At 35.0% G+C, this 72,089-nt stretch overlaps 2 protein-coding genes and 1 pseudogene across 2 annotated transcripts; 2 read left to right on the top strand and 1 right to left on the bottom strand.

The window, feature by feature from the left end:
* Window positions 1-27,609: 27,609 nt before the first annotated feature.
* LOC114176511 (chromosome-associated kinesin) lies at window positions 27,610-36,059 on the bottom strand. Its single transcript, XM_028061574.2, has 8 exons — window positions 35,819-36,059; window positions 31,797-31,863; window positions 31,102-31,179; window positions 28,920-28,972; window positions 28,583-28,719; window positions 28,425-28,489; window positions 27,998-28,056; window positions 27,610-27,911 (listed from the first exon to the last, which is right to left on the bottom strand). Exons 1-8 carry the CDS (start codon window positions 35,975-35,977, stop codon window positions 27,822-27,824), a joined length of 708 nt encoding a protein of 235 aa, XP_027917375.1. The 5' UTR covers window positions 35,978-36,059; the 3' UTR covers window positions 27,610-27,821.
* Window positions 36,060-40,051: 3,992 nt separating this feature from the next.
* On the top strand, window positions 40,052-54,420 carry LOC114175968 (uncharacterized). Its single transcript, XM_028060833.2, has 5 exons — window positions 40,052-40,318; window positions 40,408-40,601; window positions 41,804-42,122; window positions 47,472-47,564; window positions 53,897-54,420. The coding sequence occupies exons 1-5, from the start codon at window positions 40,211-40,213 to the stop codon at window positions 53,930-53,932; spliced, it is 750 nt and encodes a 249-aa protein (XP_027916634.1). The 5' UTR covers window positions 40,052-40,210; the 3' UTR covers window positions 53,933-54,420.
* A 17,347-nt stretch (window positions 54,421-71,767) lies between these two features.
* Window positions 71,768-72,089, top strand: part of LOC146887683 (uncharacterized) — a 10,814-nt pseudogene continuing 10,492 nt past the window's right edge.

The raw sequence follows: 72,089 nt of genomic DNA, 5'->3' as shown, positions 1-72,089 counted from the left end.
AGTAGTGATAATTTGATCGCCTAACAACAACGATATCAAAAATATAATTAATTTCTATGTTTAGGCGATCTAACTGAAATAAATGTTAAAGTAAATAAAATTAGTATTTATTAGAGCTGTCAAAACGGGTAACCTGGCCTGACCCGGCTCGATCCACCACGGGTTGATGATTTAGTGAGTCAATCCAACCTAGCTCACTTTTTAGCGAGCCAAAAAGTTTTGAACCCGGCCCGGCCTACCACGGGTTGGCGGGTTAAACGGGTTGGCTCACGGGTTCACTTAATTAAAAAAATTTATTTTTTTTATTTTTTTTTTCAATCAAAACTAAATTGTAATTCTAATTAAAATCTAAATAAACTTTAAGACAATTCAAATATAAACCAAAATATAAAAAAAATACAACTTATTTATGTGTTGGATAAATAAACAACCTAACATGACCCAAATGTAAAGCCCAACTTAATAAAAATAAATAAAAAATATTTGTGTGACCCTTTTATCTGCGGGTTGGTGAGCCAACCCGGCTCACCACGGATTCAACCCGAGTGAGCCGGGTTCTAGATAAGTCGGGTCAAAAATTAAACCGTATTAAAATTTGTAAAAAAATTTCAACCAACCCGACCCAAACCCATGATGAGCCGGGTAACCGGGTTGGCTCACAGGTTCCAACCCATTTTAACAGCTCTAGTATTTATCTAGTTGATACTAATATTATTTATTTATAATATTTTGTTATTTAAGTTAATGTTGATTATAATAACACCAATACAATATATTTTTAATATTTATTTAAATTAGTATTAATTAATTTATATATTATAAAAATTTATAACTTTATAAGAATAAAAGTAAGAACATAAACTATTTTTTAATTCAAATACTTTGTTTTAAAAATGATAAAAAAATTTATTCACAATTTTTTTCTTATTTTTTATATAAATATTTTCGGAGTCTCTCCTACACACTTATCTCCTTTACTCATTTTTATTTTCACCATTCATAATTATCTCGTTCATTTATATGCTTCTTGTAAGGCCTATTATTTTCTGGCCTTATTAATGAAGGATTGACCCCAACCAAGGATGGAGGCACATGCTTAAGAAGACTAAGCATGTTTAGAAAGGAAGTTTACTAATCCTTCATCCCTTTCATTTGTGTTTGTTATTTTTGATTCCCTAAGTTGACTTAGTTGAATCAACTTTAGTTGACTTGTTGACCTTTGACTAGGTTTGACTTGTTGACTATAGTTGACTTGACTTAAGCCAACATGCTAATCTATGTTTATTTGCTTCGTAGGTTAATTAGGAGTAAGAAAGCACTTCTAGGTGGCGCATGGTGATTGGGGAGCATAAATGATGTGGAGGAGAGAGTAAAGCAAAGACATAAAGCATAAAGTAAAAGGCATAAAACAAGTGTACCTATGTACCTTTGGTCTCCTTTGTTTTTAGCACACTTTGGCCACATTTTGGAGACATATGAGACACATTCTTTGTCTCCTTTTGTGCTAGAACGAAATTAGCCTTGAACACACCATAGTTAGCTCTTTTGTCTCTCATTTTCTGTAACCTTATTTGACCTAGTTTCTAGAAGCTAGGGTTAGCTTTTTGTAGAGACATCCTTAGGTATCTTTTATTTGCTTAGAGGCCCCTAAACTCTTCTATATAAGGGGTGCTCCTAGACATGTAAAAGGGTTGAACATTTTGAAGTAAAAATACTCTTGTGTCTCAACCATTTGTGAGAGTTTCCTCCCTTGGGAGTGAATACTTTTAAGCCTTATCTTGCATAGCAAGTGGCGGCACACATCCACTCATCTTCAAGGTTGCCATGGCTTCTAGCCTAGCCTTCTAGTGGCGTGCTTCTCACATTTTTACCATTTCTTTCCTTTCCATTTTATGTTTTCTTCTTCCTTTAATTGTTCTTGGTTTTCTATGGTTTATGTGCTTTCTATTTCCTTTTTGTTTTGAATCAATCCATCATCTTCTTCTCTTGAGCTTTGTGAAAGGAACCTTCACATCTAGATAGCTTGCTATCTTAATGTCCAGTGGGGATTTCACTTAGCTTTCTTAATCAATTCACACCATATTCAATATTCTTAAAAAGGAACAAGATAATCCTTAATCATTTGGTCGAGATCACCGCGAATCAACGTTTTTCAGGTTATGTTGGGCAGTTTTGGCTACTGTTTTTGTTACTCTTCTTACTCCTAAATGTGGTTGGATAACATGTTTTTGGATGCTTAGTCTTTGAGCCTCAAATCCATGAGTTTAAATGCATGATAACTACATGTTTGTGTCTTTGTGTATGTCATGTTGAGTCTTTAAATGTTTCTAACTTTTGCTTGAGTCATATGTCATATGCTTCTTTGAGTTTTCTTATTCTTGTTTCTAAGTATTTGAGCTATTGCATGAGATCTATTCCTTTTGTTGTAGCATGCTCCTTGAAATTGATTTTGACCTAATTTTAAGGAACTAAGTGTTCAAGACACCCTAAAACATCCTTCTCATCATTTTAAGTATGTAGTTTTGAAAAGAAAAAGTGTTTTCAAGACCCAAAAACAGTTTGGCCGAGAGCTAATGTGTCGCTTGGTGAATCCATTTGGCCATTTTTACTAGGTGTTATGCTACCAAATTTTATACTTGGATTTTGGGTGATATTGGCAAATTAGTTCCATGCTTTAACTTGGTTATGATCTTTCTTGGTGTATGCATAATTTGAGGTATAATCTTGGCTTGTTCAAATGTTTTCCATAGAGTCTTTAAAAGTGTTTTTCATTGCTTTAGTCTTGTTCAAGTTTTGTCTTTAAAACAAAATTTCCTTAGAAGTTAAACTTTCTTGTTTTTGTGCTTTTCTTGCTTGTCACTAGGTGTTCTTTGTTGTGTCTTAGTAGTTTTCTTTTCTTGAAACTCTTGGAATGTTGTGGCCGAATCACTTGTCTTGCATTTGAAAGGTTTTGAACAAGTTTTTAAAGTGTTTGCTTCACTCCTTTGGTGGATTTTAAGTGCTAGCCTTGCCTTGTTACTTTGGGAGAGTGATCTAAACACTTGGGTTACAATTTGGGTTGAATTTGGTCTCGGTTTTCATGTTGTCTAACCTCTAATCCATTTATTTTGTCTCGGATTTGAGTGTTTTTGTTGTAGGAATCATGGCAAGTTCATCAAATGCACCTACACCAAACAAAAACAATACATTGATGAGATTGTTTCGGGATTTGGAGTTGTCTAGGAATGAGGCCTTTGAACAATTGAGAAAAGACAAGGAGCAAAGTGACCTAAGAATCCAAGAGCACATTCAAAGGCTTGAAGCTAGGGAGAAAGAAAGAGATCCTAGGAAAAGAGGGCATTCTAGGCGCAACCCATCACAAGAGAAGCAAACTCTAAAGATTCCTAAGTTCTATGGAGGAAGTGATCCCAAAGTCTTCCTTGATTGGGAAGCTAAAGTTGATCAAATTTTCATTGAAAATCATGTAAAGGATCAAGCACAAGTTGATCTAGTAGTTTTAGGATTTTTGGAGTATGCCAATACTTGGTGGCATAAAGTTTGTAAGAATTATGACCAAGGGCCACCCGCGGCTTCTTGGATGGACATTAAAACTCTTATGCGCGCTAGATTTGTTCCTCCCTCCTATAGGAAGGAACTTCTTTTGAAGCTCCAAAGGCTTCACCAAGGTTCTATGAGTGTGAGTGAGTACTTTAAAGAATTAGAGTCTCAAATGCGTAGGGTTGAAATAAAAGAAACTAATAAAGAGAAAATAAAAAGATTTGTGAGTGGTCTTAGGAGAGACATAAAAGACCAAGTAGAGTTGTATGAGTACTCCACTCTTGAAAATGTTTTCACACTTGCCCTTGGGATTGAAATTCAATTGAAAAGAAAAAGAAGGGAAAAGAAGAGTTACTCACCCAACCACTACTCTAGTCACTCATGGAAGGGAAATGATAAAAAGAAACATGATAAGTTCCCTTCTAACTCTCATCAAGAACCACCAAGTAAAAGTAAGTCTCCAAGTGATCACATTAACCATTCCACTTCTTCAAGATCAAGTTCCATTAAATGTTTTAAATGTTTGAGTTATAATCATATTGCTTTAAATTGCCCAACCAAGAGGACCATGATCTTAAAGAAGAGTAATGATGTTGAAAGTGAACACTCATCTCCCCATTCTCTTTCAAAAGAATCTTCTTCCTCTAGTAAAACTAAAATTTTTTAGAAAGACCCTATGTTATTAAGGCGCATGATAGGTCAAGATCAAAGTGAGCTTGAGCCAACTCAAAGAGAAAACATTTTTCAATCTAGATGCAAAATTAACAAATGGGTTTGTTCTCTAATTATTGATGGAGGAAGTAGTACCAATGTAGCTAGCACAAGGTTGGTGGAAAAGCTTAGCTTAGAGACCATTCCTCATGCTAAGCCCTACAAGCTTGCTTGGATAAGTAAAGAGGGAGAAATAGATGTCAATAAACAAGTCCTAATTAACTTCTCTATAGGAAGCTACAAAGATGAGGTGTTATGTGATATTGTTCCCATGGAAGTCACACATATCTTACTAGGTAGGCCATGGCAATTTGATAAACAAACTTTACATGATGGTCATACCAACCAATACATTTTCTTCATAAATGGGAAAAAGACCATTTTACAACCTCTATCACCTCAAGAAGTTAATAAGGATAGAAATATAATAAGAAAAGATAAAGAAGAAAAAGAAAAAAGGCAAGCTTTCACTAAGGTGTTACTTGCCTACAAAAAAATTCTTCCAAAGCAAGATGTGCATCACTCTTCCTTCTCTTCTCAAGCCAAAAAGGAAGTCCTAAAGCACAAGCAAGAGAGGAAGAGTACTCTAGAAAATAAAGATGGCCTAACCAAAGCTAAGGGTAATATCCTTAGAAAGGATGGAACAAAAGCTCATAAAAGGGAGGCGCAAATCCTCCACCAAATCAAGTCAAGCTCACTCTACAAAGGCTCAAAGAATTTGTGGTCAAATTCTTTCCAAGGAGGGGAGGATGATGAAGGATTGACCCCAACCAAGGATGGAGGCACATGCTTAAGAAGACTAAGCATGTTTAGAAAGGAAGTTCACTAATCCTTCATCCCTTTCATTTATGTTTGTTATTTTTGATTCCCTAAGTTGACTTAGTTGAATCAACTTTAGTTGACTTGTTAACCTTTGACTAGGTTTGACTTGTTGACTATAGTTGACTTGACTTAAGCCAACATGCTAATCTATGTTTATTTGCTTTGTAGGTTAATTAGGAGTAAGAAAGCAATGCTAGGTGGCGCATGGTGATCGGGGAGCATAAATGATGTGCAAGAGAGAGTAAAGCAAAGGCATAAAGCATAAAGTAAAAGGCATAAAACAAGTGTACCTATGTACCTTTTGTCTCCTTTGTTTTTAGCACACTTTGGCCACATTTTGGAGACATATGAGACACATTCTTTGTCTCCTTTTGTGCTAGAACGAAATTAGCCTTGCACACACCATAGCTAGCTCTTTTGTCTCTCATTTTTTGTAACCTTATTTGACCTAGTTTCTAGAAGCTAGAGTTAGGTTTTTGTAGAGACATCCTTAGGTATCTTTTATTTGCTTAGAGGCCCCTAAACTCTTCTATATAAGGGGTGCTCCTAGACATGTAAAAGGGTTGAACATTTTGAAGTAAAAACACTTTTGTGTCTCAACCATTTGTGAGAGTTTCCTCCCTTGGGAGTGAATACTTTTAAGCCTTATCTTGCATAGCAAGTGGCGGCACACATCTACTCATTTTCAAGGTTGCCATGGCTTCTAGCCTAGCCTTGTAGTGGCGTTCTTCTCACATTTTTACCATTTCTTTCCTTTCCATTTTATGTTTTCTTCTTCCTTTAATTGTTCTTGGTTTTCTATGGTTTATGTGCTTTCCATTTCCTTTTTTTTTGAATCAATCCATCATCTTCTTCTCTTGAGCTTTGTGAAAGGAACCTTCACATCTAGATAGCTTGCTATCTTAATGTCCAGTGGGGATTTCACTTAGCTTTCTTAATCAATTCACACCATATTCAATATTCTTAAAAAGGAACAAGATAATCCTTCATCACTTATGTTTAAAGGTTGCCCCAAAATAGTTGAGCCTAGGACTGGCCCAAAGGGTGTACAAGGCCCCTAAGGCAGCCAAACCCCCTCACATATGCCATTCTTGCAAAATAGTGCTTTGATTCCTCTCATTTTTCCCACTTCCAAGCTCTGCTAGGGTTTAGAGCTCAATCAGATCCAAGATTAGCTCAACCTCGTTTCTGCTCACGTAAGTGTTCATCAACTTATATTATTCCTCTCTAGTCTAGTTTTCGTGGTCATTGTTAGGATTTCGTAATAACCTCGCTTATGCTCACTGTTTCCAGCTCGCGAATCAATTTCTAGAGCTATTGTGCTCCGCGGTTCAATGTTGAGGTCATTACTAGCTCCTTTCCAAGTAAGGGAAGCTAGGGTTTACGTTTTCTTAAGCATTGATTTATTCTTTAATGATGTTGGTGCTTGAATGATGTTGTTGGTCATATGAAAATATTTAGTGTGTGGGTATGTTTGGTTGAACAAGGAGTTGCAGGTGATAACAGACGAGAACATGCTGATCTCGCCCAAGCGGGTGACTCTCGCTTAGCAGGAACTCACCCTTGGTTCCATCACAAGTTGTCGCCTAGGCAACTGGGTGAATTTTGAGCGAGCAAGGGTCTCGCTTAGGCGAGACGCTTTCGCCTGAGCGAGAATTCACTGGAACCCTACAGTACCACTGTCGAGCTCTCGCCTAGGCGAAAAGGGACTGGGAAATCCCTTTTTGCTTGGGCGAAAACCCTCTAGCTTGGGCGAGACTGTGACGGAAAGTATTGTGTTAGCTACTCCTTATCCCATGGTTGTTTTCTTTTCTGTTCTTTGCTCAATATATGTGATCATGTGATTATGTATGCCTGGATAGGACTGGATTGGATATGTTGTTATGTAATGAGCCATGACTTGATTGGGTCGTTATGCTAAAGCATGAGATGAGTGAATATGTATGAAGGAAGTGGTTTATGGGTTGTGAATGATAAGTTAATATGATCTTGGCATGTGACCTGTATGGGATGGTTGGTTATTCGAGTGACATGGAATTGGTATGAGTAGTGATATTATATGGATTGATGAACATGTTGTGGGTATGTTTAGGGCGTAATTCCATGAGCCTCTAGGTGAGACCTCATGGTGGTGCCTTAGTTGTCCGGGACGTAATTCAATGACCCCTGTTAGTGGGAGTTCATGGTGGTGCCCCATCTATATAATTTAGTAAGGATTCAAGGTAAGGTTGCATCCTGACACTCTAAAAGAGTCAGTTAGTCTCACATAGAGCGTACTGACTCTAGTGGTGAGAATAGCAGGAGGCCTGAAACTCATTAAGGGCTAACCTTGTGTATGGGGGATGAAACATTGTAACATTTAGCTCGGTAGAGCAGGGAAGTCCACCACAAGTGCAAGCATCCGCTGAATCCAACTAATTATATGTATCCAGATGAGTCGTGTCTGAGTCTTAGTGTATTGATTGGAAGGTCATAACATGATTGGATGATGTATGTATATTTGACTGTGAAACTGTATACAATTATATGATAAATCCTTTTTCGCTCTAGCTTACCCTTTTGTTTGGTGTGTGTTCTGTGGTGTGGTTTTTCTCTCTTTGCGATGATCATCAATTTATTGATGTGAGCAGATGCGAGAAATACTCGTGGTCAACAGGGAGATGGTGGTTCCGCTGCTCAGCCTCTGGAATGGCTTCCGCTTTTGGGCTCTTCTTTTAGGACTATGGCCCCATGTATTGCCTGGCCTTTGGGCTTTATTTTTGGAATATTGTCGCTACGTTTTTATATTTTGTTTTTGGCATCGTGGTGTGCCTAGTTTCTCTTCTGTTTTCTTTTGAACAACTGTGTGGAGTGAGGTTTATACTCCAGGACCGTGCTATTATATTATTTTGTGTGACGCCTCCTTTAATTAGGGTTATTAATTAAATGGGGTGTTACACTTCTCTTTTACTCAAAGTCGTCTCTTCTTCAATTACAATTTTTTATTGAAGATGAAAGAATTGTACAATAAATTTCTTTTTGAAAATAGTATAATTATTGTCGATCACATTGATATAAATTAAATTTTCATTAAAAATATATTTCATTTTGCATGGGCTAAGACGATAAATTAAATCAATTTTAAAATAAAAATGCATTATTATGAACTTAATCAATACTAAATTACTTTAATTAAAAATTAATTTAATAAAAAAAGCAATGAGAAAGTTTTATGTTAGGTTAATTAACTAATATTATTTAGAGTCAACTTTCAAAAATATACATTAATAACTTAACATTCATAATTTTAAATATTTGTAAATTGATTAACATAGAAGGTCATTTAACATGAATTTGTACTTATTAAAACCATCTTTTCATTTATATTAAATATGTATTTTGTTATAGTGCTTAGGTCACCATAGTATAAAGACATCGTAGTAATATTTAACTTAAAATATTAGAAGGTGGAAGCAGGTAAATTGTTTGGTAATACCATAACACAATATATGTTATTTGACAATAGCAAAGCATAGTCTTAATTATTTTGTGCATTATAATAATATGTTTCATGTCTGTGGAGGCCATTCACTTTTGCACACCCAAAAATGGAAGTGAGACTCCGTTGTTGTATACATTTTCTTTTTTCTATATGAGTAAGATTATTTATTGTCATTTCCTTAATATTTTATTGTTATTATAGGTAAATTGTTAACTTGACCTAGTCTACAAGGTTTTGTCTTGCCACGTGGACATGAGTAAAAAAATCTACAATGCAAAGTCTTCTATTAAAAAAATTCACAAAAGCTATGTGAGTCTAGACCGGTCATATGTTTTATTTTTATACAAGAAAAATATATTATTTGTTTAAAATTAAGATGTCAAAATGGGTTTAGCCTGTTGGGTTGACCCATTGGCTCGCTAAAGAAAAAGTGGGTCGAGTTACATCTCTCAACCTACAAACCCGTTGAATTTGTCACGCTTGGCCCGTTAACCCATTGAGCTGCAAGGCAGGCCAATCCGCCGGAAACCGCCAACTCATTTCCTTCATTTGTTTGGTGTTTTTCATTCTTCACTTAATAGACACTTTCTCTTCCTCTCTTCATTTATGCTCTTCTTCTTCTTCAACCAAAACACAAATTCCCACTTTTGTTCATCTTCTTCTTCGGCCATAACAACCCAAACAAACAACTCATGCAACTTATGTTGCTCTTCTTCTTCTTTTTCTACTACTAGAACAACATAAAACCCACACCCACACCATGCATAAAGAGAACGAAATGCAAGACAAATTCTTCCCTCCATCAGTAACAACTCCACTAACTCTCCTCATTGTTGCAGGTGGCATCAATTGTCCCGTGACAAAGGCCAAGTGGGCCTAATCACAATCGAACCGTGGCACTTGGGTTGTTACACTCTTAAGTAAAAAGAGTTGCACTTTGACGAATGGCTATAACTTTTGGTCTAATGGTACACGCTCGATCCTAAAACTCATCGGTAACGACACCCGCGATGAAGGTCACACCCATAGGTTCACTTTGCTCATCGGAGATCACAATCGGAAAATTTGTTGTATTTCGCTTTCGTCATTCTGCTATAGTCTCTTCTTCCATTTTGTTTCCTCGTTCTGCCATAAGCTTTTCTTCCATTTGTTTTCTAATATCAATTTGGCATATTAAGAATTAGGGATTTTGCAATTTGGGGCTTTGTGAATTGGAGATTTTGTAAATTAGGTATTTGGATTCTGTTGGAGATTTTACAGATTGGGAATTTCTATTTCATTATAGATTATAGATTGCAGATCGACACCATTGAAATGTGCAATGTTTCACTAATTTCTTCTTCTTCTTCTTCTATTTGGATTTGTTGGCAGCCACATGTCGTTGCGGGTTGCAGACGTCGTTGCGGGAGATTTGATGTGTGACCATAAACAACGCAAAGGTGTTGCAATTAGTGAACAGGCAGGTCAGCCTGCCAACACATTAACTCGTCTAGTGACGAGACAAGTTCAAGTTCCTAACCTGTTTTCAGATGTCATGTTGATTTGACCCTACCTGATTTTGACGTGTTAAAAACGGGTCGGGCCAAAATGGGTCAGGTTGGCCCGTATTGACATCCCTATTTAAAATATATTATTAAACTTTCAGCTTAGGTTGGCCTATCTCAACTTTCTGCCAAATCATCCAAGGTTGACCTGTAGTCTTAGTTGACACATCTCGACCTTCGAGCTAGGTCAACCTATCTCGAACATCAGCCCGAATCACCCCAAGACGAGCTTCAACCTGAGTCGGGCTAACTCCGATAAATTTGGCCAAATTTTGGCCAGGGCCGACTCCGATGAATGCAATGGTGTTTGCGTTGAAAATATGGAGACATTACTTGTAGGGAGCAAGGTTTGAAGTTTTCAGTGACCATAAAAGTTTGAAATACCTTTTTGATCAAAAAGTGCTAAACATGAGAACGTAGATGGATGGAATTTCTTAAGGATTGCGACTTTGAGCTGCAATATCACCATGGGAAAGCAATTGTTGTTGCCGATGCTTTGAGTCGAAAGTCTGTACATGCATCCGTGATGACGATGAAGGAATCGGATCTAATAGAATCATTCAGAGACTTGAACTTAGTCGTAAAACTTAGACCCAATAGCATATGCTTAGGAATGTTAAAAATATCAAGTGAATTTTTAGAAGAAATAAAGAGAGCTCAACAAAGAGATAAATTTTTGCAAGAAAAGTTGATAGCAAAAGTTGAAGGAAAGGAATCTAAATCCCACAAGAATTCAAAGGGAATCATCAAGTTTAGAGATAGAAGTTGCATACCTGCAAAAGATGAGTTGAGAAAGCTGATAATGGAGGAAGCTCATAAGAGTAGCTTAAGTATTCATCCGGGTGCTACAAAGATGTATCAAGACTTAAAGAAAATTTTTTGGTGGTTTGGGATGAAGAAAGCAGTTGTGGAGTTCGTTGCACGTTGTCTAGTGTGTCAGAAAACACAAGTTGAACATAGAAAGCCTTATGGGGAACTACAATCCTTAGATGTTCTAGAATGGAAATGAGAAAGCATATCCATAGATTTTGTGACAGGTTTACCAAAGACTATGTCTGGTCATGATGCAATTTGGGTCATTGTAGATAGATTAACAAAATCTGCTCACTTTCTACCTATTAATAGTGGATTTTCTTTAGAAAAGTTGGCTCATTTGTACAAAAAAAAAATTATCAAGCTACATGGAGTACCTTTTAGTATAATTTCTGATAAAGACCCTTGTTTCACCTTTAGATTTTGGGATAGCTTAAAAAAAGCCTTGGGAACAAAAATTAAGCTCAGTTCAGCTTATCACCCTCAAACTGACGAACAATTAGAAAGGACTATTCAATCATTAATAGACTTGTTGAGAGCTTGTGTTTTAGAACAAACTGAAAGTTGGGATCAATTTCTACCACTTATAGAGTTCACTTATAACAATAGTTTCCACTCAAGCATAGGAAGGGCTCCAAATGAGGCTCTATATGGGAGAAGATGTAAAATCCCTTTATGTTGGTATGAGAATGGAAATTCCTTAGTTTTGGGTCCTAAAATAATTCAATAAGCAACTGAGAAAATTAAAATGATCAGGGAAAAGATGAAAACTTCTCAAGATAGGCAGAAAAGTTACTATGACAAACGAAGGAAACCCCTTGAGTTTGAAGAAGAAGATCTTGTTTTCTTGAAAGTTACACCTGCAACTAGGGTTGGTAGAGCTCTCAAATCTAGAAAACTTACACCCAAATTCATTGGTCCTTATCAAATCCTTAAAAGAATTAGTTCTGTCGCATACCAAATTGCTTTACCTCTAAACCTTTCGAAACTTCATAAGGTTTTTCATGTGTGTCAACTTCGAAATATATTCATAACCCTCTTCATGTGATAGAACCTGATGTATTACAAATACGGGAAAACCTCACTTATGATGTATTTCCTATAAGGATTGGAGATCGGCAGATTAAACAACTTCAAGGATAGAACATACCTTTGGTAAAGGTATTGTGTGGTGAGGAAGATGACGGTGATGCAACTTGGGAATTAGAAAGTAATATGAGAGAGATGTATCCCCATCTTTTTACAACCACGTGAATTTCGAGGATAAAATTCTTAAAAGGAGGGGAGAAATGTAACATCCTTACTTTTAATAAACTGTATTATTTTTTTTAAATAAAACACTTAGAAAATCTTCTATTTTTACTAATGATTCGTATTTTATTATGATATAGTTTAAACATTAAAAATATATTTTATCATGGTGTAGTTTTTACTTATTGAAAATAACAATAAGAAGAAAACAAAACTAATAAAATATGTATATATATATATATTAAAAAAATTAGGTAAAAATATATTAATTAAAATATTATTAAATAGGGGTGTGTATTAAAAAAATCTAAAGAGATAAGAAGATAAGAAGAAGAAAAAAAAGAAAAGAAAAAGGAAAAAAAAAGGAAGAGAAGCTAAAGAGATAAACATTATCTCTTCACTAATGAAAGTAATGACGATTTGAAAAAACTGGATAACCTAAAATTAAATAACACATCACATACATAAATATTCAGAGAGTACGAAGTTTAGGGTATAAGAGTATTCCATACGCCAGACATACCCAGATTACAAGGAAAGGGCTCCACACGGCCCAAACAGAATACACTAAAAGAAAACAAGTAATTAAACTAGGTCTTGTTCAGAAGCGAAAAGCATGACTAATGAAATCCTTCATCGTTGGGCCCCACAATGGCCCAACACCCACCCAATCCATCAAGCTGCAGCATTCCTACCATCATTACCACTGTCAGGGGTTCTCACCTCTGCTCACATCAACAAGGTTGATGATCATCGCAATAGAGAAGACCACACACAACACACAAGCAAGCAACAGGGTAAGCTAGAGTAAAGAAATCTCATATTATAACAGTTCACAGGTAACTTCAAAGCCAAGCATAAATAACAAGCATCACACCAGAGCTATCAAAAATATATAAGACTCCAAGACTTGACTATCCGGATATGTGACTGAGGCACCACCACGTGGCAGTGGAATTACGTCCTAGCAATGAGGCGTCATCGCGAGGCCTTCACGGAATTATACCCTTACAGGAGGCACCACCACGTGGCCTTCGTGGAATTACGCCATGGCCCTGAGGCACCACCACGACCCCCTGTGGAATTACGTCCTTTCGTCGAGGCACCACCAGGAGCTCCCATTAAGAGAGTCCATGGAATTACGTCCGACAGATGAGGCGCCACCAAGATCTCTCACTACAAGAGTCATGGGATTACGCCCTACCACACTTAGTTCATGTTTCGCCAACCAATTAGAAAGTTCTCACAAATACTAACATCATGCATAAATAACCAATCATACAACTCATGCTTTCCAATTCATACCCAATAAAATAACATGCCATTTCCATCTCAAACTCATATATTAATCATGTCATCATCATGCGACCCTTCTAGTAAAGCATTTGGGTCAGACAAACAAGTCACACATCAGTGAGCCACCCAACAATAACATCCTGACCTACCCGCTGCCTCGCTCAAGCAAGCAGGGCTCGCTCCGGTGAGTGGGATCCTCTTGCTCAGGCGAGTCCCATCTCGCCTAGGCGAGGGCACGACTAGGGAACAGTGACCTCTGCGGGGTCTCGCACCTTCGCGCCTAAGCGAGATTGTACCTCGCTCAAAAATGAAGCCAGGTCGCCTGGGCGACCGTTCGTGCAGGAAAACTTGGGCGAGCCTCTGCCAGTCTCGCCTAGGCGAGGCATGCTCGCTTGGGCGAGAAAACCAGCGCCCGCCACTACTCATTCGAGTGACAGTCACCCACACTCACCCACACAGTCCAACAAGCATTTTCAACCGATTATATTCACACACAGGTCGTTCAATCATCAAACACTCATTAAACAAGCAGATTCTACCGAAAATATGGTAAGGTCTAGCTTCCCTTACCTGGAATAGGCTAGAGCAAGACCTCTATGGTAGACACAGACTGAACAAAACGAGGAGTACTCTTAGGAGCTGGAAAAACACGGAAATAACACAAGGTAAGATCATCACAGAGGCTTAGTTGGGTAAAACACGAAAAGATACCAAAAATGGGCGGCACGAGATGTAGGATGACTTACGTGGAGTAGGAACAGCTTGAGCGGACTTGGAAGCGGCGAGAAGGCAAACCCTAACAGAGAGTGCGGCTGCTCAAAGAGTCACAAGGGTTCTGTTTTAAGAAAAGAGCTCAGGATTAGGGTTGGGACATATTAGGTCTGATCCTCCCCTTTGGACCTGCCCTTAGACCCACAAGATAGGGCAGCCCTTTTAAAGAAAAAGGCAAAAAAAAAGTGGATCTTTATATATATATGTATATGTATATATATATATATGTATATGTATATATATATATATGTATATATATATATATGTATATATATGTATATATATACATATATATATATATATGTATATATATTTATATATATATATATATATATATGTATATATATATATATATATGTATATATGTATATATATATATGTATATATATATATATGTATATATATATATATATATATATATGGAATGAGAGAAGTAACTTGAGAAAGTGAGAAAGAAAAGAGACAGAGAAAGAGAGGGGGAGGAGAAAGAGAGAAAGGAGAGAGAGAAATAAGAGAGAGAAAGTTTAGAGCAAAAGATTCGGAAAGGTCCTAGTCCTTTTCAAATATTATTAGTGTGTCTTTCAATTAAGAAGCTAAGGGGTAATCTTGATAAACTTATGAGTGTTATATTAATCTTTTATTTAATTTGATTCATATATTATTTTATTTACTTCCATTTAACTTATTTTTATTTACTATCCTCTTATATATATTTAATTTATCTCAAGTTATGTACTGATTTGTTCCTTTATTTTATTTAATTTATCTTTAGTTATGCACTAATCTTGTCTATTTAATTTATCTCAAATTATGTACTAGTTCTGGTCCTGTTTATTTAATTTATTTTATTTAATCTCCAGTTATATGTCGGTCCTGGTCTTGTTTATTTATTTTATTTAATCTCCAGTTATGCACAGGTCCTATTTATTTATTTAATTTATCTTCAGTTATGTATCGGTTCTATTTATTTTATTTAATCTCCGATTATGTATTGGTTCTATTTATTTATTTTATTTAATCTCCAGTTATGCACTGGTCCTATTTATTTATTTTATTTAATCTTCAGTCAAGTACTGGTCCTGTTTATTTATTTTATTTAATCTATCTCCAATTATGTACGAGTCATATTTATTTATTTTATTTTATTTATCTTCAATTATGCACTAGTTTTGTTTATTTATTTTATTTAATCTCCAATTATGTGTTGGTCTTGTTTATTTATTTAATTTAATTTATCTTCAATTATGCACTGGTCCTATTTATTTATTTTATTTTATTCATCTCTAGTTATGTATTGGTCCTGTTTATTTAATTTATTTTATTTGATCGCCAGTTATGTACTGGTCCTGTTTATTTATTTTATTTTATTTATCTCCAGTTATGCATTGATCCTGTTTATTTATTTTATTTTATTTACCTTTAGTTATGAACTAGTTCTTTTTATTTATTTCACTAATATATCTCCAGTTACGCACTAGTCCTGTTTAATTTATATTTATATTATTCTATTTATTTATAAAATTTTAATCCTTATCTAATTATTTATTTAAAGTTCTTGTTTTTATTCTTATTTTATCATTAATTTATAATTAAAAAGAGAATAAATAAATGTAAAGTAAAAGTAAATATTATTTATTCAGTGAGCTAGGATAAAAAAAAATTACATGTACATTTTATTTTATTTTATATTTTTTGTGTATAGTTTATACAATGACATGATTTGATAGTCATGACATTTTATGACCTTTGAAAATATCCAAGAGTGTGTATACGGGAAGTCATAGTTTGGTACATTGCGGGATGAAAGGCATGGACCATGGTGGGGTCTAAGGAAGTTTTACCAAGTAGGTGAATATCTGGATAGTTCAGAATAGTGCACTGGACTAGGATATTCATAGGCCAAAATTGGGATTATCCGATACATGCTCGACATCACCAAGGTTAGGTAGTGAGTATATACATCTTTTATGGGCCTATAAATGGCTAATATTCTCGAAAAAGAAATAATTATGATTGTACCAATGTTTTATGAGAAATACTCAGGTACCTAATCACTTCCCAAAGTAACTTTTGATGTTCATAATGGATCATCAGTCGTTGAATATGGATCCATATGTCTGGTAAAACAAGATCAAGTTTTATGGTTGTAGGTCCAATTCTAGGCCCCCAGTGTTTGTATTATTTTTTGAGTTTATTAAGATTGATATTTAAGGCTTATAAAGACCTCACTCCTTTCATATTTTTCTTTCATATGTACTTGTTGCATGAGTAGAAGGGGAACATGCTCAGTGAGAGTTGTTCGGAATATTATTGGTGAATCTTCTGAAGATTTATTCGTGCATAAATTATATTAATATCTTGATGAGATATTAAAAATATAGACAATCTTCTATTCTGATGTAGAACTCTTAATATTATACAAATACATATTTTTGTAATATTTCATGAAATATTACAGAGATGTAAACTATTGATATATAGCTATGTTATTGTTGGTATCCTCTCAAGGGAAATCTTATTGTACAAAAAAAAAAAGTAATTCCATCTCTTTATCAAATAATAATTATTCAATATAGTTGTTGGGGCGTCACATTATGCATAGAAGCAATGAGTCAAAGAAGTGTGTATGGATGCTAACTAAGAGTGAACCACAAAAGGTGCCACCTATGGGTTAAATTTAAGAGTTAACTTATACGAGACATGGTTGAAAAGATGATCATGAATTTGATAAATATTAGAATGAATATAGTGTGTTGTTTATGAATTTGGTGCAATTTTAGACACTACAATGAAGTTAGAAACATTGGGATCCTACTATGAAAGGGTTGATCCTCTTTGTTGGGAAGTAAAGTTGAAGAAGATAAAGGAAAAATTGTATATGTTTTTCTCACAATATTGTTCAAATAGTTCAACTTCAAATGTTCTGAAGCGTAAGCATATGATCTTTCATCCTTAGCTACTTCCGTCAAGCCAAACTTTTTTATGTAAGTTTTTTACTTTGTTCTAATTTAGTTATTATTTTTCACATAAATGAACTTTTTTTTTGGCTTATCATGTTAGGAAATAAATAAAAAACTTCAATTTGCAGCTAAATCGAGAAGGAATCAACATTATATATTTATTTTACAGAACATATGTATGTTTTTCAGTGGTGGAAGAGTAACAATCAATGTTGTTAGATCTTTCATTGATGACTAGAGTTGAGTATCCTGATTACTGCAGTTACATATGAGGATTCTTAACAAATATAAAATTTGTCTTTTGCAATAAAATAGTTAAGTAATTATTTGTACTTCTATTTTGAAACATGTTTTTTGTGATGGTAAATTGTCTAATTTAAATTTCATTAATTTTTTTTCATAAACAATATTTTATATTCTAATTTTTTCTTTAATTTCATATCATTGAAGATGATGAGGACACTTATAAAGAGGAGGAATAGAGGGTGCCTCTAATGATTCTAAAAGTGAACATGATAGATAACTTTATTGTTTAGTTGTGTTATTTATGACTATATATTGAGTTGTAAGAGTGTTTCAACAATGTTGAGTTGTTCATAACCAACTTTTATTTAGGGATGGTAATTAGAGGCGGGCCGCATAGGGCAACTTGCAAGCCCACACAAAAAACGTGCGACAGGTTGAGATTTTAGGCCCGCTAGCCTACATAGGCCTGCAGCCTGTGCAGGCCAATAACGGAGCGGAGCCGAGCTAGCCCGCAATCCGCATAAAATAAAAGAAAAAAAACTTGCACTTGTGTATGTTGATTACTTTCTTGCTGGACTTCTGCATAGACATTCCAAATTCTTGTATGAGTGAAAAAAAATGAGTGTTATGTATTTATGAATGTGAAAAAATTTCAAGAATTCATTATGCATGTCAAAGTATGAATATGGATATGATGAAAATGTTGGATTATCAATTTATCATTCAACATCTCAAAATTTCTGCTTAATTTTATGAATTTGTTAAAATTTCCCAATTTGTAAGACATTGAAAATTTTATCACAATTGTCAACACCCAATTTCGTCCGGGTGAATAAATTTATTTTCAAAAAAATAAAATAAAAAAAATGTGAAACAAAATTTTCTTCAAAGATTTTTCAAACTTTAATTTTAGGAAAAAAAAAGAAAAAACAAAAGAGATGGAAAAAAGAGAAAAGAGGAAAAAAAAAGGAAGAGCCTATTTTGTTATCACACTCATCTTCATGAGCCCAACAACTCAACATATCTTCTACCACCGTTGTTCTGATAGAGAAATTAGTGATATAATTCTAATAATTAAAAGCAATATCTCTTCATAATTAGAATCAATATTATTGACCTTGATTGATTTTGTGCTCTAATTTGCTATGATTTGATCCCATAATGTGTTGTTATCATGACCAATTCTTTCCTTATATTGTTCATTACAATTAAGGCTGAGATTGCATTGATATTGCAATATGTGAATATAAATACGTAGTTTGTCATATGAAAAAAAACCAAAAGATATTCTCTACACTTCTCTAATTCTTTCTCATCATCAATCCCACATACACACCTCCTCTACCATCTCTCTTTCAAAAAAACATATCGAAGGAGGTAAAAAAAAAGAAGATTCTCTATACTCTCTCTTTCTCTCTCATTAGCACCTACACATACGCATCTTATTTTATCTCTCTTGAAAAACAAACACACAAAAATATTATAAATAGAGGCAAGAAAAAAAAAAGGCAGAAGGTACGTCATTTTTAGTTTCTTTTTCTTTTGATTTATTTTTTTTAATTTTCATTATTTTGTTTAAATAATAAAAAAATTCCTATTTCTTTGGTGTTTGCTTGACCGCTCGCATTGCATGACACCCATTTTAGACTTTTGTTCTTTTTTTCTAAAAAATATATACCAATCTAAGAATAAAAAAAATAGTTTTTTTTTCTACTTTTTAATATCTATATGGTTGCTCACATTGCAATGACATACACATCCATTTTTAAATAACTTTAAAAAAATATGAAAAATTATAAAAGATTAAAAAGATAAAAAAAAATCAAAGATTAAAAAAAAGAATTTATTTTCATTGTCGGTCTGGCCGCTCGCGTCGCATTACACCAATAATAAAATAATACTAAAAATTTGAATGAACGAGTTTTCAAAATTATTAAAAAATATTAATTAAATTAGTTTTCAAATAGTTTTTCAAATAGCTTTTTCAAAAATAACTACGTAACCCTGATTCTCCATTCACATGGAGATACGTAGGAGCGAGGATTAATCCTCGTCGGGCCCAAAAAATCAAAAAAATAGTTTTATTGTTTTTTGTACATTCTTTTATTAATATTTTTTGGGAAAATTAAATATTTTGAAAAAACCACATAACTTTTGCACATTTAATTAAAGGTACCGTCTTAGGACGGACGTTATGGGGTGCTAATACCTTCCCCACACATAACCAACTCCCAGACCCAAAATCTGGTTTTTCGCAGACCTTGCTCTTTTTATGGTTTTCCATAGTTTCCTATAATAACTATAGTGGCGAATCCAAACTCTGTTTTTTTTTCAAATTTTACTTTTTTTGGTTCGCCGTCCCATTGCGATTTCGGTTGCGACAAATGGCGACTCCACTGGGGATGCTAGAGAGTCAAACCATTTATTTGGATCTACAAAATTGATGTGGTTTTTCTTCATATTTTTTCTTTCTCATTTTTTTTTGGGTATGTGTTTTTTATCTTTTTTTATATTTAGAATAATTGTATGTATATATTCTTCTTTATTTTTGTATTTGGAATAATTGCCAGGTGTGGGTTTGGGTATACATTGTGTTCTCCCTTCACACACACACACTTTATTCATTACATGAGTGGGGCCCTATTCCCGGGCTGAGTTGCTTAGAATTAGAGGGGATTGTGTAGCAGTGTCACAGTGGATGTACTTCCCAAGTGGTCATTGTGAGAACCCCAGCTAGAGTTTGTTTGCTTCATTGGTACTCCCACTTCTTGTTGTTTACCAACTGTCATGGGAAATGCCATTAAGTGGGTCATAGCTCTAATGACCTTGATATTTAGGTATTAGGGAACTATCCTTGTGAGCACATATACTTTCCCTTAGAACTTTAAGCATCAAACCCATGTTAAATAAAGACACTAAAGGGAGACTATTTGTGTCCTTTACCCTCACCTTTCCTTGTATATAATAATAAATTCATCACAATCACACCATTATAAAAAGAAAAAAGAAAAAATGCCTCCTAAGGTATAAGCATGCATTTCATTAGCATATCAGTGAATAAGTGTCATGCGAGGCACAAACATACATTGCATTCCATTTTATGGTCATCCATGGTACCATGATCATAGTTTCAACATATAACATGCATATGCATAATTTAAACAAAACCAAAAAAATGCACTAAAATAAATTCAAATTGTTTCCCATTTTAGTTGTCACCAATTTCTTGGAATATTTCTAAATAATAAAACATTCGTTGGTCAAATCAGTGGATTGAATAAAGAAATAAAATTTGTTTGTTATCATGTCTTTTGAAACATCATATAGTCTTGCATACATGAAATTGCTCAAATTCATCTTCCTCTCCATCTCTCTTCCACCATAAACTTTGTTTTCTTTTTCATGGAGAATTATCATAAAGGGGACACATACCTTAAAAAGGATTATCATAAATTCTCTGAACACAAAAAAAAATGAAGAAAAATCAGTTAGACTAAAAACTCTGAAGGACAGTCTAGGCAAAAAAAAAAGGTGAGAAAAAAAAAGAACAAAACAAGGGGCATCCTGTCATATGAAATCAAGTATTTTCCTGTGAATTAATTTTTTTTAGAAAAACAATCATGTTTTGAGATGATGCGTGGCCATGTTTCTTCAACCAAAAAAACAAAAGTAATTATCCTTTGCTACCCAATTTGATCCTTTCAACAAATTTCTTTCAAATTATCCTAAACAAGGGTCACCCTCACACTAAGGGTTGACATAATGTTTGCATTTCCGATTGGTAGTTCACCAATACAAAAATATCAAAAAAAACAAAGAAAAAGAAATAAATGATATGGTTATAGAGAAAAAAAAAAGCAAAAGTTTGAAGAATGAGAATAAAAGGTCAAAATATAGAAAGAAAAAAAAGGTGAACAAGAAGTCAAACAAATTCTGAATGAAATATTATTCAAAGATCCTTGTTGAAACAATCCTCACATCACTTGTTTGGGCCTTTACTATCATTTACTTCCATACCCCTAGCCTTGGCCACAATACAAGCCTAATAAAGTCCACACAGATCAAAGATTGGTTGTTATCTTTCGAAGGTTTTAATTTAGAGGAAAATTTTGATTTGCTAACAGGTTTATTCTAAAAAAATATTAAAAAAAAGGATTGAAAAAGTGTGTTCAAAGATTTTCTTTTAAACATTGGGGCAATTTATGTTTCATTGACATGTTTTCGAAGCTCCAAAATCAGCACGGGCAATCAAGCAATTTGGTTAAATTTGGATTGTCCCCTTTCAATTCATTCTTCATGAAATTCCATTTTTGCTCATACAGTATCCTCCGCTCTAAGCCTAAACCTTGACCAACCTTAACATAGTCCATCTTTATCAATCCCAAACCCAAACTAGGGCAGTCACTTTGTTTGTGATTCATATATTCCCATCATTCATTTTGAATTGGGGCATTTATTTACGTTGAAGATTGTAATTACATTAGGGGCAACTTGTGAAAACCCTGTCGTTTTTTAATCTCCTCATTTGGGAAAATTCAAGCACACTTTTGCACCCTAAGACCATCGTAGGCTCTTACACTAAGGGAAAAATTTTTAAGTCCCCATCATTTCCTTCATACCATCAATAACTGGGGAAAATCCAAACACATTTTATGCCCCGAGACCAATTCAAATTGGGGCAACTCCCTAGTTAATCTTCATCACCTCATCCAAGCCTTTTCAAGCCCTTGGCAATTTCATGGATGTCATTCAAATAGTGTTTCAAAAGAAATGATTAAAAAAAGGTGTTCATTAGTAAACTGATTAGACCAGAGAAATGATTTGGATAAGTAAAAAAAATCAAATTATAATGATTCCATGAATTAGAAATAACAATGAGATGGAGATCAATTCGAATTTGTTTTCAAAAAAATGCAAAAGGAAAGTTCATATATTTCCTGCATCATACCAAGTCATTCATACATGCATTGAGTACATCAACTTTAGAAATAAGCAACTACATGGTCAACTCAAATTTATTGAGAGTCCACACCTAAGCCTAGTTCCATACTAGCCCCCAAGCCTAGTTTCGCATTATCCCTTAAACCCAATTTTGTCTGGCCTCAAGCCCAGTTTCGTATAGCCTCAAGCCTAGTTTATTTTCTAGCCTCTAAGCATTGTTTTCCTTGCTCTCAAATTAAAATAAAGGAAAAATGAAAAATGAAAAAGAGCAAATTCCACTCATGCATCCACGCATCCATGTATGCATCATCATATATGTTCAAAAAGAAATCATAACATGTCATGCATCATCAAATAATCCATCATACTTCACAAAATCATTGAAAATCATTTCCAAAAAAAATAATAAAGAAATTTGAAAAAAAAGTCAGCAATGACAATTTTTTTGTGTAAGTCTTACAAATGTTAAGTATTCACGCAGTGTTTGTTGACACTTTAAGAGCAAAATTCAGGTTCTCCTTTTATACATCAAGACCCTTTGTGAGGCAATGGTCATTAATTCCCTTATGTTTACATCAAGACCCTCTGCGAAGCAATGGTCATTGATTTCCTCATGTTCACATCAAGATTCTCTATGAAGCAATGGTCATTGATTTCCTTGTGTTTACATCAAGGCCCTCTACGAGGCAATGGTCATTGATTTCTTATGTCACATTGAGGCCCTCTACGAGGCAATGGTCATCAATCTCTTTACATCAAGACCCTCTGCAAAGCAATGGTCATTGATTTCTTATGTCACATCGAGACCCTCTGTGAGGCAATGGTCATCGATCTCTTTACATCAAGACCCTCTACAAAGCAATGGTCATTGATTTCTTATGTCACATTGAGGCCCTTTGCGAGGCAATGGTCATCGATCTCTTTACATCAAGACCCTCTGCGAGGTAATGGTCATTGATCCTTTTCCTTTCGATATAGACCCTCTCCTCGGGAATGGTCTAATATGTTTTTTCAAAAAGTCAGAAAAGAAAATAATAAAACAAAGTGATTTGTCAAATCATGACCCTCTACTTGGTAATGGTCACTGAATCTTTTGAATATAGACCCTCTCCTTGGGATTGGTCTAATCTTTTCTCAAAAAATTTAAAAAAAAAGAAAAATTTTGGATCGGGGCCCTCTACATGGTAATGGTCGCCAAATCCTTTGGATCTAAACCCTCTCCTCAGGATTGGTTTAATCTTTTCTCAAAAAATAAAAAAAAAATTTGGATCGGGGCCCTCTACATGGTAATGGTCGTCGAATCCTTTCGATCTAGACTCTCTCCTCAGGATTTGTCTAATTTGGTTTTTTCAATAAAAAAAAGAATTAGTGTGTCAAATCAAGACCCTCTACTTGGTATGGTCAAGTTTGTCTTCAAATTTATCTTCTTTTGAAACCCGAACGAAATTAGGGATTTTATCTCTACTTATATTTTATTACGATAATATGAAAAAGTTTAATTTTCATATTATCTAATAAAATCTAAGTAAAGAAGGGCAGCTGTCAACACCCAATTTTGTCCAGGTGAATAAATTTATTTTCAAAAAAATAAAATAAACAAATGTGAAACAAAATTTTCTTCAAAGATTTTTCAAACTTTAATTTTACAAAAAAAAAGAAAAAAACAAAAGAGATGGAAAAAAGAGAAAAAAGGAAAAAAAAAAGGAAGAGCCTATTTTGTTATCACACTCCTCTTCATGAGCCTAACAGCTCAACATATCTTCTACCACCGTTGTTCTAATACAAAAATTAGTGATATGATTCTAATAATTAAAAGCAATATTTCTTTATAATTAGAATCAATATTACTGATCTTGATTGATTTTGTGCTCTTATTTGCTATGATTTGATCCCATAATGTGTTGCTATCATGACCAATTCTTTCCTTATATTGTTCATTACAATTAAAGCTGAGATTGCATTGATATTGTAATATGTGAATATAAATACGTAGTTTGTCATATGAAAAAAAAATGAAAGATATTCTTTACACTTCTCTAATTCTTTCCCATCATCACTCCAACATACACACCTCATCTAACATCTCTCTTTCACAAAAACATACTGAAGGAGGTAAAAAAAAAAGATTCTTTATACTCTCTCTTTCTCTCTCATTACCACCCACACAGACGATCTTATTTTATCTCTCTTGAAAAACAAACACACAAAAATATTATAAAGGGAGGCAAGAAAAAAAAAAGCAGAAGGTACGTCATTTTTAGTTTCTTTTTCTTTTGATTTATCTTTTTTAATTTTCATTATTTTGTTTAAATCATAAAAAAAAATTCCTATTTCTTTGGTGTTTGCTCGACCGCTCGCATTGCATGACACCCATTTTAGACTTTCGTTCTTTTTTTCTAAAAAATATATACCAATCTAAGAATAAAAAAATAGTTTTCTTTGTTTACTTTTTAATATCTATTTGGTTGCTCACATCGCAGTGACATCCACATCCATTTTTAAATAACTTTAAAAAAAATATGAAAAATTATAAAAGATTAAAAAGATAAAAAAAAATCAAAGATTAAAAAAAAGAATTTATTTTCATTGTCGGTCCAGCCACTCGCGTTGCATGACACCAATAATAAAATAATACTAAAAATTTGAATGAAAGAGTTTTCAAAATTATTAAAAAATATTAATTAAATCATTTTTCAAATAGTTTTTTAAATAGCTTTTTCAAAAAGAACTACTTGACTCTGATTCTCCATTCACATGGAGATACGTAGGAGCGAGGATTAATCCTCGCCGGGCCCAAAAAAAAAATAGTTTTGTTGTTTTTTGTACATTCTTTTATTAATATTTTTGGGAAAATTAAATATTTTGAAAAAAACCACATAAGTTTTGCACATTTAATTAAAGGTACCATCTTAGGACGGATGTTATACCTTCCCCACACGTAACCGACTCCGGGACCCAAAATCTGGTTTTTCGCATACCTTGCTCTTTTTTATGATATTTCATAGTTTCCTATAATAACTATGGTGGCGACTCCGAACTCTGTTTTTTTCCAAATTTAATTGTTGGTTTGTCGTCCCGTCGCAATTTCGGTTGCGACAACAATAAATAAATAAATAAAAATGGATTAGCATGTGGATCCACGGGCCAAAACCTATACGGAGTGGATCATACTTTTGAACCTGTATGTTCAAAGCGGCCAAACCAACTCGACTCGCTTTTGCGGTCCAAGTGTGAGGTGGACCTAAATGGGTCAGGATAGCCCACATTGTTATCCCAATTTTATTTTATTGTGATTTATGTTTATTGGATAATTTATCGTGCAAACAGTGAACATTATGTAGGAATATATTTGTGATGCAAACAATGAGCTTTTCCATAGGAAGTTGAGAAATCAGCTTTCCATTATGTAAGAATATATCTGCACAGTAGATAGCTTATGATGCAAACCATGAAATTCTGTATAATTTGTACTGGGGACACATATCCGCTTTAATCTCCCTAAGACGATTTAGGCTAAGGCGTTTCATTTGTTTAAATTTTGGCATGAAGATAGGTTCATCTTTAGTGATATTTTCTTTATCATTTGATTCATCCACCGTAGGAATATCGGAAGAAAGTGTGCTTCCATTTTTATGGGAATAAAATGAACTTTTCTTCTAATTTTAAATTTTGTGTTTTTAATAAATTTTATTCAATAAATATTTAAAAAAATTAATATCTAAGTTTAATTATTTATACTCTGCTTTTCTTGAGCATTTAGGAAAAACAATGTACAAAAATCTGAAAAAATTAAACAAAACAAATTAACAAGCCCATTTAGTCATAAAAAAAAAAAACTATACAAAAAGTTGCACAAAAGACTGTAAAAAATATTGTCAGACCTATTTATATATAAGAAAACTACAAAAAAAATTAAAAACCTGATGGGGCAACACGCCAAATTTATCATATCAGTTTAGTCTGTTTTCCACCCCTATATCTAACTCTCAAAGTAAATGATTTTTTTTTTCTAATTCCATATTTGTTTCCCAAACTTAACAGATAAGTCTGTTAGCTCTCAAACTTTATTGGAAAAATCACTTTTTAAAATATATATATATATATATATATATATATATATATATATATATATATATATATATATAATCTTTCTTTTCTATTGTTAAACAAAAATAGACTAAAACTAAGGCATAAACATTAAAATTGTTTAAAAACAAAAACTATCACAACATTTAAATTGTTTGTCTCAATAGTTAATACTAACAAATAACATAATAGTCACAACTTAATTTTCCAGTATGATATAACCCATTTTTTTCTCAAATTCTACAATGTAACCTTTTCTCACATCTTTGTGTGATAAAATAAAGTCGGGGTTTCATTTTCTCTCCTACCACTCACAAGTTATTTCTTAAAATATTTACAGTTATCGCTTAATTTCCCATCAAGATGTTGCACAGGTTTTTAAGATATAAAATTTCACATATTATAAAGATTCCTAACCCTTTTATTTGATATTTGAGATTCATAATTAGTTTTATCTACATTAAGCTCATTAGATTAAATATTTTTATCCATATCCGCAACAATAATTTTTTCGACAAGCGGAGTCAACAAAACCTAAAAGAAGTTCATAGTTCATGAATAAAAACTGAAATAATTAAACCAGTAATTAAAATGTCAAGATTTATCAATTTCTAATAAATATAAGATATTTTCATATGTAAAAATAATGAAAATTGTATCTGTTTTTACTTTATCGCATATCCCGTAATATATTATTAGATAAATAAACAGGAGATTAGCATGTTAGAATTTCAAAATAGTCAATAAATGTTATAAATTTAATTCATAAATGAGATATTATCGTGCTATTAACATCTCAAAACCACGATTTTACTTTACACTCATTACTCATAAGGTCAAATTTACATCAAACAATTTAAAAAATAGTACTAAAAATTAAAATTAAAAAAATATATGTTAAACAGATAATAGGTTAGTCCGTGAATAGAATATTTAACATTCACATACATATGGATGGGACTAAATATTCTTGTGCATTTATATTAATATTTTAGAAACAAATACATAATTCGCATGTCCACCTATAAATAGAAGATATAAGTAAAAGAAAAAATAGAGTGGATGTTTAGGTTAATAGATGATTAGAAAAAGAGAAAAACAAGTTTTCTTTTGCAGTTGGGTAAAAAAAATAAAAGAACACAAACTGATATATACTAATGAAAAGTATTACCTAATTTATTTTATTGTTAAAATAGTAACATTCCATAAAACATAGTGAGCTTGAAATCAAGACAAGAAATGCCCCGGGACATGGGTCAGTATTATAAGTAAAGATATCTACTTAAAAAGTGAGTTTATTCAGCAAAACCTGGGCGATGGGTGCATCAAATGAAGGTCTCTGCAACTTGTCCATTAATTCATTCATACAGGAATCCCTAACTCGTTGATCTTCACTATCCGTTTGTTCAGCACAGATCTCTGACGCTTCAAATTTGAAGCCATAGAAGCAACCTGTCACATTTTTTGAGGCAGAGAGAAAACAATAAGAAATGAACATTACTGAAATTTGGGGAAACACACAGATATAGTTGGCTTGCCTCAGCTCGAAGTGCCAGAGCTTCACGACTTGGTATATACCGCAGCTTGTCTAGCAAATCTAAAGCATGATAAATGAAGGTAAATTCCAAGGCCACAATATATATATATATATATATATATATATATATATATATATATATATATATAACACAATCGCCAAAGCAAATAAAAGATATGATGGAGCTCCTGATTTTCTTTTTAAACAAAAAAGAATGAAAATAAGGTATAAAAAATTGTTAATTTTGTGTATAAGATGACATCAGAAGTTATTATTACAAGAGTCAATAATTTTAATTACAGTGATTCATGATTCGATGACATCACAAAAAAAAAAAAAAAAACTTCTCCATTATCATTATATTCTAATTAAATTCTACATTTTATCTCAAGTTACTTGAAAGAAAGAAGAGAGAAAGATAGCAATACCAGAAGCGCGGGTTTCAACCTTGTATGCTGATTTTGCCAGCTGTTGAAATTGGTTTCCAGCGCTCCTATGTACATTTATTGAAATTGAAATTAATGAACTTCTGACATACTTAGCAGTATTAAAATGACAGATCCTTTCTTTAACTAATGATACATACTGTAGTTCGGTATGCCCGTATTTCATTTCCTTCTCAGCAAGGGCTGTCCTTTGAAGCAATTTTACACTCTCCTTCTTCAGTAAATCCACCGAGAGGTTCAAGTCCTTTACACTCTTCTCAGTTCTAGCAAACCGTGCCTTCATATACATTCAAGTGAAAAGATGAAAGAAATAACAGAATATGCAATGGAGAAATATTATTACAACTTTTAATGCAGAACTGATAGGAAGTCAAGACACAAAATAAGGAAAGTGCACGTGATGCATCACAATTTGAAAGTAGTAGTACGTAAGAACATAGATAAGTGATGCATCTTAATTGTTCAACCAAGTAATACCTCCTCACTCTGCAATCGACCAAATGTGTGACGAAATAGAAACCTTCTTGGAGCTACAAAAACAAAAATTAATTCAGTTTGATTGAAACAAATACAAACTCAATGGATACTTGAGATACAGAAAACAGCATGGAAAAAACTGGTTCCTATCATGAGAAATAGAGTAGATCATAATAATCACATTTCCCACAAAGATACACAACAAAAACACAGACATGTATACCACATTACATCGGTCAGCTACACAAATCAATAAATGGCATGGGCTATATATAAAAGAACAATTTAAGCAAAGATATTTTTAAATGGTTTCTTCTACAGTTTTCTCAGGTCGAATAATAAACCCTTACTGTGTCTTACATCAGTTTCCCTTTACTTGAATTTTTAGTTCATTCTTGAAATCTTTCACTCTATTCAAAGTTTTTTAATTTGTTTAATATTTGAAAACATTGAAATTATTCTGTCTTGACCTCCAAAATTTGAACAATTAAGATCCCTACCACGAGCATCATTAATTGATTAATATCTGACTCAATCAATCAATATTTTCTAGGCTCAATTACTCTGGCAAAGCCCCGGACATTTACTAAATTTCCCTTTTTTAATTGTGAGTCCTCTTATAAGTAAACATTATAAGAGGAGAAACTAGAAATAAGGCTTTGCAGTAAATAAAACAGTTATTATAGCAGTTGTTGATAGTTTCCAACCATTTTAGCAGTTTTAATGTTTTATTAGGAGGCAAGCATAGTTACAAGTGACAGCACAAAATAAGGAAAGGGTAGAAGGGAAAAAGGGGGGTAAAGAGAGAAATCTAGGAAAAGCTCTTGGTAAATTGGAGGGTGTAGTGTTCATGATGTTGTACAATTTCAGTGTTCTATGTAAATTGGTAATTCAGTACCAGTTTCCGTGAATATAAAGTTCATTTCATATTTCTATACCAGATGGTTTCTATCAGATTCTTAACTTGATTTTATTTTTTAATTGAACCATTTCGTCTCCCTGAAATTATGAAAAATAAATCACAAGGACCTATTTAGTTTCTGAATCCAATATCATCATCACATATGTAGATTTGCATTGAGTATTAACCCCTTCAGGTTTTGAATCCAGTATTTTTCAACCAGGTTCTTCAACCAATATTTACACCTCTGCAACTCCACTCAACCCAGATAATTTTTCACAAATTTCTCTAGACTTTATCAGACAATTTTATTGCAAACAAACACATCTGACTTGAACAACTAATTTTTTATTACAGCAGTTAGACGGAAGGACCCAATTAAAAAAATAGATTAGTCTTAATTAAACATTGCAAAATATGTCAAGAACATATGTATGTGTGTGTGTGTAGATTAAATCTATTTTTTAATAATGAAAATTCCAAAAGCTGGTGTCTAAAATGTCATTGTACTGTTGAAATTTTCCAAGAGGAAAGCTTTCTGGAATATATTATGAATTTAATTTATCCTTGATTAGGCATTTCATCTTCCATATATTTTGTGATTCTTGATTGTATCAACTAATAACAAGTTACCCATTGAAGTCTTCATGTTGTAAATCAGGTGCCTTTTGAGGATCTATGATTCATCAAGATATTATAGATTGGTGGAAAAGCTCCTTCTTCAATGATCTTCTACTCTAGACTACCTTCCTGCCTATAAGGGCAAGTTTGCCTTCCTTATTTTCCGTGTAGGCTTGAACATAATGTTTTTCACTGTGATGCGTGCGTTACTCATGACAAATATTCAGTACAAATCCTCACCACGTCTTTATACCACTAGATGCCAGGAAAATAGAAAATAGAAAAAAGCAGCTTCGAAACAGAATTACAGCCAAAGTTGGAAAAATATATCTTAAGGGCTATTTATACCAAATTAATTGTATACTACCAAGACTAAGCCAAATTATACAAGTCACCATCTTAACCCAACTTTTTAGTCATTAAAAGTTTAAATGTCATGTGACTACACTGGAAACTACATTAAAGACAAAAAAAAAGTAAAACAAGAAAATAATCTGAATACATAAAGAAAAAGAGCATGTCCTGCATTAGTTTCCCCGGTTTTGCCACAATATGGTAATATGCATCAAGATACATAAATATAGAATGAAACCTAAGAAAAACTGAAAGGCGAAAGTAAAATATGTTACTTGTATGTGAAAATGATAGCAGAACTGTTACCTCGCATAACCAAAAGGGCAGTAGAAATAGCTACTCCTGCAGTTAAACCTGGATTCTCCTTTGCAATCATCAATCCATCTGCAAACGGCTAAGACATAAGATGATAAACCAGTGCCATATGTAAAAGATCACCACAGAACAGAAACAATTCAGTTGTTTTATGGTCAACAACTTACTTGAAGATTAATAACACTCAGTGTGTTAGCTCATCTAAGAAAAATAAATTGAAAATAAGATTGATAACATTCATTCCACAAGTAAAATATAAATTCAAAAGATATCTGCAATCCTCGTACTGATAGACGAGAGGCTCAAGAGTACTTGACTACCAAGGTAAGAAAATTATCCTACCAAAATATAACAGGAAAAAATTAAATACAATAAAAGCATGGAAATGCCCAAATATAGAAATGGTGCATGATCTTTCTGCAAAAAAGAAACCTTTTAGAAACAATTATTAATTGAATACCAAATAGATCCATAAACATAAGCTTTGACATAACAAGTATAGGTACAAAGAGCAATCCAAAGAAATGAAAGCATATCCATAATTTTTTTAAACAGTCGCATATTTTACACACTGACATAAACCTTTAACCTTACTTTTGCCAAAATCTTGATACTGAACCAAGATCATAAAAATTAAAAGACATAACCAACGCTCAAAAGATCAATTGTATCAATTTTTAAATCACCTTTAACTTTATTGAAGAAAGCGTCTTCATATTTCCTATACTGTGATGCTGCTTCCGGTAAAGAATTCTACAAAAGAATAATGCATAACCAGATGAGTTTTACAGCCATTCATATATTATCAAGGGATAAGAAAATCAAGCTTCATTACTTTAGACAGGGCAGGTTAAATCATACGATAACATGTCATTAGAGCTCCAAATAAGTTCAGAGTTTCATTTTTCCATATGACTATAAAAAGAAACAGGAAATTAAATTTTAAGTCTAATTTAATGTTTGATTGAATAATATAGACATTATAAAAAACAAGTATAATATAGCTGCTATAATTTTAAAATTGAATAGACATAAATAACAGACTAATACTTTATAACAGACAGAGATAAGGTGGCAATTGTGTTTCACTCAATGAAAACCGGGACAATGAAAATGATAGCGATGGTAAGGGCATCATGAGAAACAGGGTTAACGGTGATAGTGGAAAAGGTCACTTGCCAGTGATGATGATGATGATGATAAATTAGGATTAGTGGTAGCAGCGACAATGATAGAGTAATTAAACAACCATGCTTTCTGACCCAATACTCCCCCAAAGCTTCCAAGACTTCTTTGTTGTCAACCTAGCCATGGTACACAAGGACAACTGCAAAACTTGTTCAGTACCATCTCCCTGCTCTTTACTGTCTTCAGTCTTGTCTTGAAATTCTCCAAAACTAGTAATGTCCTCCTCGGTTAACAACAACATGTGCAATTGTTTGTTTCTGCATGTATGGTTAGGCCCATACTATTCATCACAGCGAAAACAAAGGCCTTTCCTAAGCTTATCTTGTAGTTCAGAATCAGATAATTTTCTAGAAGGAACCCTCTTGAATGCTAACTTCCAGCCGTACTACTTGTAGAACTAGCTTGTCTCCACATTCTTCCCTTTGCCTTCATTGAAATTAGTCGAGTTCCCTATATATCTGTAGAAAAACTTCTGGTGGCGGCATAAGGTTTATAACCACTCGCAGATTTGGTAACTGCGGTAGAGCCTCCTTTAGAACCTGAATCTTTTCTTCCGCCATTTGGGCTTTACACATTAGTTCAGCTAAGGTACTGGGGTCATATAATTTGACTTCTGCTTTAATTTCATCCTACAATCCATTTAAAAAGATTCCCACCGAATATTCTTGCTCAATTCCTTTCAAAAAGCCCTGCATATTGCTTAAATTGCTCAATATATTCCTCTACTGTGCCACTTTGGTTTAAGCCGATCCAGATTTCAAAAGGATTCTTCAACATGGTTGGTTGGAACCACTTAAGATTAAAACAAAGAAAATATATGTTTAGAGGGCTTAAAGGACCCTTCTCATGTTCTGCTATTTATATTGATTAAGAATTGATACAATACCGAGTGGAAGGTCAAGAGATTGTCCTAGACTGCTAGCTACAAAACTAGGAACAATAATTAGAGATAACCCAACGTACAACTCCCTACTTTAGGCCCACTGACTACACTAACATAAGTAGACCTAATAATTATCCCAACAAAACCTTCGTACCACTGCCACCTTGAACTCCTCCCACGAGGGATTCTGGTTGCATGTCTCCCACCATTGAAACCAGTTCAGTGCTTTCCCTTCCAAAACCACCATCGTAGCTTGCATTTTTTCGTCTTTAGAGACCTCTTTCAAGCTGAAATAGCGTTCCAAGTGCGTAGTCCACCCATAAGCTTCCTCACCCACAAAGACTGGAATATCTAGCTTTCTCCAATGTGACTGAAAAGAAACAGGGTCAGTGGCCTCCTTACTACGTTCATCTGTGTGGTTATTCCCTGTGGAATATTCATCATCATTCTTTCCCCACAAGATAGTTTTTCCACTAGTGTTGTCAAGCCACGCAGCACATCCTCCACCCTTTGAAGGCAATCTTGGGTTTCGTTCTCAATTATATCACAATCTCGTACCATTTCTTGGATCATCTTGTCCAAGACATCTAATCTTGCTTCCATTCGTGTATTCACCATACCCCGGGTTTCCCCTCCCTTTCATAGCTCTAGATACCAGTTTGATAGAACTGATATAAACACAGAACACATAAAACTCTTCTTTATTGAATACAGACTATTATCCTGCTAATGTGACAGGGACAATAGCCACACACCAGACTAAGAATGATTACAAGAGATGCCAACATAGCACTCCGAGAGACCTCTCTCTCAGCCCTTCCTACAATCCTTCTCAAGACAAGACTAACTCCCCCCTAAACCCCCTAACAAACTTAAATAAGTCTGTTACAACTGTACCTTCTAACAGACTTAATTATCCTTTTTTTCCTTCTTTTGTAAACAATGTCATATCTATCAGAATCAAAGTGCATCTTAGTCATTGTGGGTGGTGATATTGCAGTAAACCATTCAAGATACAAACAACATTTGATATTAGGCTATCAAGCACAATTTTGTTATTTGTCATGCATTGTTCTAGCAGATAAAATGATAAACATTCAATAAAAAAAAAAAAAAAAAAAAAAAAAAAAAAAACAATGATTCGAAGATAGCTAAGTGACAATAATTCACAATCTCGAACAACAAAAGTAAACTAAATTTATGAACAAAAGAAATTCAAAAACAACAACCAACGTCAATGAAAAAGATTGTATATAAATGATAAGGTTTGGATTAAAAAATGTATGACCAGTATGGATTATAATAACTAATAGATTCTAGTTCATTGTTGCAATAAAACCCCACCCATTAGCATATTTTCTCATTTCTGCAGGAGTCTGAACTATAAATTCAAATTTATGATGTTTGTTAACAAGTAATTCAATACACTTGTGTATACAACAAATAAATCGCAGTAGATTTTAAATGCATAATTCAAGTGTGTCTCATGTATGCATAAACTCTGCCCTTTCTGGTTAACAACACTTTTTAAAGGGTCAAATCTAGGCCTTCTAAAAAGCAATTTCGTAAAATACTAGGAATTATGTTTAGTTAAGTTTCACAAACTTACATGGTTATATAACAATATAATATTCTGCATATGTATAATTATTATCAATATTAATAATAAATTTTGTGATGAAAAAAATAATAATTTTTAAATTTCATAAGTGGTGGACATATTAATTCAAAATTGCAATAATTTAAATAAAGTGAAATAAAAACAAATATAAGTTGAACAAATATGCATAGGCTTTCATTATTATTTAATTATTTTATAAAACACTATTAAAATGGTAGAGTCTCTGTAAGTACTCTTTCAATAATTTATGAAGAATTGAATTCTAATACACCATGATTTTCTTTTTTTGTTGCTTTCTATAGAATTCCTACCAACTATGTTTTTTAACTCATTGATCATAAAGGAGTCTACAAATGTTAAAAATCAATCACGACAATAACTCAGAAAAATAGCAAAAAGCAAATACTTGAATGTAAAAAGAAACTTTTGAAATTGGAATAGAGAACTCTCCTGCTATCACAGTTAAGATTCAGAAAAGAATGAATGCGAGAGTACTAAAGTCTCCCATATTTGGGTGAGAATGTTGATTCATGTTGATTCGTTCGGACTGACATCTATAGATACAATACAAATAAAAAATCGCACAAATTCCATACAAATTCAATCCACAAAAATAATTCATTGAAATTTATAAAAATTTGTATGATTTTGAATATGAGATGATTAGATTTTAATCTTTCAAGATTTCAAATGAATATTAGTATCATATAATGGCGTAGTGCCCACAGACAATTCAACCCTGTAGTGTAAAATATTTTACACTGCTATAACCTCGTCCCTCCTTGAATAACAGTCCGTATACTATACTGAAGGCAATCCCTTTGATACCCTCATTCCTTCCTTTTCTATTGGATACAGTGAATGAAGAGAGGAATGGAAACCCTCACTCAATTCGACATCCACCTCCTAACCAACTAACAAAGAAATTCAGCAAGCAAGGAATATTATGTATCTACATTGCGAATAACGGAAATAACAAAGAAGATCCCAATAGGATGAGAAGAGGAAGGGAAAACCTGAAAGGCATGGAACTGAGTTGTGGAGCTATGTTGCACAGTCCGAGCAGATTGAAGTGCAGAACGCTGAAGATTCTCCGCAATGGTGGCCAGTGATGGTGGAGCGGATTCGGGGGACGTGTCTCCATCGGAAGAGGACGACGAATCTGCCTTTGCCATTGTCGGGTAGGGCGTGGGCTTACAAACTATGCCTAGTTAAAAAGCACACTTTACTTAATTGCATCTTGGTGTGTATTACAACAATAAATTTTGTTTTTCTTAGTTGAATTTATAACAAATAACTATTTTTAAATATATAAATCAATTTTTTTTAATAAATATAAATAATTTATAAATAATTTAATGTGTAATATCAAAATCAATATGGCGTTGTTTGAATGATAGTTGAACTCAAACATTTTAACTAAGGTGTAAGATTGACAAAGTCAACGGATGTTTCTTAGTACTAACATGACCATAATATATATATATATATATATATATATATATATATATATATATATGATAATAGTTATGAATAACCTGATTTTTTCCGTAAGTAATTTGAAAATGAGCTATTGAAGCATATACAGTCTTTAAGATAAAATGTAAGTTTTAATTTATATGTTATGTTTAAGACATTTTTGTTATGATAATAAATAATTAGATGTTACAAGTTTTAGGCAAAATACGCATTATGTTATACGAAATCTCAAAATAAGATGCTATAAAATTAAGTTATATGTTAAATACACATTTGTATGAGATAAAGACTTATGAGACATAAGAAAAAGACAATTAAAAATTGTGGTATCATATGAATCATATTAGATAAGTCTTATACTATTAACTACCTTAAGATGTCACACTTTTTCCTTAACCTCTTACTTTAACTATGTTGAAAGTCTCACATCAATTAGAGATATGGCTAATTTAGAGTATATAAATGGATACAAATTTTATCTTACAAGACGGGTTTATAGGTTTAAGTTAGGTTTAAAGTTCATTCTAAGCATGGTATCGAAGTTATTGTTAGAGCATATCCTAACGAGATTTGTTACTTATTGGACATATTGTTTCACCCAATATTGGACCACTATCAGATCACCTATTAATGTAAAGTTTCACGCTTGAGATGTATATATCTCGACTGGAAGTCCTACACCGACTAAAGAAGACCAATTTAGAGTATATAAGTGGGTGGAGTTAATAAGAACAAGTTCTTGATCACCAAGAATAGAATAACCACTTAAGATAAAGAAACAAATTATATTTGTGGAGAAGTGGAAAATCATATTCATACGATCTTTGTTGTGCATTGTGAAAGAGATACACCAGGGGCAAAAAGTTGTAAGGTTGAGTTAGATTCAAAGTATATTTCTAAACATGAACCTCACACCTTCCTTCTCCTCGACCATGCACGTACACTTTTGCCTACGAACCCTAATAATGGGTTGGTAGGAGTGGATAAGAGTTGGGGGTTGAACTTCCCTAGTTTATGAGAACTTTGTGCACGCACTAGTTTGCAATGGTGGTTGTGGAGCTCATTGGATTGTCTTGTTCAGGATCATGGATACAAAAGTCCTTGTCAGTTAAAAATATCGGCGATAGAGACCTGAGTCAGAACTAGATTACTAAGTTGATACTTTCACATATTGGTTTTCCACCGTAAAATCCAAGACCACGGTATTCACACCCTATTTGTCCATGGTCGCATCTAACTTGTATGTTGTCCACAACCTGACCGAATGAGTTCCTCGATAAGGTATTTTAGTTGGTTGCTTTCCTTGGTGGTGTTACTCATGTTTTGGTGGTAAATGTACCTTTTATTTAGGTTTGCATAACAAGGAGAATACTTTGGTTGTGCTTCTTGAAGGATGACATCTCAGCTAGCGTTCAATACATGTCGTACTTGCTTTCTCTCTATCGTTTAAAGGTTCAAGGTTTAGGACCTCTTTTGGCTTGCTTTTTGTTTTCCTCAATAGTAATGTATCGAGTTGCACATGATCTCAAGGAAAAGATCTGGCTAAAGTCCACATAGGAGGGCATGCATCAGGATGACGAAATATAGGTCAGGCACCTCTTTAACCACAACTATAAAAGATTTCATGAATCAGCATAGAGGTTCATGATCTCCTTGTTTGATGTGTTTAAGGGAGATCAATGATGCTACTACAAGTTTGTTATCGACAAACTTTGTTGTAAACATGATGTAGAGAGTGCTAAATGAGTTGATGGACTAAGGTTGGAGGGCTGAGTATAATTCCAAAGCTTATTCGTCAAGGTTAGTCACAAAGAGCCAACAATGGACCTTCATGTCACAAGAATATATGTTGGTATAAGTTAGTATGCCTTGATAGGTGATTCTAGATTGATTGTCCCATTGTATTTTTTAACATTGGTCACTATTTTTCTAGGGATGTCTACCTCCTTAATGTCCGAAGGGAAGGGGTGGAAACTATCGAGATGTAGAGGACTTGATTCGAGTAGGTAGTGGTTGGGCTTGGTTTGGAGTGAGGGAGGCTTTGACCTCCCTAATTTTTCTCCATATATATAAAATAATATCTGAATAAAAATTATTATTCTTTTTTTATTAATTTTAATACATTCTATATTTTTGGCTACAACAAAAAATTTTCAATATGTTTTCGCACCCACAATTATTTTTCTCAAGATCTACCACTACGAGTAGGGTCCTTGGGGTTCGTAGGTTGTTGGGCAAGAATCGCGCTCTCGTATGTTGCTTAGTCTGTGGGTAGATAGACCTCATGGATCTCGTGCTACGCTTGTGAAATCTGGTGGCTTTTTTCGACCTTCATTAAGTTAAGGTTTGAATGCGTGAGTTTACTACTCGTTCTCGTCTTTTTGGTGATTCTTGTTTATGTCGACGTGTCACCCTGAGTTTGTTTGTTCATTCTCGACATTTGGGTGAGGAGGAGTCCTCTTTGTCTCATGCTGTGTGAGATGGGTTTTTTCCTTTTCAAATGTTGGGTATGGTGTCTCTAAGTGACAGGAGGTTCTACCACCCGATTGGAATTTGGGGAATGTCTTCATGAGAAGACTCTTTTTCAAATTTGTTAAGCTTATGATTTAAGGCCTAAAGTTCTTTGTGAAGTTGAGCTTGTAGTAATTTCATGTCTTTGTGGTGTTGCACTCGAAGTTGTTTAGTTTGTTGGATGATCGTCTTGTTCTTGACTTTGTTGATGGTGTTGGGGTCCAATTCTAATGTAAAGGATGTGGTTCTTGAGTTTGACGTGCCAGGGAATGTTTTACCAAGGTCCCATGATAGACGCTAAATGTTCTTACAAGAATTCGTTGATGAATCTTTGAGGTGGAATTGTTGCTTTTGAATGTTAAACTGCTATTGTCGAGTAAAGAAGCCAAATAAACTCATCCATACAGGTATTATCCGAATTTTTCTCGTGTTGACAAGTAATCTTTCATTTAGTAGATATGAGTATACATTACAAGAAAATCATTAAATAACAACCAACGTTAAGGACAAAAAATAAATAGTCACTAAGTGACTACTTTATATACTAATTTATAAATTAAAAAATATTGATATCTAAAATAATTTTTATTATGAATAAAAATTATAAATAATTTGTGTATTAGATTATAAATTCATTTCTTACATTAATTACAAAGGTTTTAACCAATTAAAAATTAATGAATTTTAGACCAAATTTTTATAATATTATCTATAATTTTTTTTTTAATTTTTAGTTTATTATTTTCAGATAATACACTCAGACGAAATCTATATATTACTCTCTTATGCTTTAAAATAATAATAAAAACCTTCGTGTCTAAATTTTGTATAACTAAATATTTCCATTCTACACGTCTAATAAATCATATTGAGAGGAAAATATTTATGTTGAAGTACATATAATTAGTGATTGTTTTTTTTTTTTATTAAGAATGATGGTACCTGCTATATCCTCCTTATTATTACATCTTTAAAGCACCTACCATGAGTCTTCGATAAACAATTAAATACCTGATAAATGAGTTAATTCTCCCAGCACTTTTTTTAAGGTAAGAAAAGTAGAGGAGCAGTTAAAAAACAATTGTGCAGGGAAGACAGAGGGGAATAAAATAAAAAAAAGATGGACTTCGAGCATAGAGAAAAAAAAAAAAAAGAAAAAGAAAAAGGAAAAGAAAGTTGGTTACAGGGGTGGAGAGAAAAGAGGACACAATATAAGTTGTAATTGCCCCCAAAGCACTGTTCGCTACATGCCAGCAAGGATACAAAACAAAACCGAAAATGCAAAACGAGAGAGTGTGAAGAACGACGCAATACGACACAGCAGCACCATCGCAGTGGTTGAGGAGGAAGGGGATGATGCATTACACGCTCTTGCTCCGATTGATTTAGATTGAAAGCTAAATTGGTGATAGTCTTTTATGATGCGTTGTTGTTCATCCTGTTTGAATTTGCGAGATCGATTTCAGCCATGGATTCGCGACTACGATAGGCTCCAGTCCTTTGCTGTCATCCTCATTTACCTTCAGGTTCCAACCGAGCCTCTCTTATTTCCTGAGTTACTTGTGCATTGTTGTCATTAATTGATTTTTTTTTTTGGCTATTTTGGAAATGCAAGATTGGGTGCGCGTTAATTGGATCGCTGGGAGCATCTTACAATGGTGTGTCGCTCGTAAATCTGGTAGTTGCGTTGTTTGCTTTGGTCGCAATTGAGAGTAGCAGTCAGAGCCTTGGCCGCACCTACGCCTTTCTTCTCTTCTGTACCATATTGCTTGACGTTTGTTGGTTTATTCTTTTCGCTCGAGAAATTTGGTGCGTTCAGTGAATATATTTTATTTCTCTATTTGTTTATTCGATTAATATTTCTCGAGACCAAAAGGTTGAATCTTGGCTGATGATTCTTGCCCCTTAGGATGAGGCATTGACCGTGGCATTCATTGTCTTTATTTTATTATTATGTGACCTTAAGTTATAGATAAAGTGCAAATATGGATTGGGAAAAAAATTGCATGCAGTTTCTTTTATATTGTGTTTCTTTTATAACTGGAGTTTTGCGTTGATCATCTATGTTAACCTGGGAATGCTAACCCTCTTTAGTAAGGATGAGATATGCATGTGAGTGATCTTCTTGTTAAAGCTGAATGTGAAACCACTTGCATTGTTACTAGAATCATTTGTTTCTTATTGTTCCCTAGATTTTATTCCCGATTATAATTCCAAGTTTGTTGAATTTTTTATGTTTTATTATTATGTTCTTGAACTTGAAAAGATTTTACTTCCCATAGTGTATAGTTGCTTTCTAGGGAATTTCTACTGAACAACTTTCCGATGAAATGTTTTCTTCCTTATTATGCAAATATTGTGAACAATTCTCTTCGCTGATGGTCATTTCAAATCTTCAAACTCTTCTGCATCCTATAGTTAATATTCCATCTATGTTTCATGGAGGCCACTGTATGCAACAAGCTTATTGTCATTTTTAATTTGTTTATTTGTAACAAGGTTAAAGCTCAGTAAACTTTAATTTGAGGGGAAATATTATAATATATGGATGTTACTTTATTTTGGAATATCTTAAAATGTCTTGAAACTATGTTTGCAACATCTTATAATATATATGTGGAATCAATTTCTCGTCTAATTGAGGAAGCAATCTTCACAGTTAACTCCGGATTTTTTCACATTTGTTGATTTATTTGTGGGTTTCGGCTGGTAAGGCATAATTATTAGTATAAATAGAAACATATTATTAATATTTAAAACACCATATTAATCTAGTAGAGTATTGTTCAGTCGCTTTATTCTCTCTTCCCTCACATGTTACCTAGACTGTAATTTTAACAGTGTGCATCCTTCATTTAGTATTTTTTTGCCAATTTAACAAAATAAAGTTGCTGCCATATGCAGTGAAGAGATTCAGGCGAACCAATTTTCTATGTTTGTAAGGGTCAGACAAGTGATCATGACTGTGTTTTCCATTCATATCTGATGAAGAACATTATGTGTGTTTGCAGGAACATTTCTACTCAAGATTACACAGCATTTTTCATATTTTCAGTGAAAGTTACACTGGTTATGCAAAGTGTTGGTTTTACAGTGAGGCTATCTTCCTCGTTGTTATGGATTCAAATTTACAGGTTGGGTGCTTCCTATGTGGACACAATTTCTCGAGCAGCAGATGCTGATTTGAGGGGTAGTTTTTTGAGTCCTGTGACACCTGCAGTAGCTAGGCAATGCTCAAATTCCAATGAGATACTTGGAGGTTCTATTTATGATCCATCATACTTCTCATCCTTATTTGAAGATGGTCAAGAAAACAAATATCCAAGTGGGGTAGGCTAAACGTTTCCCAAAACCATATGTCATGATTACTTTTCAGTTGGTATCAATTAGACACTTTGTTGTGCAATTTTGTCTGCCCCAATATTTATATTACCGACAAGCATTTTTATTCACTAGTCCACCAGGACCCTAACTTGTTAGCGACTCTAGGAATGAGAAACATTGAGCCGAAACCATGTTTTTTAGACAACATGGATGCTTTATTCATATAGAGAAAAAAAATTATACATAATAAAGATATGATAAGGGAATAGATAAGAGACGTTCCTCATAATCAAATATAATATAGATATTGTTGATTATAGATTATATAGGATCAACTCTTTTATTTTGATAACACTCCTTCTCAAGCTGGAGCATTTAAGTGGGTATGTGCTCTGCTTGTTGCAAATGTAATCGATCCTTTATCCTTGATCCTATAGAGACTTGGTGAATATGTTAGCCAATTGTTCACTAGGTTTGACAAATCTAGTTTTTTCTTTCTTATGAAATAACAACCCACTTCAATACGTTTGGCCCTCATGATAGATAAGATTAGAGGCAATGTGTAATGCTGCCCAATTGTCACATACAAGGTGTATTTGGGAACTTTCTTCAAATTTAAGCTCTTCGAAGAGTTGTTTTAGCCATCTGAGCTCAAAGTGACTAATGCTATATTCTTGTGTTATGCTTTTGAACTAGATCTTTCCACAATTTTTTATTTTTACTTTTCCATGATATTATTCAAGAAGGACATGGCACCCTAAAATGGAGCGCAGGTGACCTTACCTGCTTAGTGCATCAGAATACCATATAATTTGAGTGTTTGTCTTAGCATCATAAATGACATCGTTTCCAAGATCCTTCTTAATGTATTTTAGGATTCGTATGACTGCATCCCAATGGTCTTGGCAAGGAGAGTTTAAAGAATGTACTATAGTTCTCAAGTTCCTTCACATCTATAGATGGTGGAAGGAACTCATTAAAATCACTTAAGGCATCATGAAGTTGGCTAAGATAAGAACACATAGGACCCTCAAATCATCATGGAGAAAAGTGTTAAGAGGTTTTGGCGCTGTACATCGGTTCTGTGATATTGGTATAAACGGCATGAGACTCGCTCCAAACTGATGCACACATCTGATGGGGATAGAAAATAGTTTTAAGTGAGGCGTGAATAGTGGATTTAATAATACTATATGTTGATCATCTAGTTGTATCTTGGGGATGAACAATGTGTTCCTAATGTTTTATAGGAACAAATTCAACTGTTGTAATAAGGTGAGATTTGTAGCCCAACCACCTTAACCATAACCTGTTTTGGAGGACCAAGTGGAATTGTTAGATTTGTCCATTTTCTTAATACTAACAATATGGTTAGAAAAAATGGAGAATTTGTTTTGAAGGTTGGTGTGGTGTTGAAAGACTTTTTTTGGAAAGCATGGAAAAAATAATAATAATAAAATGACCTAAGGAAAGAGAAAAGTAGATTGGATCACCAAAAGAACTTTAGTGAGGTGGTCACAACAAGGATATGAGCGGACAAAGGAGGTGACTTGGGCAAAGGTTGGTCGGCTATCAGGGGCACCATACGTGCCAACGGAACTTGTAGTAGGAGCAGGAGAGATGTCACTCGTGAGGGCAGGTGTATGGGGGGCTTGAGTTGGCACTTGGACGGTTGGATAGATCAACATGATCCCAGCCTTGTGTTTTCTAGAGGAAAAGGGGATCACAAGAAACTTCACCAGAGGTGGCACCAGAATAGTGAATGCAAACTTGGAAATGGTTCACAAAAGAGAGAAGATCCTCTAGAAACCATTGTTTTCCCGAGCCAATATGATTTTGAAAAAGACTCTAGATACCATTTTAAAGTATAAGAAAGAAAGAAACATTGAGCTAAAATCGTGTGTTTGTTAGACAATGTAGATGCTTTATTTATATTGAGAAAAATCAATGCAATAAATAGAGGATATTTAATATCCTCTAATAAAAAAGATATGTAAAGGAATAAATAAAAACGTTCCTAATAACACATCATTGGGATATTTTTTATTATATGTGAATTTTTCAGTTAATCGAGTTTAGAATTCTTGTAGAGGGATACATGTGCTTTATAATATGTTAGATCATGGATATTTTGAAGGATTATAAAAATAAGATTGGTCAACCCAACTAGAAAATTGAAGAACATTTCAATGCATCACAGTTCAGAATTTTCATTGCATTAGAGCAAAACATTGGTCATAAAATAGTTGAATTGGACTGGTCTAAAAACTCAAACAACTTAGTTTGATTTATTTTAAAAGCTTTTAGTTCTTTTTTTTGTTTAGTTTTTTAATAAAAAATTAGAATGAGAGGATGCTCAAGGAAAGGAGATACCTAGTCAGAACATGAGGTTTATTGCACCTATCAGATTTAAAGATAGAGACAGAGCACCTAACTTTCATGTGGTGTGGGCAGTTTTGGAGGTGCATGAGATGCATTTTTCCGCAGGATGAGTATGTGTAGCAGTGAAAGGTGGGTGGGGTGGGGGGAGGTGACTTTATTTGGTCAGAACATGAGATTTGCTGGACCTGATCAGATTTAAGGAGAGATAGAGTAACTAACTACCTATGTGGCATCAGAAGTTGGTCTATTAGATGCATTTTACTTAAGATTGAGCATTTGTAATGAGTGAAAGGAGTGTGGAAGGTGATGAGTGGTCTTGTTATGTTTTTAGCTTGATTTAATATTGACACTTGACTTTGTATATACTTAAAAAATTTTTAGAACAAACAACATGAATCTCAAAGATGTTCACTACTAAACATGAATTTAATCTATAGGATTAAGTGTAAAACTTGCATATAAGAGTAGAGCAATAATATGAACACCACAATAAAAACATAAGCACATTACAAAGAAGAGATACAAAATAGAATTCCTTGGAAGCTTGCCACTAGACACGACATTAATCCATAGGATTATTCATGTGTGAAGAGAAGAACATGAATATTGTTAGAATCTGTTTTATTATTTGTATTAATTCTGTCAGGATTTGTGTTTTATTATTTCTTTATTTAGCAGATTATAATTGCAGTGTATGATGGTATCCTTGAATCATAGGGATTTGATTGTCTAGGTGCTATTATTATATTTCCTAGAATAGGATTCTAGCCTTGTATATATGAATTGTATTCTCAGAATAATACATTGAATAATTCTACCCTAAATTATGAGAAATATAATAAGAGATATAGGAGGTGGACCAAAATTGAAGAAAATAGAACACTTTCAATTCAGTAAAGAAGATGAATACAAGAAAATAATGCAAGATAGGAACTTATGGGTTGATGGAGGAAGCCACGCCACATGAAGGAGCTTTAAGATAAGTGTTGAAAGGAGTTACCACTTGATCCTAAGATCTAAAATTAGACTCAGATAAGATGATTCTCTTCTTTCAAAGAACTCTAGAAGTGCTCTAGAAAATCTCTCTTAATTCTCATATATTAAAAAAATATTTGCAAAGAGAAGAGAAGGTTATTTATAGTCTAAGACCATTCCTAAATGCATTCTAGTGTGCCTAACATGAAACGTGAATATATAATCTAGAGCTTTGAAGTTTGAATGAAACTTAAACTAGACAAGGTGGGAAAATTTAAGTTTTGAAATTCACAATTCATGTTTAGATCAATGACTTAGATTGGTCCATGTTTCCCATGTCACACATCCCATGCTTCCTTCACACTTGCCATGCCTAGCTTTCTCCTTGACTTTTCTTTCTTTTGACTTCCCTTGCTATGCTGAAATTTAAGTTGGCTTCCTAGGGTTTGGATGACTTCAAAATGGTCGTTACTTCATTGTCTTCCAATTTTTGATAGGTCCAAATGCAAAAGTTATATTCATCTATTTTACACATGAAAGAAAATGAAAGTCATTTTCTAATTTCTAAAATTTACAATCAACATAAACTCAACACTACAAGAATTTATTTATTATAAACTGTTTAAGACCCTCCTTATTCATGCACTCATTAGGAGGTGGCTTGAATTAGTTGGGGCTTGAGAGAGAATGAACACTATCTATCTACCCAGATTGTTGCTTTCTTTCTATTTTTCTGTTTTTTTGTATTGTAGGGATACATAAAGATATAGATAGATAGAGAAAGAAGAGGGTAAAAAGGAAGAAGAACATATAGAGAGAGGAGGAGAGATAGAGAAGACAACAAAACTGTGTTGCACTTTTGTTATTACCATTCAGTTTTCACTCAGTTTTCTAGAATACACCAACCTACCTTAATTATCAGAAGCTATGAATAATTATATCATTTTCTTCTTTATATTTACATATCACAATTAGTCTGTGCTTTTGGTCATGGTACCTATCAAGATCTCTCTTGACAACTTCCCTCAATGCTCTTATTGATATCCCTCTTCTCCTTTTCACCGGACTTAAACATGTAATCTATTCTCCTCATTGGTATTTCCATTGACCCTGTCAAACCAATTAGTTTTTATATTTTTCTCAACGAGTGGTCAAATAGACAAATATTATGCATCCAAGTGATAAAATTTCGTACTTTAACAATATTTTTCTTCCCTCCATATTGTAAGATTTGTGACAAGAGGGACTCCCTTTATTGTTGGCATTTTAGTCTCTGTCATGTTTCAAAGATGCATTTTGCTTCTATGATAGTCTTATGTTTTCAGACCGTCTCTTGAAATTTTCATTTTTTTTTTCAGGAGTGTTGGAAAGTTATCTTAATTGTGGGCACCACTTGCCCGCATATATGCAGCTTCTTTGGGCTGCCTTATTTTAGTCTCCACCACCACTTTCATTGTGCAAGGTGTTTGGTTGCATATCAACTAGTGATATGACCGATGTAGTAGTTACGAGTCTTTTGACAATGCTCATCACAGGGGCAAACATTTTGAAGTTTAGTTTGGTTGCAAGTCCAAATTCTAATATGCCTATATCTATTGTTGGGTCAACTGCATTGCCATACACCAAGCGATAGTCGTAGGCATGAGGGATGTATGTTGTAAAGTGCCCAATCATCTCTGGCTGTCTTAATTGTGGTCTCTTGTAGCTGCCTTCCTTACACCCTCCAACACCTTCAATGTGCCAGGTCTGAGGGTGTCTTGATCTCAACTTTACCAGAGATATAGTCAATGTAGTCCTTCTTATCAAGCTTTGGCATTTTTCACCTTCTAAACCGATTTTATAGGATTAAGTTAGTTTTTAAAATCCAAATTCTAAGAGTGATGGCTTGATTATATGGAAGACTTCTGATTTCATATTTTATCATATTCTTTTATCTATTAATTCTCTATTTGTCTAAACCTTGGTAGGATTTATATGTCTTATTTTATTTGGTTTTAGATGTTCAATCATGACATTACCCATAATGAGTCCACTTCATTTGCTGAAGTTTCTGAGAAGTCACCTGCAGGCAGATCCTATCAGGTTGTGGATGTAAGTATCTACTTAATTAATATGCTCCTTTTTAATCAATTAACCTTTTACATCACTGTTAATCTGTATTAGTTTTTCTATAACCTCATTAAGTTGTTTACTACAGTTTACCATGAATTTTGGTGTTATACACAATGTTGCAGATGGATGAATGTATTTATGATTTTTTTATAATTTCAACAATGGTCCTTTTGGAGTTTTTATTTATTTAGCACATAAGTTTTTGGTAAATATTATAAGGTTAGGTCCTAGTTTGATGCTTTTAGAGGAATAGTTTAACGGTCATCCTGATTTTATGCCTATAAAAGTCCTGCTATGTTTACAAGGAAATAATTTATAGTATTAGTTATAACTGCATCCATTAAGGAGATTCCTATCCAGTGGGCTCCAAGTTGCACTTTGAAGGAGATTTCTTAGGATCGTTAGTTGGTTTGGGATAATGTTCGATGGTTGGCTTCTACTTGGCACATGTATAATGAAGTAATTTTACTTTCATTGATGTTTTGTTTGATTTGAAAGGAATAATCTGAAAGAAAGAGGATTTTACTGTTTTGTTAATTCACTTAAAACAGTACATCAACTTCTCTATTTATAGAGATCTCAAACCTTAAAGTAATAATTACAAGAGATCTCTAGAATCTTCTAAGAGCTTCTAATAACTTTTAATAATACGTTTAATATACTACCAACAAGTTTTAATATTGCATTTAATATTCAACTAACAACACTCCCCCTCAAGCTCGTGAATGGATGTCTATTGTTCCCAGCTTGCATGTGAGATTATGAAATCGCTCAGTGGGAAGACCTTTCGTGAACAAATATGATAACTGAAGTCCAGATGGGATGTAGGAAGTAGTGATAAGGCCACTATCCAGTTTCTCTTTAATAAAGTGTCAATCTATCTCTATGTGTTTAGTCCTATCATGCTGAACTGGGTTGTGAGCAATGCTAATGGCTGACTTATTATTACAATAAAGGATCAGAGGTTCTTCACATGGCACTTTAAGATCATTTAGGATAATTCTCATCCATAGCAATTCACACACCCCTTGTGCCATAGCTCGAAATTCAGCTTCTGCACCAGACCTTGTAACAACATTTTGTTTCTTCCAAGTCACCAAATTTCCACCCAAGAACATGCAGTATCCTGAAGTGGATTTTCTATCTATGATAGATCCCGCATAATCCGCATCAGTATACACTTCCATTATTAATTTTTCATTTCTCTTAATCAGTAATCCCCTTCCTGGACTTTTCTTCAAATATTGAAGGATCTTGTTTACAGCCTATAAATATGTCTCTCCCTTGGATCATGCATGAACTGACTTACAACACTCACAGCATAGGCTATGTCTGGTCTGGTGTGAGCTAAGTAGATGAGCTTCCCAAGTCTTAGATATTGGCCTTTATTTACTGTAGAACTACCTTCATGACTCCCAATTCTATGGTTTTGTTCTATAGGAACTCCAGTAGTCTTGCAATTAATCATACCCGTTTCTTTGAGAAGATCAATAACATACTTTCGTTGGGAAATAAATATGCCTTTCTTTGAGTAAGCTACATCTATCTCAAGAAAGTACTTCAATTTTCCTAGATCCTTCATTTCAAATTGGGCAGCAAGCTTTTCTTTCAACATTTGTTTGTCATGTTCATCATCTCCTGTAACAATCATATCATCAACATAGACCAAGAGTAGTGTAAGTTTACCTTCATGGGAATGTTTGGTGAACATGGTATGGTCACCTTGACTCTGTCGATACCCCATGGAGATCATAGCCTGTGTGAGTCTACCAAACCAAGCACGAGGGGACTGCTGAAGCCCATATAAAGCTTTCTTCAACCTACACACTTTATACCCTCCTTTAGTAGATCCAAAACCTGGAGGAATTTCCATGTATATTTCTTCCTCTAAATTTCCATCTAGGAAAGCATTTTTCACATCAAATTGTTGCAATTCCCAACCAAAATAAGCTATCAATGAGAGAATGATTCTAACTGTATTCATCTTTGCCACCAGAGCAAATGTTTCCTCATAATCAACACCATAAGTCTGAGTATATCCTTTGGCAACTAACCTTGCTTTGTAACGGTCTAATGTGCCATCCGATTTATACTTTAGACTAAAAACCCATTTGCATCCCACTGACTTTTTATCTAGTGACCTGTCAACAATTTCCCATGTTTGGTTCTTTTCTAAGGCACTCATCTCTTCATTCATGGCTTGAATCCAATTCTCATCTTTCAATGCTTCTTGAACTGATGTAGGGACTCTAATTGCATCAATGGCAGAGAGAAAACTTTGGTGCTGCATAGAAAGGTGTTTAGTGGTCACAAAATGGGAGATAGGATACTTGGTACAAGACCGAGTTCCTTTTCTCAAAGCAATGGGCAAGTCATCAAGGTCAGTTTCACAGTTACTATTTAAAGAATTTTCCAAAGGTTCAAGGGTATCAATAGAAGAACTACTTACCCTTGGTTCAGACGATTGAAGTTGTTCTTGGATAGAGTTAGGTTGCTTTTGTCGCCTTTGGTATTGTATACGGAAAAAACTCTCTGGACGACTAGAGTCTGTAGATGACCCTAACTCTGTATTGTTCGGAGCAATTTTAGAGACATCCATAGAAGATGTTTTTGGAGAAGTATTAGGAGAACCAAGAGTATTATCAGAATGAGATAGTTCCTCTATGGAAGGTACAAAAGATGACTCAAAAGATTCAAAAGACCCACCAGCTTCAAAAGAACTCTCCCCTTGAAGCTGAGGACGCATGTAAAAAGATTTAGTTTCATCAAAAGTAACATCCATGGAGGTAAACAACTTTCGACTTGGAGGATGGTAACAACAAATATCCCATTTTATTAGATGCATAACCAATGAAGATGCATTTAATAGCTCTAGGATCTAACTTTCCACGGAATTGACTATGAATATGGACAAACACAACACATCCAAATACTTGACTATGAAGACTAGAAAGAAAAGGAACAAATGGATAGAAGGAAGATATGGACTCAATGAGGCTTAGACCATCTAGAACCCGAGAGGGCAATCGGTTGATAAGATAGGCAGCAGTAAGGACAGCCTCTCCCTAATAAGATTTAGGGACATCCATTTGGAAAAGAAGTGCCCGTGTTACCTCAAAAAGATGTCTATTTTTTCTCTCAGCAACGCCATTTTGTTGTGGTGTGTCCACATATGTGAATTCATGAACAACACCATTCTCGGAAAAGAATTTAGACATATCATGGTTTACATATTCCCTTCCATTATCAGAACGCAAACATTTAATTTACTTTCCAAATTGTGTTTTTATCATACGGAAGAATCTAACAAATAAGTTAAAAACTTCAGATTTTTCTTTCATAAGGAAAACCCACGTAACTCGGGTACAATCATCAATAAAAGTGACAAACCATTTAGCACCAGATATACTAGAGCTTGATGTAGGCCCCCAAACATCAGAATGAACCAAAGCAAAAGGGTTAACACTCTTTGTATCACTAGAAGGATATGTGGCACGAAGGTGCTTTGCAATTTGACATACATCACATTTAAATGACTCAACAGACTCTTCGGTGAACAAGGAAGGGAACATAGACTTTAAAACAGAAAAGGACGGATGTCCTAGACGACGGTGGAGAAGCTAAATTTGAGAAGACTCAAGAAGTGCAAGACTGGAGACAAGAGGTAGTTGTTTGTCTACCGATACTATTCTTAGTTTCCAAGATCTTAAATATCCGAGATCGTTCAACAAACTAAGCAAGAGTAATAGCATCTTTGCTATTCTCAAGCTTCAAGTTTTGATACTGGTCCAACTCAATCCACAAACCCTTCAACTTTCCATAATATTCTGAAACAAAGAGAGTTCCTTGCCTGACGCCAAAGATCTTGCTTTCTAACTCATAGCACGTAGAGATGTCCTGTCGCATAGAATAAGTAGTTGCAAGGTCCTCCCAAATTTTGCGAGCACTAGATTAGAACATATAATTTTTACTTATATCTGTAGTCATGGATCTCCATAACCATGCAATGATTCGTGAGTCATCATTATCCCAAATCTGAAAATTGGGATTATCCGAAGAAATGGCCTCTCCTTCAATGTGATTGAGTCTTCTCGTACCCTTTAGTGTTCGTCTGATAAATTGAGCCCATTGGAGATAATTTCGACCATTAAGGCGGTTGTCATCCGGCAATTGTGGAAGATCGGCATTGCTTAGTGGAGTTGCCATGCCAAAAAAATAAATAATAGGAATTCCTTAGGTCTCTCCTAAATGCAAATGAAAGGTAAGACAGAAAGTGACAGCAACGCAACGTGACAACAACATTGATGGCAGCAATGTGACAACAGCTGTGATGGAACAACGACAGTAGCAACGAGACAACAACAACGATGTAGCAACGACAACAACAGTGATGCAACAGCAGCAGAGGATGCAACAACGATGACGGCAACGGTGATGCAGTATCAACAATGAAGAAACCACAACTTGGAGCACTTCAGGCAACCCAATAATTAAAAGAAATGGCTGCACTTTAGACAACACTAATGAGAACCGTAACTAAGACAAAAAAGAAGAAATGCGGAAGCAGGGCTCCCTAGATCGGGAGCTCTGATACCAACTTGAAAGGAATAATCTGAAAGAAAGAGGATTTTACTGTTTTGTTAATTCACTTTGTTGGAAGTCTCCTGTTGGAAGTCCCACATCGACTAGAGATAAGGCTAATTCATAATATATAAGTGAGGTGCAAACCTCACCTTACAAGCCGGTTTTGTGGGGTTGAATTAGGCTTTAAAACCCACTTCTAACATGGTATCAGAGCCTGGTTAGAGCCTATCCTAGCGAATTTTCTTGGACATTTCGTTCCACCTGATATCGGGCCGCTAACGGACCACCCACTAATTTCTTGTCCCACGCACGAGATGAATATACCTCGGCGTGAGGGAATGTGTTGGAAGTCCCATATCGACTAGAGATAAGGCCAATTCATAATATATAAGTGAGGTGCAAACCTCACCTTAAAAGTCGGTTTTGTAAGGTTGAGTTAGACTTAAAGCCCACTTCTAACACACTTAAAATAGTATATCAACTTCTCTATTTATAGAGATCTCAAACCTTAAAGTAATAATTACAAGAGATCTCTAGATCTTCTAAGAGCTTCTAATAACTTCTAATAACTTCTAATAATATATTTAATATACTACCAACAACTTTTAATATTCAACTAACAAGAGTAGGTATTCTAAGGTTTCATTTTCTTGGAATTTTCATGGACCCAAATTATAGGCAGACTTCAGTTTATATCATGGCATATTTGTTCCATTTATCTGATTACATTGTTATAATTTTTTACTGTTCTATTGAATAGGAGAATTTTGAATTCTTTGGTTTATTAGTAAACTTTCTTTTGAGCTATTTAAGCAGTCTTGTGAACAATTAATGTTTGTTGTCTGCTAATTCTCTCTGGAAAGGATTATAGTTAAGGATCCATCTAAGGGAGAGCCTTTTGTTTGTACAATTGAACATAATTTGATCAAATGAATGGTCTATTATTGATAGGAAGGCTATATAAAGCTCTAGCTTGTAATGTGTAGTTGTGATTGAAAGACTGAATGTCATTTAGTCAGCAATGGCTCTGTTTGCTCTTTTATGTCTATTATTTTTATAAGAAAGACGATTATAGACTTGCATAAGCATAAGCCTGCTATACTTTTACATATTATGTACAACAATTATAATGAACAAATTAATATTTGGTTATTATTTCTAAGTTCATAAATAGTCAGTGCACATTACAACATCCTCACAGACAGGCAATTCCTTGTAGCTCATTCCATCCATATCTTAGTTTCTAGCCTGGTTTCTGAATATTCTCATCTCTTTGTATTTTTCACTTACCAGTTTGACTTATGCTGAAGCCCGTCCTTCTGACTTTTATTGGTGCCCATCCTCAAATTGTGCATTTATCTTATATTATGTGGATGGCATTACCAAAACTGGGAATAACATTAATTGCATTTTTCATTAATCTCTAGTATTATTTTCAAGTACTACTGCATATATTTTTTCTCCACATACAATTTTAATTGAATTATTCCTTGTCCTTAATATTTCTCACTTATGTTTTCCTGCAAAGAAAGGAGTTGTTTAGATTTTCTTCTTAGTTTGCTCCTTTTTTATACTCGTTAATTTGATGTCTACTGCCATTTGATCCACCAAAATCGGAGATATTTATTTGATACGTAAATTCCTTATAAATATGATCTGGTTATCTGTCAATGTATAGTATATATATATAAATATGTTTTGGTTACGATCGGTCTTTGTCCTTGCAGGAAGAGAATGGGTTGGTTAAGAGGGAAATTGTTTGAAATAGATACGCATAAACATTGTTCATACTGTGGGAGTGGGTCTTGTACCATATGCAATTTTGTTGGCAAGTTTCTGACTGTGAAAGTTGGTGGAAAGGAGAGGTGCACTGATTGGTACACATGACAATGATATCATGATTTCCCCAGAACTAAGGAAACCATTCTGGTTGTGTCAAAATATCTGGGTTTCACGTTGCTGACAAATCTGCAAATGGGCAAGAAAGCAGTTTGCTACACTGCACTCCAGCTTTGCATGCTACGTCTATAGGTATAGGTGAACAAGGGTCCTGGGGATGTATTATCTTTTTTCCAGGATTCTATTTTGCTTTTTGTTTTAAATTTTGCAGTGATTGATTAGGGGCCAGTTAGTAAATCTGTAGTTACCAAGGAACGCTAGCAAAATATTTTTTTTGTTCCAATTTTTTTTAAAACTAGACCATCATACACGGTATTAAAGATACTTTCAATGAATTAGTGTTCATATTGAATTAGTGTTCATATTCATATTGTAATTGAATTACGCAGCACGTGAGCGCCTGTCGATTCTCCAACGCTTACTGGACATGGTCAAGCAAAACATATCATCAACGTGAACTCGAAAAGACACCCAAAATTGTAGAATTTAAATTTACAAAATGAAAATGTTAACTGCTTTTTGATCGTATGGAATAGTTACTTAAGGTTTATTTTTCTTTTTATTGCTTCAATTACTTTGGTCACATGATAAGCTGCTTTCAGGTACGAGTATTAAAGTGTTATTGTTGTACTCAATGCACGTGATAACTTTAATGTTTGAAGACTTAATCAAAATGTTCAAGCAATAAAAGCCACCTGGATTATGTTGTTGGTTAGGACTAACAGTTTTGAATAATTTACACATTTTAGGTTTAAATTTTACTACTGTAGTTATGCTACTAAATTCACGATCTCAGTGTTACGCTGCTAGAAAAAGTGAGGTCCTTTCCAATACCGTCCCTAAGATGCCTATCGAATAAATGGCAGTTTCTTCCTGGATCTCCATAAATTTCTCCTGTACCTCCGTATAAGAGAAATTATAATTTTGTTATTTCTGGATTTTTGAATTGTACGATTTGAAAGTTATTTTTGAAAGTCAAAAATGAAATTGTGCAACTCATAAGCCAAAATAACTTTTTAGATTCAATCTGGAAATAATTTTTTTCTTTTATAAAAAAACTTTTGTATTGCATAATTCAAAAAGTAAAAAATGACTTGGTGTAATTTGAAAGTCAAATTACTTCTAGATCCAAAATAATTTGACTTCTAAATTACCCAATCCGAAAAAGATAAAATAGAATATTTTTGGTTAAATTATGTCTTTGACCTTCATTTTCGTTCGAAAACATTGATTTGTTTTTTCTATTTTTATAAGTATCAATTAGGTCCTCAATTTCGATAAATGGTATCAATGATGTCTTTTATGTTAAGTTGGGTTAAACAACATTTGGGGATGCTAAGGTGGATTTATGTAATGGATACGTGTCATTTACATTTGAAATCAATAGAAGACAATGTAATTTTTGGAAGATATACATGTCATTTGCCTATTTTGGTTGAAGCCCTAAATTGTGAAATTATTCCTCTTCTTCGACATTGTGGTGAGCGTAGATGAGTGATATATCTGGGAAAGTCTTCTTCATCTTCCACTTGCAATGTTTCGGGAGTGCAGAACCCTAGTGTGTCATGTTGTGGTGGAGGTGAGTGTATGTGTATGGCTGTAACACCCACTTGCTATTGTGGGGAGAAATCGATGTTGAGAACTACGAGAATTGCGGAGAATAGAGGGAAAAAAATGTTGGGGTTGCCTAAACTTCAAGATAATCTTTGCTAATTTTTGTATAGTTTTTCTGTATATGTTTTAGAAAGTAGTTTTTGTTGTTGGTGACGTCAATGGTGTTTTTCAAACAGACTGGAAGTGAACATTGTGGTGGGTGCAATTACTTCAATTGGTTTACTAAGGATGGGATTGAAGAAAAGGGTTGTGGTATTGTCAAGATTGAAGAAAGGGGGTTGTGGCAGCGTCAAGAATGAAGAAAAGGGTGGTGACACTGTGAAGATTGAAGAAAGGGGTGGTGGCACCGTCAACAATGAAGCAAGGAATTGATAAGCATACTTATTGATAAGCATAAATGAATCTGGTCCACCACTTAAGAATTTAACATCACAAAATAAAGTGGTCCATAAAATATAAAAAACTTGCTTCATTCATAACCATAAATGAAAGTGGGCCACCACTTAAACATTTAACATCCTAAAATATAACCTTGTTCCCAACAATGTTGGTCAACCATGTGCCCATTTTACATCCCAAAATAAAGTGGTACACCACTTAAGAATTATACATAACAAAATAAAGTGGTCCACCACTTGATATATCGTCGTTCAAAAAGCTAGTAAAACAAGTGGTATTAAGTTCTGAATAGCTAAACAATAATACAAGATAAGATTACATAGCAATGGTTGCATGTCATGGATTTCATATGCGTCCCCTCCTTACATTGAGCTTCAGCCTCATGATTGCTCTTCCACGTGATCGTTGGGTTGCTTGCTGAGATGGTTGAGTAGAATGCTTTGGTGCTCTAGTGACTTGCACAGATGATTGCATAGAAGGTTGTGATGCTACATCTTGTGGTTGGGCTGCATCTAGTGTAACATCCCATCTAGATATTACAAATTTAAATAATAAAACAAAAACATAATAATAATACTTCATTTATTTTAAATCGTTTCCCAAAAACCGTGGGAATTTAAAACTTTATTACACTGATAAAACCAAATCCAATCCAAATATTTATTAAACATAATACATTATCAACTCAGTCTCATTATAAAGCCAAGTTTTGTAATTCAAATAGTTACAGGAAAATCCTTAAAACTCATAAAAATGATAAAATGCTGCCATAAAGTTTTCCAACTAGCCCACGCTCCGGCTTTACGCTCCACCAGTACGACCTGCAACATCATCTGCTCCCGTGTACCGCGTACACAATCATCGCCAAACACACGCAGATAGGCTGAGCTAAAGGAATATAAACATATGCAACAATTTATATAATCAAAACACACATATTAAAGGAACTCCATCCTTTGGTCTCATCACACATGGCCACCACCATGTAATCCATGTTCTACGTCTTTGGTTGATAATCTCAAGCTATCGTTGTTGTCCAACCTACAAGCCACCACTTGTAGAACACATGCGGAAACACTCGCTATTTCGAGCCACAACTCAAAAAATGCTCATATTACCCTCTATCCTAAGCCACAACTCCAGGAATACTCCAGCATTTGACCCTTGAGATATCGCCCAAAGTCTTGTAGACCACGCACATCCAACGGAAGCAAAACACAATGTCTGCTTCATCAAAAAATCGCTTGGCGCTCCACACGAGTCGCCAAGCGCAAAGGCTTCAAGACCGCCTGGCGGGGGACACGTGCCGCCAAGCGCCAAACGCCTATGATGATATTGTTTCTACAAGTATCGCATGGTGGGAAAACTCTTATCGCCAAGCGCTACACACTTCAATTATCTACTGGTTTTGTAGCTATCGCCTGGCGGTCAAACACCACCGCTAGGCGCTACACCAGTACTTGCGTAGTACTAGTTTTTTTTAAGCACCTAGAACAAAGTAAAATCAATCCATTCACCTTTCATATATATTCTTCCCCTTTAAACCCATGCTAGCATTCAATTCTAACTCATGAATAACGCATGCTTAAACAAGTATAAGCAGCAACATTCTAACAATTTAAGCACATGATCCTAGCACCAATGCAAATTAATATCGTCACACATGCATTCACCAATAACCAATTCTCCACATGTGACTAATCCAAAGGAACATTCAACTTAATAGAGACTTACCACATAACCAAATCATGCTTCATTAGAAGTTACTACTAATTATCAAGAGGTTATTCATGCATTTTAAAGACTCCAAAATCAGCAATATTGAGTAACGTATATCTCTAGCTACTGACGTCCAAATCAAATCTCCACCGTTGAAAGTGAAGAACCATATGTTATGGACCACCTGTCAAAATTTTACCTAAATCGGACGGTTAACGAACTAGGAAATGCAGTTTTATAAAAAAATGTGCAAACTAGAAAAAGGTGGTGGCGCCTAGTGCCCAGAAGTGGAAGGTGGTGCCTGGCGATTCAGTAAATACCGCCAGGCCCTACATCCAAAAACCTAGAATTGGGTAAAAATTCTATGCATCGCCTGGCAGTCGGGAATGTACCACCAGGCGGTTCCTCTCACAGGAACCCAGAAACACGAAAATCAGATGAGTCGCCTGGCGGCTATGCATAGCCCGCTAGGCGATTTCTGGAATTTTTCCAGAAACACAACAGTTCATGCAGAAACAGGTAATACTCATGCAATTCATACTACAGATCATGCCATTATTCACCCAGAATACAAATAATGAGAAAAATTCCCCTAACCTAGAATTTTCTTTGCTTAGAGTTTGAATTATGAGTCTTCCCTTGAGCACCAAGGCCCTCCCTTTGATTCCTTCCAAAAAAACTCTTCTTTTCACACCAGAATCACAATTTTCTCTCTGGAATTTCGCTCCTCACAAGGTCCTCTCTAATGGCAGCCTCAAAAACCCTTTTTCTCTCCTTTAATTCACTTTTTAATTAGGTATTAAGGGTGATTAATGGCCAAAACGAAAATGATCTCATTGGTGGTGGTAATTGCCATTCAAGCACAATTATGAGATGATTTTTCAGCCCTACTGCCCATTCAGCTAGGATTTCCTCAGCCCTTTCACATTCAAGCCAAAACTAATTTTAGCAAAAAGAAAGTTTACTTTGGTTCTACCAAGGTTTGAACTCATAACCAAACCAATGTCATCCTAATGCACAACCACTCAACCAATTCATGTTTCGTGATAATTCTTATAATTATAAGGTTTTATTATCACTCAACATGGTCATGCACATAATTAAAATAATAACAATTAAATAACATGTAAATGGCATACATAGTACTCAAACCTAAGTCCTCTCACACAATCAAGTACTCTCAACCATTTGAGCTAATACTTTTCCACATCATAACAATCTCCATTAAATGCCATAAAGGCTCCCCTACCCATATTTATTAAATAATTATTTATTTAATTATTTAAATTTCACGGGTCTTACATCTAACACACCCTCCTTATATAACTCACGTTCAAGTTCACAGTCAACAACATCTAACTGACCCCCTTATCTAACCCACCTTTAGGTTCACACTCAGTAGTAACAATATCTAACTCACCCACCTCAACTAACTAACCTTCACCTTCACACTCACCCACCTTAGCTACATCTCCATCATGAGAAAAATATTCCAACATTTCTATTATCTCGAGTTCACACATTTCATGCACCACAAAAAGATGAACTTGACCATTTAGCCTAGCTATGTTGACCATATGCATCACACATCATCACACAAAATCTCTAACCTGTCCTCCAATATTGAACCACCTCCTACACAATACCACAAATCATTCTCTCTAACATACCCTATCTAGCTTTAGCGATCTGGATCATAAGACAAGGTAGAACTTTTCCCATCATATCTCAGATTGCCATCGTTCACAAATTTCCATATGTGGTGGAACACCACTTCAAACATGTCATCGTCCATGATGCACACACACACACGCACACACATACACACACACACAAATATATATATATATATATATATATATATATATATATATGTCTACACCTATACAATATTCATTTACCGACAAAAAATAAACATATATTAAAAACCAAACCACACCAAAACAGATGTGGAGGAAACATGAATTATAACCCACTCAGACTATTCAGTCTAGAGGTCTCATTGGTTTTATGTAGAAAATTTCACAGGGGAAGTCTTCTAAGGTGCAATGTTTTACTGGTTGCACAACACTTTGCTGTTTTAGTTTAAGTAATCAGGAAGCTCTCAAATAGCCTATAAAATAATTTGAATCTAGCATTGGACTAATGAGAATGAATCAAGTAACTGCCAATGGTGACCAACTTGAACGAGTACCTATAAGTGGAAATTCTTAAGGGGTATTATTTTAATTGCACTTTAAATATGTAAGAACCTGTGTTTGCTTTTAATCTTTTTTCTATACACATCTTTTAATCATATATATTTATATTCTTTGCTGATAAAAAAACACTAAAATAGATAACTGAATATGATTTTCAAATGGGGGACCATAACAAAAAAACAAATTATAACATGGTGGGACACAAACCCATACTTAAACAACTCACACCAACATTTACACACCTAATACTCCACAAAAGTACTTATGTTTCCCAAAACAGAGATTCTATAGTACATGCACCGAATAAAAGCATACATGGCAGATTGAGACCACAAAATCTACTCACCTCACAACCTTCGATTGTAACAATGTCGTGTATCCACTAAACACGTTCATAGAAATATGATCACCTTCATTTTATACCTTAATCTTTTATTACTCTTGAATCCTCATTTCCTTTCAAATACAAAACCCCAATTTCCACAGAATCCCCAATTTCTGCTATTTACAAAAACCCTAACTTTGGGATTAACATTTAATTATTAAATAACATTTTTCACGTTAGTAACTTATTTCAATTTTATTTTCCTTGTCACTGTTTAAAAAAACATAACCATGCCACCTCACTATTCCTTTAACGTCGTTTAAGCAAGTTAGGTTAAACTATAAGTTAGTTAAAAACATTAACCACCCATGGTTAGCTTAAGCTAGGTGCAAATTGGGTCAACTATAATTGTTGACTTTTGTTGACCCAAGTTGACCAAAAACCCTATACTACGTGGCCCATGATACAAAGCTTAAAATTAAAATCCGATACTACTTGATATAAGGTTAACATATTCCTACACTACTAGAGATGGTCTATGATGGCCCATGAGAATAAGAACTTTTCTTCACCTTGCATATATGACTTTAACTCTTCTTAAATATGCTTAACCATGTTTCTTGTCATTTGGCCCTTGGCTAGTGGTTTGCCATGATCCCCTCCCTCTTGAGAATGATTTGACCTCAAATCTAGAGGCTCTTCATCACCATCTTCCTCCATGTCTTCTATAAAATGGGTTAGAACACACATAATGAAAGTGGTACTCACATGATACTCACATGACAATTATAGCCTATATGCATTGTTGTTAATCCTCTTAAGCACTTTAAAATGACCATCACCACGACGATTGAGTTTGAACTTCCTTTGTTTTGGAAATATATCTTTGCTCAAATGGACCCAATCCCAATCTCCTTCCTCAAAATCACTTCCTTCTTACCTTTGTTACTGTGCTTGGAATATCTCTTAGTTTGGTGTTGTATTTGAGCTTCACCCATTCATGAATTTTCTTCACAAATTCGTATCTTGATACCCTTGCCTTATGAATGAAATCACTAGGATTTGGGAGAGGTATGAGATCTAAAGGAGTGAGAGGATTGAATCCATATACAACCTCAAAAGGAGAAAGACTTTGGTGGTCATGTGAACCATCCTATTGTATGGAAACTCAATGTAAGGATGGTACTCATCCCAAGATTTGTGGTTTCCCTTTAGGATTGCCCTAAGCATGCTCCCTAGAGATCTATTCATAACCTCGGTTTAGCCATCCATTTGGGGATGACTAGAGGTGGAAAATTGAAGCTTAGTTCCTAGACTTGACCAAAGAGATTTCCAAAAGTGGCTAAGAAACTTAGTATTTCTATTAAACACTATGGTCCTAGGAAACTTATAAAGTTTAACCACATCTCTAAAGAAGAGTCTACATATATTACTTGCAATATCTACCTTGTGGCTTGATATGAAATGAGCCATCTTGCTAAACTTATCCACTACCACAAAGATAGAGTCAAATACCCTTTGGGTCTTGAGTAAACCTAAGATAAAATCCTTGCTGTCTTCCCAAAGGGATGAAACAATAAGGAGAGAGGTGTACAAATCATTTGGCATAGTCTTAGCCTTAGCTTGTAAGTATACAATGCACTTATGACAATGCCTTTTTACTTCCTTTCTCATATGAGGCCAATGAAATCTCTCTTGAAGAATGCTTAGAGTTTTATCAACTCCAAATTGGACCATGAGACCTCCCTCATGTGACTCCTTGAGGAGTAGTTTCCTATGGGAACCTTAAGACATACACAACTTACCCTCTTTAAACAAGTACCCCTTAGACATATATTAACCCTTCTAAGCTTTCTTTTAGCACTTAGAAAAGATGGAGGAGAAGAAATCATCTTGCTCGTACAAGTTTCCCATGTGATTAAAATCAAGAATTTAAGCTCCAAGTTTTGGAAAGAGGTTCTGCTTTCTTGAAAGTGCATTTTCCATAACATTTGTTTTTCATTTGTTTTATTTGATCACATATGGGAATTGTTCCTAATACTTGATCCATTTTGCATGCCTCTTGTTCAACTTGTGTTGTCCCCTCAAATACATAGGTGACTCATGGTCACTATGAATGTCAAACTCTTTGGAGACTATGTAATTCTCATAAGTTTGAAGAGACCTCATAGGGGCATACATCACTTTGTCATAGGTGGGAGAGTTGAGAGTGGCACCATTGAGTTTTTCACTAAAATAGGCAATGAGGTGCCCCTTTTGCAATAAAACTCCACCTATTTCCACATCACTTGCACCAAATTCTATCTCAAAAGTTTTTGAAAAGTTTAGAAGGGCTAGAATGGGTGAATTGTTGAGCTTTTCCTTGAGTCGCTTGAAAGCCAACTCTTGTCTCTCTCCCCACTCAAACTTCACATCTTTTTTCACCATCTCATTGAGAGGTGAAGCTATACTTGAGAAGTTATGGACAAATATACTATAGAAGGATGTTAACCCATGAAAACTCTTAACTTTTCCTATATTTTGGTGAGTTTTCAACTCTTGAATGGCTTGAACTTTTGTGGGATTAACATGCACACCGTTCTTATTAACTATGAATCCTAGAAAGTCAACATTATCTTCACAAATTGTGCACTTTTCTTTGAAAATAGATGGTTGTCTTTTAGAGTGGAGAGAACAACCTTCAAATGATCTAAATGCTCATGAAGACTTTTGCTATACACTAGGATGTCATTAAGGTAGACTACTTGATGTGACCCCAACAAGCCCAAATGAAACTTCAAGCCCTATTTCAAGTGCAAGCCCACTTAAAGGCCCAATTACAAGATCAATGATGAAGAAGATTCAAAAGGGCCTCCCATTAGATGATCACAAATTCAATGAGCTTTTCACATTATTTACATGGGCCAAAGATATCACAAAGACTTGAAGAAGTGCATGTAAATCTAGTAGTGTAGATTTAAATTGGGTCATTGTTTGGGCTTTGCTTTCAATAATGGTGTAAGACATAAAAATAGGTGTTACATGTACAAATGGGCTCGGCCCACTAAGAGTCTCCCTTAGGCCATGCATCCCATGGAGCCAAGTCCACACTCCACCCATGCGCCTCTTTCATCCAAGGGCTAAAAGAGTGTCTTCTTTTCCAAGTCTTCATCCAAAGGCTAGGAAGATGCCTCCTTCTCCAAGCTACCATCCAAGGGTGATGATTAAAGCTTCTCCTCCAAGCTTGATCTAAGGGCCAAGAATTAGTCTAGCTTTTAGGCTCACATATAAAAGCCAAAAGTAGACCATTTGTACATTTTCACTCTTGAAATTTTATTCAATAGATGCTAATTGAGTTGAGATCACTCCTCCCTCTATTGCCTTTGAGAGTCACTCTTTCTAGAGATTTCCTCTCTCAACCTCTAGCCACCTTCCTTAGGCTAGCTTAGGTTTGGAAATCCTATCACCTCCTTCACCTACCATAGCTTGCAAGAGCCTTCAAAACTTGCCTCTACTCATTCATCAAAGTTCCGCTGCACCATGGAGTTCTTCACGCACCTTTGGAGCTCCACCATAATGGTATCAATAGCCATCAAACCATGGTTTCTCACGGTTTGGTAAGGTTCTTTCCTAGTCTTGTGTTTCCTTCATTTTTTCGTCTTGTTGTCTCATCTTCTTCTTTTTCTATTTTTTTTCTTCTTTCAGTTTTACCGTTCATTTTCTATTCCATTGTGTTTCTATTGTGTTTCTCCATTGATTCCATGCAACTATGAGACTACAAGAGTGTTCTACACTCTATATGTAGATTTCCATGCTTGCTATAGTTCACATCATTTACTAGCTTTCCTTTAAATTTCAGCACCATTTTCTTGCTTCTATAGTGTTTTTTGTCATTTTCATTCGGTGGTTCTTTGTTATTTTACATTTCCACCGTTCAAGTTGTGTTCTAAGTCTTGTTAATGCTTTCTTTTACATGTTTCTTCAATTTTCCACCGTTTACAATCAATTTCTGCACTTGCTTGAGTGAAACCGTGCCAAACTCCACTAAAAAACGCAATGAAGCTTCATGTTATGCGTGTGGATGTTTGAGTTAGCTTTCCTCACTGTTTTAATGCCATTTCACTGATTGGTTTGTGCCTTAGAGTGTCCTAGATGTTCATCTTGATCTATGCTTGATTTTAGATCATAATCAAGCTCCAAATCGAATTGATTTGTCCATTGAACATCTTCTACTTTCACTATGCTTTTGCTTCAATTTTCAACTTTTTTTTCCACTGCACAACTTCTGTTTGAGAAGTGTCACGAGTGACTCAGTGCACCAAATTGTAATCTGATTGTTGCTTCGAAAAGCTAAGTCATAGACGAAAATTCTCCAACAAGAATCATTCAATTATGTTGAGAATTGAATTCGAGCCAAATTTTCGAAGTAGAAGTAACTTTCTGCGTTTTTTCACTGTAAATCTGCAGTTGTTTTCACTTGTGTCCTGACGCACACTTTTCTTGTTTGATTTAACTGGAACGCTTCATAGCACTGAATCACTTTATGATTTTTGCCTAATTTTCTTAACATTTGTCATTCAAATATGTCTAGTACAAAAAATATGATAAATCTTCAAAGTTAAGGCATCTGTCAGCGTTTTCTGGTGTTGCGTTTTCGGGAAAATCACTGTTTAATGTGTTTTTGGTGTGTTTTGCTTCAAAATTTCCGTGCTCTTGCTCTATACATTTGCTTGTTTATGTGTGTATTCCATATTGCCATCAATTGTTTTCATTTGGAGTGGCTTAGTTCCCTCATATTGGCACACATGCAATGAATACCATAAGCATTTTAGGAGCATTGTAGTTTCTGTTTTTAGTTTTTTTTAATCCATTCTAGTTCCATTCTAGGATTCCTTTTGATGTGCTTTCCTTTCTTTCAAGCCTTCATTTCTTGATTGTCCTTTTTGGGTATTGTAAGACCCGTGAAAATTAAATAATTAAATAAATAAATAATTAATAAATGCGGGTAGTGGGAGCCTTTAAGGTATTAATTATTGATTTATATGACGTAGAAAAGTATTAGTTCAAGTGGTTGAGAGTACTTGATTGTGTGAGAGGACTTGGGTTTGAGTCTTATGTATGTCAATTGTGTGTTATTTAATTTATTATTATTTTTAATAATATGCTTGATCATGTTGAGTGATAATATAATAATAGAATTATATTAAATATCATGAAACATGAATTGGTTGAATGGTTGTGCATTGAATTAGCATTGGCATGGTTATAGGTTCGAACCTTGGTATTTCTAAATTAAACTTCCTTTTTGCTAAAATTAGGTTTGGCATGAAGGTGAAAGGGTGGAGAAAACCCTAGATGAATGAGCAGCCAAGGGAGGCTGGGAAAACAGTCCATAAGTGACTTTGAATGACAATTAAAATCAGTCGTAATGTCATTTTCGTTTTCCCTTCATTATTGTTAAGACACCATTAAAAGACAAATTGTGAGAGAATAGAGGGGTTTGGAGGCTGGATTTTTGAGAGCATTGTAAGGTGCACGAAATTAAGGAAAAATAATGATTAGTAAGTGAATTAGAGGAGCTAAATTGAGGTGGTGCTAAGAAGACCATTGGTGATCAAAGGGGGAGCTCTAGCATTTGCGTTTTAAGCAAGGAAAACCAGGTTAGGGGAGTTTTTACGTGCTAATTTTATTTTAAGTTTGATGGGCATGCTAAATAGAGTAACCTTACGCGTTGACTTTATTTTAAATCTGATTCGCATCCTAAATAGAGTAATCTTACGCGTTAACTTTATTTTAAATCTGATTCGCATGCTAAATAGAGTAATCTTACGCGTTAACTTTATGTTAAATCTGATTCGCATGCTAAATAAAGTAACCTTACACGTTAATTGTATTTTAAATCTAATTCACATGCTAAATAGAGTAACCTTATGCGTTACTTTTATTTTAAATTGCAATGGCATGCTAAATAGGGTAATTTCATGCATTGATTAATTTAAGTCTGATTGGTATGCTGAATTTGGTATGATCATGCTTGATATTTTATTTCCTTTTAATTTATTGTTTCTGGAAATTTCCAGAAATAGTATAATTGGCGATGAACTACCGCCAGACGGTCCTTTCATTTCTAGGCCATTTAGGGTTCCTGCAAAGGTACCACCTGCCAAAATAGTAAAAATAAAATTGCCTGTTTGACCAACGTTGACTGCCCTTGCCCAGAGTTGACTAGTTGACCAGTGTTGAATCGTTGACTGTCCAGTGAGACATTGCCATGTGTAAGAGCAGTCTCTCTCTGAGGCCAGAATTATATTTCCGCAATTAGGGTTTGGCTGCCGTGAGGGTTGCCACTAGGGGCGTTTCGTAGATTCCGATTGGGGCCACTAGTTCTCTGATAGAGGACCCATTCGACGTCTCATTTATTGCTGTTGCGGTGCGGATGGCACGAGGTATGCACTGCAGCGAAAATGATGGTTTCCTGGCAGCGTGGGTGCAGGTATCATTCGAGAGTGTAGTGGTATACGTTGGTGTGGGACAACTGGTAGTCTTGGTCCATTCCAGCAAGTTGCGGGTGCGGAACATGAAGCCGTGCGAGTTCGAGAGATGCAGTAATGGCGGTCCGACTACGGGATGATGGAGGAAGAAGGAGGCGTGAATGCGACGGGGTGGCTGCCGTGGAAGCGATGCACGTCGACGACGGCGTGGGAGTGAACGTGGTTGACACAGTGACTAGCGGCGATGCTAGTTCGAGCTTGGTGTAGTGTTGGTGGCAGCGGGAGGCATAAGAGAAGATGGTGGTTGTAGTCTCTGCGAGTGGAGTCACGGCTTATGCAGAAACGAGCACGGTGGTGGCTGCGGGATGCGTAGAGAAGACGATGCAAACTCGCGAACTCCAATCGTGCAGCAACGGTGGCTACATTTTTCGACGAGGGCGCGACGGGTGGCTGCTTTCCGGCATGTGCAGCGGTGGCCAGACGTGGTCGTGGCGGCCATGGAGTATGCCAGCGACGAAAGGGTGATGCAGAGGGAGAAGAAGATTAGGGTTAGGGTTTTGGTTGTGTGAAGGAGAGAGAGAGTGATGATGTGTCATGTTTTGGTTGGTTATTTTAGTGAGTGGGAGATTGAGGACGTGACATATTTTTATTGGTTAATTTAATAAGTGGAGGATTGCCATGTGGCAAAATCTGGTGGATTGGAGTTTAAGTGACATTAGAGGTGCAACTTAGTAAAAAGAAGGGGTGCAAAACAGAAATAGAAATTCCCATTTACAGAAGGGGGTGTAAACTTGAAAACAGGGGGTGCAGTTAGCTCAAGAAACATCCTTTTTCAGAAATAGATAATCCAATTGAAAAGAGGGGTGAAACATGAAAATTGGGGCTGCATTTAGTACCTGAACTATTCCTCTCCAATATTCTAATTTTGTGACTTATTTTATGACTTAAAATATTCACTAATTACACTCTTAAAGACCTAAATTAAATTCTTGTTGCATTATTAAACTTAAGATTATCCAAACATATATGATGCAACTAATATCACTTCTTAAGTACAAAAATAATATTAAATTTCCAAAATTTAAATATTTAATGTGAGCAAAGGTTTGACCCATCACACCCTTTAGGCGGTTTGGAAGAGGGCAGCGCCTGGCGGTACGTGTCCCTCGTCAGGCGATTGTACTACAGCGGTATTGGTGTTCTTACTCTTGACGAGCGTGATCTACAAAGCTTTAGTGATGCCTTAAAGGTCAGCTTGCTGATGTTCCTTGAGTTGAGCTCGGAACGTATCCCTTGAGTTGAGCTCGGGATAGGGGCTAAGTACGTGGCATTCCTCGAGTTGAGCTCAGAATGGTATCCCTCGAGTTGAGCTCGGGATGGCGGATGAACACGAGGAGCCCTTGAGTTAAGCTCGAGTTGGCTAGTGTTGCCGGTGTGAGTGTGCTGATTGTGGCCTGTATGGATGGGTCCAGAAAGATTTCCCTCCTCAATAATTAGCTGACGCGTTTGGTAGTCTTGGGGCGTTACGAACTATGTTCGTATATGGGAACTCCACCTAGCGTTACAGTGTATGATCCGTAGGATGGTTTCCCGAACGTGCTCTATCGGTTGTGGCCGATAGGAATGACAACAAGACATCTTGAGGTAATCACTAGAAGACGTAGAACACGGTTCACATGGTTGTGGCCATATGGTCTGAAATCAAAGGATGGAAGTCCTTTGTTGTGATTGAGTGATATATATAAATGTGTTATGTATGTATATGATTTATTCTGTTAGCTCACTCTATCTGCTTGTGTTTGGCGATGATTGTGTACGTGGTACACGGGAGCAAATGATGTTGCAGGTGGATCCGGTGAGGCTTGGCGATAGAGCAGGGATAGCTTGGGAGTTTTTATGATTTATGGCTTTGAAATAAATTGTAAACACTATGGATGTTTTATATTATTTTGAGTTTTATAAATTATGTAATTTTGGACTATTCATAGATTTAATAAAGTTTTAAATTTTCCACGTTTTTGGGAAATGATGCTTTAATAAATGAAGCCGACGTAATATTTCTTTACTTTTTATTTAAAATCCGTAATATCCTGATGGGATGTTACAACTATTCAATTTCGTCTTGTCAAATCATATTCAATGTGGTTTAGCTTTCTTAATTAGCTTTTCTTGTGTTACACATTTCAATTGGCAAATAATGTTGGATTCAATGCTCATGGTTGTGAATTAAGTGATTTTTTTCCGAATTGGTTGCTAGTCTATGGTAGCATTTTAGGTGGTGGTTGAGAAGTAAAACTCTAGAGAGTGTGCTTGCTTTTCTTCCTCTCACCTTCACCAATTTTTGGAAAGTTTTAAGCCTTCAATTTCTTGCTTGAGTGAGAGCTAACCAATACTTTTGGCATAGTTTGTTTGTTGTTTTTGTTCATTATTTTGGCTAGATTTTGTTGTTGTTTGGTGTTGCATTTGGCGTCTACAAGGGGTCCAAATTTTCCTCCAATTGGTGTATACTTCAAAGCCATCAACTAAGGCTTCATTTGGCACCAAAGTGCTTTCGGGAGTGCATCACTTTGCTATCCAGAATTATGGTGTTTAAGTTGGCCTCGGGAGTAGCTTCTAACACTAATTTCAAGCATTTTTTGTTGGCCATTATGGCTTGTAATTGTTGCATCTTTTTAGTTTACCAGATTTTCTACAATTTGGTCATATATTTTGGTCAATTTGGAGCATCCTTTGTGCCTCACTTTCTACCCAAAGTTCACTAAAAGTTTGGTGCTCTCGGGTTGCTCATCTTTGCCTAATTTTTGTGTACCAATTTTAATTCTCTTTGAACTTGTAATTTTGGCCTACTTAGGTGTCTTGGGGAACCACAAGGTGTTCAATCCCATATCCCAAGTAGAACCTTTATCCTCCATTAGTAATTCGCTTTTAGTTGTAAGTGTGTTGAAAGTTCTAAGTGCTTTCTCACCTTACATTAGGCCGCATAGTTTATATTCAAGTTTTCACGTTGTTTAGTGGCTTAAAATTTTGAGACCAAAGTCTCTACATATTTTGGCCAATTAAGGGTCTGTCTTTAGTGTTTTATAGCTTTCTTTATTCTTTGTTCTTTGTGAACTAGTGTCAAGTGATTCTCATCATTTAGCACTTAGCCATTGTGTGAATTTTTTTCAAACTTGCACAAGTGTGCCTTGGCTAGGATTGGCCTTGGTTATTAAGTGGTCTTTTTAGACTCACCTCACCTACTTGGAGGTTCACTTGTGTTCTTCAAACTTCTATTCACACTTTGTCTAGAGTTCTAGATCGTGTCAATCATGAGCACTAGAAGGGCTACACGTGCAAGGGTGCAAACCCAACAAAACTCACCACCACCCACACAACATAACACTAGTGCGGATGATGAGGGAGATGTTTCCCCTCGTGTGCTTCACAATCTTACCAAAGAGGTGAGTGACATCAAGGCTCAAATGGCTGCCATGCAAGCCAATTTGCACTTCATATCTAAGCAATTAAGAAATCCTCCACACACTCACCGTGCTTCTCCTAGATCTTCTCGCCCCCATCAAGACATCGCCATGATCTTAGTGGCGAGGAGGAGGACTTACAACGCCCCTTTCCAAGGTAATCTCCTTACACTAGGAGACAAAGGTGTGTTCCTCCTCACCCCAAAGAAAAAAGAATAGAATTGCCTCCATTCTATGGAAAAGACAATGTTGAGGCATATCTAGATTGGGTGGCAAAAGTTGAACAACTGTTTGACAACCACGTGGTTGAGGAAGAGAGACGTGTCTCTCTTGCTGTCCTCAGCTTCCAAGGTCATGCCTTAAATTGGTGGACAACCCTTGTCCTCCAAAAGAGAAAAATAGGCCTTCTCGAGATTGAATATTTTTTTGATCTCAAAGAGACCCTTCATGCTCGCCATGTTCCTTCATACTACAAAAAGAGCTTATGGATAAACTCCAAAGGCTCCAGCAAAGAACCATGTCTATGGAGGAATATAGGCAAAAGATGAAGTTGTACATCTTGCGAGCTGGGATAGATGAGGAAGAGGATCTAACCATTGCTAGGTTCTTGAGTGGTCTAAACTACAACATAAGAGATAGAGTTGAGTTGCTCCCATATGAAAATTTAAATGAACTTGTTCAAATGTGCAACAAAGTTGAGCAACAACTCTTGAGGAAACCTATTTGCAAGGATTCTTCAATCTCTTTTTCAAAATCTGATTTTCAAAAGAAAGATTTTTCTCATGCAAAGGAGACCGCTCATAGACACCCAACAAAAGGTCAAGATAAGGGTGAGACCTCCAAGCGAGGTAGTGAGATCAAGTGTTTTAAATGTTTAGGTAGAGGTCATGTGGCATCACAGTGTCCTACCAAGCGCACCATTGTGCTAAAGGGATAAGACCTCTACAACAGTCAAAGGGAGTCTTCTAAGGAATCTTCCTCCTCTAGTGATTCCCACAGTGACAATTCGTTTAAGGACAAACTTCATTCATATGCTCAAGAAGGGTCTCTCTTAATGATTAGGAGGCTTCTCAATAACCAGCCAACCCTTACTCTCAATGATCAAAGAGAAAACATTTTCCACACTCGCTGTAACATTTTGAACAATACTTGTTCTCTGATCATTGATAGTGGGTCTTGTTGCAACTGTTGTAGCACAAGAATGGTTGAGAAGTTGAACTTGACTTTGTTACCCCATCCCAAACGTTACAAACTTCATTGGCTTAATGAAGATAGGGATCTCGAAGTCCGACATCAAGTGTTGGTTAGGTTCTCTATTAGAAAATACAAAGACAAAGTTTTATGTGATGTAATTCTAATGGAAGCTTGCCATATTCTCTTACGTAGGCCGTGACAATTTGACCGTAAAACCACACACCATGGCCATACCAATGAGATCACCCTCCAACATCATTCTAAAACTTTTGTTTTACATCCCCTCACTCCTACTCAAGTTGCTAGTGACCAAGCTCAAATGAGAGCTAGGAGGGAGGAAGAGAGTTCCACCAACTCTACTAAATTATCCAAGGATTCTAAGACAAAGGTAGAGGAAGTCTCTCCTTCTAAGGATGTTCATCATGAAGTGCTTCTAACTCATAAAAATCTTTTGCAAACTCTTCATGTTGAACACCTTTCCTACCTTTTGCTTTGTCATGCTGTCCTTACATGTCTCCAACATCCTTCACTTAAGGATCTACCTCCTTTTGTTTGTGCTCTTCTCCATGAATTTGCGGATCTTTTCCCTAAGGATGGCCCCCAATGCCTCCCATCTTTTAGAGGAATAGAGCACAAGATTG

The sequence above is a fragment of the Vigna unguiculata genome, chromosome 3, assembly GCF_037176805.1.
Source record: "Vigna unguiculata cultivar grain cowpea cultivar isolate G323 ecotype 2 chromosome 3, ASM3717680v1, whole genome shotgun sequence".
In the NCBI taxonomy this organism is placed as follows: Eukaryota; Viridiplantae; Streptophyta; class Magnoliopsida; order Fabales; family Fabaceae; genus Vigna; species Vigna unguiculata.
Note: the sequence above shows the minus strand (reverse complement) of the source record. Positions and strands in the feature narration are given on the sequence as shown.

Coding starts and splice junctions, on each gene's coding strand:
- LOC114176511 (XM_028061574.2), bottom strand. CDS start 35,977: ATGGCAAAGGCAGATTCGTCGTCCTCTTCCGATGGAGACACGTCCCCC. Junction 28,720..28,919: donor GTCGATTGCAGAGTGAGGAG/GTATTACTTGGT, acceptor ATGTATATGAAG/GCACGGTTTGCTAGAACTGA. Junction 28,057..28,424: donor GGTTGAAACCCGCGCTTCTG/GTATTGCTATCT, acceptor ATCATGCTTTAG/ATTTGCTAGACAAGCTGCGG.
- LOC114175968 (XM_028060833.2), top strand. CDS start 40,211: ATGATGCGTTGTTGTTCATCCTGTTTGAATTTGCGAGATCGATTTCAG. Junction 42,123..47,471: donor AAAACAAATATCCAAGTGGG/GTAGGCTAAACG, acceptor ATTTGGTTTTAG/ATGTTCAATCATGACATTAC. Junction 47,565..53,896: donor GATCCTATCAGGTTGTGGAT/GTAAGTATCTAC, acceptor TTGTCCTTGCAG/GAAGAGAATGGGTTGGTTAA.